Source organism: Dipodomys merriami, unplaced genomic scaffold (genome assembly GCF_024711535.1).
Source record: "Dipodomys merriami isolate MVZ:Mamm:240054 unplaced genomic scaffold, mDipMer1.0.p SCAF_19, whole genome shotgun sequence".
Classification (NCBI taxonomy): domain Eukaryota; kingdom Metazoa; phylum Chordata; class Mammalia; order Rodentia; family Heteromyidae; genus Dipodomys; species Dipodomys merriami.
In genome coordinates this window covers 10,281,282-10,352,531 of record NW_027203270.1, presented here as the reverse complement: position 1 = coordinate 10,352,531, position 71,250 = coordinate 10,281,282, and the positions used below count along the sequence as shown (strand labels likewise).

Here is a 71,250-nt window from a genome sequence, read left to right as displayed (position 1 = left end):
TTTGAATATGCCTCATCTATGAAATTACTATTTAATGTCTGTCTCATGAGCACTTGAGAAAACTTTTAAGCAACATGGCTAGAAAGTGTTTCCCATGCACAAATACTTGAAATTATACATATTAACTAAAATAACCCTCAAGACAACCCAAATTCTTTAGATAGTGACACTAAGAGATTTGAGTAGTTTGTCCATAGACCACAGCACGAAAATGCTAGGAAGAGAAATTGAATCTCAATAGTCTGACTCTTAACCATTGTTATAACTATTATTGGTTAAGCTGGCATAGTTATGCCATTTTGATTAATATGGTATTTGAAGTCATTTCTATAAAAGTTAGGTATCCAAACTGTAACATGCAAGCCAGGCATGATATCTCATGCCTATAATCCCTAGAAAGCTTAGGCAGGAGGATAGTTATAGAATAGGTCTGCACATAACAAGACCTTATATAAAAGGGGGGGGGATGGGCAGGGAGTGCAGCTCAAGTGGTAGAGCACCTGCCTAGCAAGTACAAGGCCTTGAGTTCAAACTCCAGTTGTAGCGTCCCGAAATGTAACATGCTATCATAATGGTGTGAACATATAAATCTGATTCCAGTTGCCCCTCTGCATCTCTGGCTCTGCATCCTTCAAACAACAGAATGTCAAAAATACGTGGAGAAGCCAGGCACCTGGAGTTCATGCCTGTAATCCTAGCTACTCAGGAGGCTGAAATCTGAGGATTGCAATTTGAAGCCAGCCTGGGCAGGTAAATCCCAGAGACTCTTATTTCCAATAAACTACTCAGAAAAAGCTGGAGCAGTGCTGTGGCTTAAGTAGTAGACAGCCTTGAGCAAAAGCAGTTCAGGGACAGTCCCCAAGCCACCAGAGTTCAAGCCCCAGGTTTGGGGGCAGGGGCTTGGAGAAAAAATTGTGTCTATGCTGAACATGTATGAACATTGACTTTTGTCGTTATTTTCCAAATAATATACAACTACTCCCACATTGTATTAAGTATTATAAGTAATCTAGCAATGCTTTTAGATATACAGAAGAGGCTGGGTATGTAGCTCCGTGGTAGAGCACTTGTCTAGCACGCACAAGGCCCTAGGTTCGATTCCAAGTACTGAAAAGTTATATGTATATAATGTATGTATACATACATAAAGATGTGCACAAGCTATATGGAAATACATTAGTCCTCTATTACCCAAAAATTCACTTCCTGCAATTTGTTATATGCAGTCAACAAAGGTGAGAATAACTATGAGGGAGAAGCTCATTCACATAACTTTATATTATAGCATACTGCTACAGTAGTTATATTTTATTATTAGTTACTATCTTACTGTGTCTAATTTATGAATTAAATGTTATAAATGTGTAAATACAGGAAAAACATGTAATTCTATTTGGGATTTGAGGCATCCACGGGAAAGTAGGAGTCTCTTGAAATGAACCCCTTCAATGTAGACATAAAAGGACTACTTTACTATATTATTTTAGAGTAAGGACTTCAGTATTCTCACATTTGGCCTCCAACTCAAACCTAACACTCCCTGCCCCCACACATATCCTTTTCAGCTGCTGGAGTAGCTGGGATTACAGGTGCCTAAGGCTTGACTAAGTCTCAGATTTTAGACTCTGCAGGGAGTGAGTCTTGGAACCCAAAATATTAATAAAAAACAATAAAAATAAAAAGCAACCATATATCAGGATGCAACACTTTATTCAGAAAAATACAGTGCAACTCTGAGACCATCTAACCTTGGAAAACTTAGAATCCTAGCACCTGAGCACTGAAAGAAATCCAGGAGATCATGTTTTACAAATTAGGAAACTAGCCCATGCATCAACTCAAGGTCAGATTATGGGAGACAGGTGTAACACTCAACCTGGGCTCCTGCTCTACTACCACTCTGCCTCTGGGACAAGACCAAGGATGCCTGATCAAGAACAGATGAAATCATATGGTTTGCAATTTCAAAGATTAAACCGGTTTGTGTGTTTGTTTGTGTGTGGGTGTGTGTGTCAGAGAGTGAGACAGACAGAGAAAGACACAGAGAGAAAGAGACACACAGAGAGAGAGACAGAGAAAGAGAGAGACACAGAGAAAGAGAGACACACAGAGAGAGAATTCTGAAATTAGGGTTGGCAGTGGTAAGTAAGTAAGTAAGTAAGTAAGTAAGTAAGTAAGTAAGTAAGTAAGTAAGTAAGTGTTAGTTAAGCATCCAGTACTTTTTAAGTTGAGGGAGTGATTGTCTCACTATAAACTTTACAAGAAATGAGGCAAAGCTTCCAGGAAAAATACACCCAAGTCCCTGCAAAAAAAAAAAAAAAAAAAAGAAAGAAAGAAAGAAAAGAAAACACAAAACACACACACACAAAGAACCAAAAACGTGAGCTATTCTGAAATTCCCTTAACTGTACTCTTAAAAGTCGAACTGCTTTCGAGTCCTGCTCAGACACAACCACATGCATTTGTTCTAAGACAAACTCATGGGGGAAGCCCACGCTGGGGCCTTTGGAGTTGTCACTACCTTCCCTAGGATGTCAGTCATACAAGGGCTCCATCTATAACTCCTGGACAAGAAAAAAAAAAAAAAAAAAAGCAACCAAACTGAAACCGTGAACGCCTTGTCAATTTCAGACCGTTTACTTTGGCACTGGCCAAGTCCTCGCAGTCTCTTCGATGTCTGGAAACGTGTCTAATTACGTTGAGTAAGTAACTTAAAAAAAAAAAAAGAAGAAGCCAGTGGCCCGGGAATGGACAACTCAGGGATCATCCCACAGCATCCTGAACGATGATGATGATGGCATGGAACCACGCCAGATAAAGCGAGCAGAAGAAAAGCAGCAAGTGTGAAACGGTGCGTGGGGGGGGGGGGGAGGGAATACACCGCCAGCGTCTCCCCCCCCTCGGGGGGGTGGGGTGGGGGCCGAGCCGACGCTCCCCCCCCAAAGTTTCTCTTTTCCTTCACTTGGGTTTCCATGAGGTCACCGGGCCCCGCCCACAGCCCTCACCTGGCGCGGGGCGGGCCGGTGCGGGGCCGGACTCTCACCTCCGAACTCAGCTGTTCCCCCCCGCCCACGACACGCACCCACGGCCTCTCCGGAAAGGCGCGGCACGCCCCCCGCCATCCCCACGCCGCGCGCGCCCCAGCGGCGTCCTGTCTCTCCCCGGAAGGCGCGACCCCTGTCACCGCGCCCTGGGGCGGCCGCGCGCCCCCCACTGGCGCCCCCGCGCCTCAGCAGCACCGGGAAAGCTAAGTCCCGCACCCCCACCCACCCACCCACCCCACGCCCGGTGCGCAGCCACCCCGCCCCTCACCTGAGCCGGAGGTTGGCCATGAACTCGGGCATGGTGACGGTGTCCATCAGCACGAAGTCCGCCTTGCCGAACTCCAGGCTCTCCTGCTCCGCCATGGTGCCGGCCCCGCGGGCTGAGGGGGGTCGGGGGTGGAGGGGGGGCGCAGGCGCGGCTCAGGTGGGCGCGCTCGGGCCGCGGGGGCCGCTGCGGAGGCCCGGGGACAGCTCGGGCGGGGCCGGGGCGGGGCCGCTCGCTGAGGAGCTGCGGGGGATCCCGGGCTGACCGAGTCTACCGCCGCCGCGCCTCGGCGCTCTCCAGGACCCGCGCGGCTCCCGGAGGGTGCAGCCGACGGTTTCCGCTTCTCTGGTGGTGGCTGCCCTGCCCGGCGTGTTGGGGGGCCAGGGAACCGAGACGGAGACGACGGCGGCGGCTGGTCCCGCCTCTGGCCTTGGTCTCGCCCGGCTCCGCCCCGCCCGGGCCTCTCTGGCTCCGCCCCCTTCGTAGGAGCCCGCCCCCCCCCCCCAGTCCCGTCTCAGCTCAGCCACCGCCTCCTCACCTGGATGGCGCGCACGCGCGGGACGGGGGCGCGCCTCGGGTTAGCCGCAGTGGTTGGATCGCAGCGCCCCCTTGGGACCAACATTGGAATGTCAGGCGGAGGAAGGTGCAGCCGCTTTAAGTCCACTAGTTGGAATCAGGTTTCTAGAATAAAACCCGCCTTCTGCCCTGGCCTGCTAAATGACAACAAGTGCTCACGCATTACCCATCTTTGAAGTGCTGGCTCCAGCGCAGATGATAATAATAGCTAGCGCTTTGAGGTCACCAAAAATTGCACAGTGCTATTCTAAGTGCTTTACTGAATTTATCACAGCTAAGAAGAGGAGATGCTGCAACTTCAGACAGGTCATTTGACTTACGAGCCCCAGCATTCAGTCACATAGGGAGAACTGCTTCCATTCCTGGTGATCCACTTTCTCTTCTCATCCGAATGAGTCAACAAATGTTATCTTGTCATTAAACATTTTAATACACATATCATCACCTCTTTAGGATTATTGTAGGCCTCTGGCACTTGAAATTATGTCCTTAATTTCTTTTTTTTAAATCTTTTTATTGTGAAAATACTGCACAGAGGGGTTACAATTACATGAGCAAGATAATGAGTACATTTCTTATCAAGCATTGTAGCCTCCTCCTTTGTTTCCCCTTCCCATCCCATCCTCCCCCTGCCCCCAATGTCCTTAATTTCTTGATATCCCTTTTGGTGCCCATCATTTGTGCCTTGCACAAGGTAAGTAAGAAATCTGTCCTGGCTGAATGCAATGGATTGCATTATAAGTGGTGTCCAGTTATAGCTACATTGGGTGGGTTTGGAGAATTTTTTTAAAAAACAATGAATGCATTTTTTCCAATGAAAAAGACATCCTAAGGCATCCATACCTTCTTGCTCTGTGCTTCCATTAGGACCATCTTCTCTTGCTAAATCTAGGAGGAAATCTAGAGCTCTGCAAGGACCTGGCTGGGCTTCAGCTCCCTGGCTGAATTTGAGATGAGTAAACTAGACTGAAGGACCTTGTTCAATGCCTTCTACAGTTGCCAGCAACCCACACCTGCCAAGAGAGAGAAAGGCAGTTTGATCACCTTCAAGGAGCACCTCTGCCATTAGAAAACCACCCCAGCCCCTGGCACAGGCTGAGGTAGCTGGGCTGCAGTCTGGCTACCACAAACAGTTTTGCTTCTTTAGAATACACTTGTATGGATCCCAATGTCCTCAGTTGTGGGAATAAGAACTCTGGGCTAGACACTCCCAAGGTAGGATTGTCTAATGTCATGTGTGTGTGTGTGTGTGTGTGTGTGTGTGTGTGTGTGTGTGTATGTGTGGATCAGTGGTTAAGCAGGCAGGTGCAAAGAGTATGCCTAGGGTCCTAAAATGTTTACATTGGTGTGCTTTACCATAGCAGAACTAAGCTTCACAAGAGGGAAAGAAATAGATATCAAATTCTGTGTAGTTTGTAGCAACCAAGGAACACACCCCAAAACCAATTGTTAAGTAGGTGTATGTGTTGTTTGTGAGATCTGGGTTGATAAAGACTCCTAAGTACCAGGAAGAGATATTAAGGACTGCAGATAATGAGAGCATTGCAGAAACTGTTTGGGGGTGGGAACCATAGAGAGATACTGTACCTTTTTTATACCCAAATAAAGAGAACTTTGTTATAATCAATATCTTTCAAAGAAGCTCCAAATAGGAAATAAAATGCATGCCATGTACAGAGGGTATTTTTTTAATTAATTTATGAATGTGACTGTCCCAAAAGCTCACTATTGATTCCAGTTTAATTGTGTGTGTGTGTGTGTGTGTGTGTGTGTGTGTGTGTGTGTTGGCTGTACAATATTGAGAAAATTCTGATATACATGGTTCCCTTGCAATTTGTTACTTGTATAAGTTTACATTCAGCCCTTTAAGGCCTGCAACTTTATTAATCAATGGCCACACTTATACCAAGTCCAAATACATGCCGACATAGCAGAGGAGACTAAGCAATGTGTTCTACATTCCAACAAAGTAAACTAGAGAAGTTTATCTCACTATTAATCTCCTTTGTGATAAAAGTTGAACAGAAACACATCTGGTTATGTATGTTTCTTACATGGTTTCAGATAGATTTTTTTAAAAACCACAAAAGTTCCCATTATCAATAAGACCCACTGACACTGTAAATTTCCTGGTGTGATCTCCTACAAAAGATACAATCCTGCTTACCTGCTTATTATAACACACACACACACACACACACACACACACACACACACACACACACACACACACACGAGCTGAATGGAATCATGAAGAAACAGCAAATAAGTCCACTTCAAAGAACAGCCTACAAAATGATGTTTAGTCTGTGCTCTTCCAAAGTATCATTGGTGGGAAGGACAAAAAGACTGAGACCTGGTATTATTAAAGACAAACAAGGAGACATCACTGCTAGTGGTAATGTATAATCCTCTACTGGACCTTGGACCAGGAAAATGTAAAGGGTATTATTGGGACAACTGGTGAAAGCAAATGCATATTAGACAGTACTATAGTGTCAATGTTAGTAATCCTGAATCTGATCCTTGGAACTGGGATTCTTTAAGAGAATATTCATGTTTTAACCTATACCTTCTGAAAGTATTTAGGAGTAAAAGATATGGGATCTGTTTGATAAAAATCACAGCAATCATCATGAGATGAAGAGAAGGAGAAGAGAACAATATGTGGAGAGATATAAATGCACAAAGCAAATGTTAACAATTGGTAAAGTAATTAAACAAGTAGTCATTTTTGTTTTTGTATTACACTCAAAACTTTTCTGAAACTATTTTTCAATACAGAAGTTGAAAAATCAAATAACTCAAGACTCTTAGGAAATTTTTTTTAAATTTTTTTATTGTAAAGATACCATACAGAGGGTTACAGTTACATGAGTGAGGCAATGAGTACACTTCCTCTTGAACATTGTTACCCCCTCCATTGTTTTCCCCCTACCATCCCCTCCCTCCCTCCCTTCCCCAAGGTTCTTTTTTTTTTTTTTTGATTGTGATTAAGTGATTACTTAATTTCCGGAAATTCACAGTATTGTGGAATAATGATGCTCATTTAAAGTCACAAGATCATTCTAACTTTCCTGGAGCAAATTGTCTATCACAGTCTGTAATATATAACGGTGTTCACATGTTATATACCATATATGTGATCAGCAGCATGGGGATATTTGGTAGTGGTTCAACCAGATGAGTGGGAGTTCTTTGTTCCTTAAGTCCTGTTAGTTTTGTCATATCACCTAACATTTTGGATTTATCATCCACTTATCAGGGAGACCATGTACTGTTTGTCTCTTCGTTCTTGGCTTACCTCGCTCAACATGATTCCTTCTAGCTCCATCCATTTCCCTGCAAATGCCATTATTTTGTCATTTCTAATGGCTGCATAATATTCCATTGTGTATAGATACCACAGTTTTTGGATCCATTCATCTGTGGTGGGGCATCTAGGTTGTTTCCATATCCTAGCTATTGCGAACAGTGCTGCAATAAACATGGAGGTGCATGTGTCCTTGTATATTGGTTCTTAGGAAATTTTTAAGTTTATTTGGGAAATATTAAATGACACTTAACAATGAAAGTCAAGTCCAAAGTCTGCAGATCTTCCAGAACTGAAGACTCAGCAGGCACTTTGAAAACTCTGATCCAGGTATCTGTTAGCTCAGATAGGCATAGATAGGCTAGGAGATCATAAACACTGAATGGCAATTCTACCAACAAAAATAAGTAAATGCTTGCTTTAGCTGACAAATATACCCTTATACACCATCCTGTTCTCTGCCTAAACTTGTTTACCTTACAGTTCCCACTCCTCAACCTTACAGTTTAGCTAACTTCAGCTTACCCATTCCCTCCCATCTTCAACCTCACTTCCTCCAGGATGCCTTCCATGGTCTCCTGAGTCTCCCTTCCCTTCTCCCCTCCCATCCACCCTCCCATCCACCCTCCCTCCCCCCACCAGCATTTTTTAAATGCCACTCCTATTAGAACGGAGAATGGTCTTGAGCCTGTTGACTAGTTTTTAAGGGCCTTGAGGTCTGGAAGCTCTCTTAATAAGTACTTGCTTGTTAAATAAGTGTGGAATGGTCTGTGTGAACCTGGAGATCATGTAATAAGTTGTAAAGCCACTCCCTTGTTAGATTTCTTTTCTCTTCATGAAAATTAGTCATTGTGTCAGGCACTGGTGGCTCATGCCTGTAATCCTAGCTACTCAGGAGGCTGAGATCTGAGGACCACAGTTCAAAGCCAGCCTGGTCAGGAAAGGCTATGAAACACTCCAATAAACCAGCAGAAAGCTGGAAGTGGCACTGTGGTTCAAGTGGTAGAGCACTAGCCTTTTGCTGAAGAGCTGAGGGACCATGCTCAGGCCCAGAGCTAAAGCCCCATGACTGACAAAAAGAAAAAGAAAAAAAGAAAATTAGTCATTGCATACTGAATTTGCCTCACTTGCATTTCCTGCCCCAGAAGCAAATATCAGGGCTACGCATACTTCTCCTCGGGCCAGGCCTATGTTCACACAGTCCAAAATCTGCTGTTCTGAAACCCTTCTAGAGTGACCTGCTGCTGTGTCTGCTCTGGGTTATCAGTGACAAATCAACTCTGAATGTTCTACTGTGAGTATTTGCTCCCTTCTATGTCCCAGCATGCTCTGGGCAGCCCCACCTTCCTTTTATCTCTCTTGACCCAGGGCTCTGCGTTCAAGGAAGATAATTCTTTCAGCATGAGTCTACTAAGATGGAAACAAGAAGACCAGGAAAAATAGTCACACAGAATATTCGAAGGGCATTTTAAAACTATTTGATAAGCACATATTATTATAGAGCAGAAATAGTAAGGCAAATTTGCATTGCAAAGTAATTTTACCATGTACATACAGAAACAAGTTTTACATAGTATTACAAACATATTGCCTCCTTATATATGGAGAATGCTAGATTTGAACTAAGAATGATACAACAAAGATAGTGTATATGTTCTTTGTGGTTTCTAAAGCTTATGTTTTAAAAGTGGAAACACACCCTTTCTGATGTCATTGATGACCTTTTACCTACCTCTAGACCACTTTTCATACCCACAGCATCCTGACACTACATGAACATCTTACAGGGCAAAGAAAACAGAATTACATGGTGGAGGAGGTACTGATGTAACCCACTCTCCAAGTCCAGAGAGTGACCTTAAGTTTTTATATATTTAGGGCTGGGAATGTGGCTTAGCATCCATGAAGCCCTGGGTTCAATTCCTCAGTACCACATAAATGGAAAAGGCTGGAAGTGGTGATGTGGTTCAATTGGCAAAGTGCTAGCCTTGAGAAAAGAAGCTCAGGGACAGTGCCGAGGCCCTGAGTTCAAGCCCCAGGACTGGCAAAAAAAAAAAAAAAGACCTTATACATCTCACCTCCAGAGCTATTAAAGACGGGTGGGCCAGTTAAGAAGTGACTCTGAGTTCTAAGGATTTCTCTTTTCAATTCTTATTGGTGGTCCAGCTGTGCTTACTTGCAACAACGTTCACTTAGGGCTGGGGTCTGTCTCTGGCTCTTTGGAATAACTGTGATAACCCAGAAAAGATTCCCTAAGTTGATCAGACTAAATCTAGAGGAAGTTGGGATGTGTGAGCTGAACATGGAGAGGAGATGGAGGAGGAGGAAGGAAAAGACAGAAGGAGCTGCCACTTAGGTATCTCCAGGCAGCAGGTGGACTGTGAGAAAACATTTTTGGATTTCAGGTTTCAGCATCCTTTGGTGAAACTATGTAGGATTTCTCTCTGGAGATAAATGTATGAAGCACATACAAAATAATGTGCTCATAGGTTGCCTCCTTCCAAGCTCCAGTGGTAGCCTCTATATGGAATCCTTAAACTAAGGGAAAGATCCTATCACAAGTCCTGCTCATTAGGGAATGGAGAAGGATTTAAGCAAATCATTAGTATCAGTATCGTATGAGTCACCACAGTGACGGTCCAATATTCCATTTCTGGTGTAGGCAGATGAACCACAAACTTAGGGCCACAAGCAAGGTAGTCAGATGATGAAGGCAGGCATAGTCTGGAACTGCCTCCAGAATTGCTTGTGATGAGTTTCTGATGATAAAAATTCCAATGGAATGCATCCTCTTCCCTCCCATCCCCACCCTGTACTGGGGTTCAAACCCAGAGCCTTGAATATGCCAAGTAAATGGCATACCAATTATCTATCCCTACTCCCACTCTCACCCTGTATTGGAAATCAAACCCAGGAGTTCACATATGCCAGTTAGCTATCCCATCCCTACCCCAGGGTTCATTCTCCTTTCTAAATATAGATAGGCTTTTTATACTGGGTGGATGTGGCTATGGCTGGTCAGGTATGTTCCTAAACTCCCTAAACTCTACAATGGCCAAGCTTCTTAAAGCTGTGCCAGGTGCTCCAGTAGGTGAATTAATTTTCAAGTTAATTGGTAAATTAATTTTTTAGATGTATTATTATTATAGTTTAAGACTCACATGACTTTTCTCTAAGCCCAAAGCCAGGCAATCACAAAATCTGAAGCTATTCTTGCCATTGAAAGAGCCTAGAGCTGGAAATTTTGGATGTGATAGAAATCAGCAAGAGGGGGAAAATTCAACCGTCCATTCACAGATTGATGGTCTCTTTTTCTTTTTCTTTTTTTTTTTTTTGCCAGTCCTGGGGCTTGAACTCAGGGCTTGGGAATTGTCCCTAAGCTTCTTTTGCTCAAGGCTAGCACTCTACCATTTGAGCCATAGCACCATTTCAGTTTTTTTTTTTTCTGTGTATGTGGTACTGAGGAATAGAACCCAGGACTTCATGCATGCTAGGCAAGCACTCTACCACTAAGCCATATTCCCAGACTGATGGTGTCTTAAGAATAGATCTCTCAAAAAAAGCTTTAAAGAGTGTAAGAATTACTTAGGGATCTTGTCACAGGTTTGGGGCCTGAGATTCTGTTTTTGGTTTTTTGTTTTTGGTTAGTCGTGGGGCTAGAACTCAGGGTCTGGGTGCTGTCCTTAAGCTCTTTTTCTCAAGGTGAGTGCTCTACCACTTTAAGCCCCAGCACCACTTCCAGTTTTCTGGTGGTTAGTTGGAGGTAAGAGTCTCATGGATTTTCCTGCCTGGGCTGGCTTTAAATAGTGATTCTCATATCTTAGTCCCTTGAGTAGCTAGGATTACAGTCATGATCAACCAGGGCTTATTAAGAATCTGCATCTTTTTTTCTCTCGGTCATGGGCATGGGGCTTGAACTTTGGGCCTGGGCACTGTCCCTGAGCTCTTCAGCTCAAGGCTAGTGCTCTACCATTTGAGCCACAGCACCACTTCTGGCTTTTTCTGTGGTACTGAGGAATGGGACCTAGGGCCTCATGCATGCTAAGTAAGCACTCTACCACTAAGCCACATTCTCAGCCCAAGGTTCTTCATTTAACAGCTCCCAGGTGATACTGCTGCTGCTGTTGGTAGTGCAGATCACACATTACATCCTAAGAATTTAGGAATCTTTGTGGTCATTATAATCTAACACCCCTCCTCACAGATGGAGAAACAGAATTCCAGGGAAAACAGCTGACTTTGACTAGCTCAAAGTGAAGCAATAACAGAAGTGAGATCAAACTTTTCAAAATGTCTGATTTGGGCAAAAAGTAGTTTCTACTACCTTCCCACTATGGAAATCGCATTGAAAGATTGTTTGATGAGACAAAATGATAAAGACAAATGGGAGGCAGGGAAGAAACAACATTTTAGCTCTTCCCTGGGTTACCCCAATGCCTTTGTATTTACCCCATTCCTAAGTTTGGATAAGGGAGTGATACCTTTGTTTCTTTTTTCCGTCCTTTTCTCCATCCCCCTTTTACTCCTAAAAACTCAGAGAACAAGGTAGAAGAGAGATAATATTGAGTTTGGAAGAAAAACATTAAAATTTCCTCTCTTCTGTTGACAAAATAGCTAGTTGTTAGTATATATATGTGTGTATTTTATATATGCATATATATATAATGTTACAACTGTTTTTTTTTTAACAGGATTTCTGGTATATACCTCTCTCCCCAAGGTAGGCCATAGAAACAAGAATTTCCATTCCCTAAGACAAGTCCTAGGAACTCTAATCTTCCCCTTGCCCTTCTGTCTTGGAGTTGACTAAAAATAAATTCTCTATCCTATATTATCTCACTTCAAAATGAGGTCTTCCCATACCAGGGAGGAAGGAGTGGCACACAGAGGGGCCCAAAAGAAGCTGGGCAGGATGGCTCACATCTGTAATCCTAGCTACTCAGGAGGCTGAGATCTGAGGATCATGGTTCAAAGCTAGCCCAGGCAAGAAAGTCAGTGAAACTCTTATCTCCAATTAACCACCAGAAAACCGAAGTTGCACTGTGGCTCAAGTGGTAGAGTGCTCACCTTGAGCTGAAGAACTGAGGGACAGCACCCAGACTGAGTTCAAGCCCCATGACCAACCTCATTCCCACTCCCCCAAAAAAGAGGGTCCCAAAAGACTGCAAACAGACAGCCCTCTCTGTTCTTTTTCACTCAGTCCATTAGCACTAGATCATATCTTTCTTGTCCAATCACATTCCCACAAGATTGTCTCTGGTTTGGTCATGTCTAAACCCAAACTTACAAAGGTCAAAGACCTTCTGAAGAACTGAACATATAGCGCCCCCTGGAGGTCAGCATGAGAGCACCGGAGCTCTGCACCCTTTCCACTTGTCTATCCCTCTATGTCTCTTTATTTTGGCTCCTTTGTAAAAATCTTTCATAATAAATCAGTAAATATGTTTTCTTGAGTTCTGTCAGTCACTTGAGTTCTATCAGTCAGCAAATTAATCAAACCTGAAGAGGTGAGTTCGTCCATTCTGATTCATAGCAGTCAGAAACACAGGTAAAGCAACCTGTGGCTTGCAATTGCTATTTAAAGTGTGCGGGAGCAGGTAAGTCTTGTGGACTGAGCCCTCAACTTGTGTGCTCTGGCACTGCTGCAGAATTTCTTGCTTGTGTATGGAGAGAAATCCTCCCCTCCCCAATATCTGGGGTCAGAAGTGATCTCTATTGTGAGTGTACAGAAACTGAGTCTGAATTTGCTTTTCTTCTGTGTTATCAGAGCACCTATAGAACTAACATTAAAGAGGAGTGTAACATTTATTCTGCTCTTCCCAAATCCTCAGTTTCTCAACTAAATCCAAATCCCCATAACTGAATCCCCAGAAGTTCTCAGTTTCTCAGTTAGTGTACTGCAGCAGTGGTCATCTCCAAGAGCCAATTTCATTTTAATGAGATGTCATTGAACTATACCATATGGCACTGTGACTTTTCCCAATCAGCTGGGTTAACTCTCCAGATTATCTAGAGGGAGAAATAAGACAAGTTGTGCTTGATTCCAAATTGTATACTAACCTGAATACTAAAGAAATGCTACAAAGGAAGTCTCAATTATTTACAAGGAGAATCAAGAAAACCTAGGAGACTTCAGAGGTCATGTAATCTAATATCCCATCTAGTGCCTGAGTCCTTTCTAGAATACACTATCATGTCCAGACTTACGTGGGCTATTTCATTCAAGCTTCCTCTATGCACAGCAGGTCTCTCCACATGAAAACAAGCCCCAACCTTCTTTCTCCCAAACCATTGATCAGACTCTGTGCCAGTGTGCCCACCAGCTCCCTTCCATCTTCTGTTCATGTTACTCATCGATCAGTTAATGAGCTTGGTTTGTCCTCTGTGTCTGATATTCCACCAAGATAAGACCAGGATACAGTGAACTATAATCAAACTGGGAAGGCAAGGTCAGGGTCACATATAGAAGAACCTCCTACTTTTCTCAAGTTTTCCATTTTAGAGTCTCTGTTGACAGAATCCTGTCGATGTTCACTGATCTTCCTTTGCCCTCTGTATGTCTCTGTCTGACTTTGCTTGTCTCCTAGTGGCATGAGCACTTTCTCTATCTCCTTAAAACAATTTCAGTACATTTCATTGATCTATTTTCCTACATGCAAACAAACTACTTGGACCATATTCATCCTCCTTCACTCCTCTCTCCCTGTTCCCTCATCAGAGCATGTCTAATAGCTCTTCTATACAGAATAGATTCTGTTAGGAGCAGCATTCTCCTCAACCTCAGGGGACAGTAGTGGCACAGGTTTGTTTGTCTGGTGCTTGAACTAAGGACCTGGGAACTGTCCCTCAGCTTTTTTTTTTTTTTTTTTTTTTTTTTTTTGCTTATGGCTAACACTTTACCACTTAAGCCACAGCTTCACTTCTGGCTATTCTGGTAGTTAATTGGAGATAAGAGTTTCATGGGCTTTCCTGCCCCAGCTGGCTTCAAATCATGACCTAATCTCAGCCTCCTGAGTGGCTAGGATTATAGGCATGAACTACTAGCACTCAGCTTCAGGATGGAACTTTAAATGTCTGAATTTTAATATGAAGTCCAGAAGATTCGGCTGCAGATTATCAAACTCCTGACTTGGAGAAATGATAGTGGAACTTTTGGTGTCAGATTCCTTGGAGTTCAAGTCTGAGATCTGCAACTGACTAGGTATATGACCTTGGACAAGTCAGTTCATCTGTATAAGCCACATTTTTCTTATTTTTTAGAAACAGATGGCAAAAAGAGCCTTAGAACCCTGTATGCTAGGTCTAGCATAAATGATTCTCCTGATCTTAGCTTCCCAAGTAACTCGGATTCCACATTTTTAAAAGTCTCTTTGGAGTGTACATTTGCCTACCATCTGTGAACTGAGCTAGTGGTGCATGGTTTGAGCCTTCAACATGTACTTTGTTTGAACACCCTGAAAAGAAGACCAAAGTTTATATCTTAGCAGAAAGGAAGTATGAGCTGGACCCTGGTGGTTCACTCCTGTACTCCTAGCTACTTGGGAGGCTGAGATCTGAGGATCATGATTCAAAGACAACCCAGGCAGGAAAGTCCATGAGACTCTTATCTCCAATTAATGACCAGAAAACCAGAAGTGGCACTGTGGCTTTAAGTGGTAGAGTGCTAGCCTTGAGCAAAAGAGCTTAAGCCCCATGACTGAAAAAAAATGAGTGGGTCAACTTAGCCACTGAAAAAGAAAACGAATAAAACCAAGAGGAGGAAGAAGGAGGCCTATTTTAGTTACATGAGGGTAATGCCAAAGCAAATGAGCTGGAGTTCTCACTGTGAGAGTGGGGCATGGCCAAGAGAAGTATCAGGTTAGTGGCCCTGGGATTTCTTTTGACTTCGACTTATTGACATGCAAGTCCACCTTCACACATTGTGTTCCTGAAAAGTGCAGATGGTTTCTGTGAACTGCATCCACTGACTGCTGCTATCTTCTCCCACCTGGCTATCTTTCTTTTGGCAGCAGCTCCAAACACCTGAGCTCCCAGTCTCTCTCTCCCTCTTCTCTTCCCTCTCCTTCTCTTTCCCCTCTCTCTCCATCTCCTTCCCCTTCTCTCCCTCTCTTTCTCCCCTTCTCCCTCTCCTTGTCCCATACCAACAGGCAATCAGTAAGCTGATTTGAAATCCCCTTCAAGGGATAACAATGTGCGACAAGAAATGTACTCATTTCCTTACTCATGTAACTATAACCCCTCTGTATAGCATCTTTACAATAAAATAAAATTAAAAAAAGAAATCCCCTTCAAATGATGTACTGTATTTAAATGGTCCATAGGTGGAAAGCGTTTCTCATTCCTTCTTGCCCATGCTGCTGCAGTGCATGGAATACACACTATAAAAACCAAATTCAAGAGTGTCTACTCCTTTGAATGATTGAAAGATACAAAGGTAGAGATAGGATGGTTCTGTAAGAGATGTGCTAGGTCTTGAGTGAGGTTGAATATTCCTGTGTGATATGGGGCCATATCTTGGAGAAGAAGGGAAAGAGAAGACAGGAAAAAGAAGAAAGGGAGCGGGCTGGGAAGGTGGCTCAGTGGTAGAGCGCTTGCCTTGCATGCTCGAGGCCCTGGGTTCGATTCCTCAGCACCACGTAAGCAAAAAGAAAAAAATCCGGAAGTGGCGCTGTGGCTTAAGTGGTAGAGCACTAGCCTTGAGCTGAAGAGCTGAGGGACAGCGCCCAGGCCCAGAGTTCAGGCCCCATGACCGGACCAAAAAAAAAAAAAAAAAAGAAGAAGAAGAAAGGGAGCCAGGCACTGGAAACTCATAGGTGTACCCTAGCTACTCAAGAAGCTTAGATCTGAGGGTCATAGTTCAAAGCTAGGCCAGGCAGGAAAGGCCATGAGAACCCTTATTTCCAATTACCACCAGAAAACCAGAAGTAGAGTCGTGGCTCAAAGTGGTAGAGTGCTAGCCTTTACCAAAAAAGCTTAGGGATAGCCCATAGTTCAAGCTCCATGACCAGCAATAAAAAAAAAATAGGAGGAGAAGAAAGGGTATAGCCAAATGCCAGGGGCTCAAGGCTGTAATCCTAACTACTCAGGAGACTGAGATTTGAGGATTGCAGTTTGAAGCCAGCCTGGACAGAAGAAGAAGAAAATGAAGAAGGAGAGAGGAGGAAGGAGAAGGAGAGGAAGAAGGAGGGGAAGAAAGACAAGGAAGGGAAGAAGGGGAAGAAGGGGAAGAAGGGGAAGAAGGGGAAGAAGGAGAAGAAGGAGAAGAAGGAGAAGAAGGAGAAGAAGAAGAAGAAGAAGAAGAAGAAGAAGAAGAAGAAGAAGAAGAAGAAGAAGAAGAAGAAGAAGAAGAAGAAGAAGAAGCAGCAGCAGCAGCAGCAGCAGCAGCAACAAGAAGGAGAAGGAGAAGGCAGCAGCAGCAGCAGCAGCAACAAGAAGGAGAAGGAGAAGGAGAAGGAGAAGGAGGAGGAGGGGAAAGATGATTATGATGATCCTGGTACCTAACAGAGTCTCTCCATCATGGCACTGTGGACATTTGGGGGGAAGGTAGCTGTTGTGAGGATGGTTCTGTGCATTATAGACATTAACTAGCATCTATGATTTCTCCCCCATTGATACCAGTAGCATCTTCCCTCCAATTTATGACAACCTAAATGCCCCCTAAAGAAAGAATTGCCATCAGTTGTGAACCACTGCTGTCATCCAGCCTGTCCTTGACCTGAAGGGCCCATCTATGAGAGAACTTGGATTAAGCAGTACTCTGGGATGTTCCCTTCTGAAAATGAATCCTTCCTTGGACTATCTTTAACCTCCTGGGCTTGTCAGGTTATTATTCTTCCTAGTACCTCCAAATACTTGGGTATGTGCCTGGGGTCAGCCACTCAGAGTACCATGAAAATTAAACAAGATGATGGGTAGGTAAATGTATTGGGTGTCAATTGCTGTGGGAACTCAGATAAAGACCATGAGTTCTTTTTTCTTTTTCTTGTCAGTTGTAGGGCTTGAACTAAGGACCTGGGCACTGTCCCTGAGCTCTTTTGCTCAGGGCTAGTGCTCTACCACTTTGAGCCACAGATCCACTTCCAGTTTTTTATGAGTGGTTAAGTGGAGTTAAGAGTCTCACTGGGACTTTTCTGCCTGGGCTGGCTTCAAACCATGATCCTCAGATCTCAGGCTCCTTAATAGTTAGGATTACAGGTGAGAGCCACCAGCACTCAATTACATCACCCAATATTCCCAGGCAGTTGCCCATCCAAGTACTAACCAGGCCTGACCCCGTTTAGCTTCCAAGATCAGATGAGATTAGGCACGATCAGGGTGAGATGGCTGTAGACTAAGTTCCATGTTGTAAGGGGCTCACAGCCTGACAATATGAAGGAGGATTGAAAACATATTTCTAAATGGTTAGAGCCAGGAGAAACACTTTGAATCCTGCTTCCAACCTTTCCTTTCACAAAAAAAAGTAACTGAGGCCACTGTGAGAGTATGAGTCATTTTATGGCATCTCATGCCCAGGCAGATGGGACTAGAGCCCTGGCAGGGGGTGAATCTCAGGGCAGGGTCTCTTTACTACTCTACCCATCATACTAACTTTGGACAAGAAAATGAATGACATAAGGCAGTATGCCATATCAGCCAGAAAGCAGAGTGTTACAGCTCTCAGTGGAGAAGGGACCCCAGAAGGTTGGGAGGGACACAGATAAGTGGGAAGTGGCCCTTGGGGAGCATCATAAAGGATGGACAGGACTTGAAAGGTGAGTTGAATATTGGTATGGTAGACAGAGGTGATAGATAAACAGCAGCCTGGAGGTTGGAAAACACAGAAACCCAATGGAGGAAGAGCAAATTATCCTGTGTGGCTACAGATCAATTTGTCACAGGGAACTAAATAGGAAGAAGGGAAATCATTATACTTAAAGCCCTCCTTAGATAGAACATAAAAGTATATTTTAAACAAAAATAGCATTCCCCATCTGCAAAGGGGTTGATGTGAATTCTGCTTCTATTAGCAAAATGGAGGCACAAAGGCTGGAGTCAATCTGTATTATCAAGGAAAAGGGTATCTTTCTCCGTAGCCACAAATTCCTTCTCCCTCTCCCTTTTTCCAAGAGACTGTTGATAGACACAATGGCCTCCTTTCTTTTCTCCCATCCCCATCCTTGTCACTGTGGATGGTTTGTCTTGTTCTCCATGTGCAAAAATTCATAGCTCTCAGAACTGGGTGTTGTGGTACATCATGAACTGTTTGTTCACTAGGGGAAGCCTTCACTGATTTGTCCATCCCGGTGCCATTTCTCTCCTACACCCAGCCTGGTTTCAGTGGGTATGGCTGAGTCTTAGGTATGTATGTGTCTTCAATACATTAGGCTCCCTGCATGATTGGCACTTGGAATGGGGTATCCTGGAAGCATTTAGACTACCTACAATCTATAGAAGAGCCATTACCCACAGAGATCCTTGGAGCAGTCAAACAGAGATCATTTCAAAAGAGCTTTTGAATAAATGAAGTTGCTCTGAATGACTGCACTTGAAAAAAAAACCTGAATATGTCAGCAGGCTGGGGTGGAAGACAGGTGTCTTTAGCATCAAGGTATTCAGTGTGGCACACCTGTTCTCTAGGGTCTTTGTGTAGCTTTCACCTTACATTATGAGAAAACAATAAATACCTTTGCTAGTGCTCTATGTAGGTGTGGGCTTGTGTGTGTGTGTGTGTGATGCTTATCTGGGGCTTTTAAACTTGCTATTCATGCCTTGCCCCTGCATTGAGCTGACTCACTGCCATTTTTTCTTTTTGAGAAACAATTCAGACTGTCACACCATGTCCCCACCAGTTCTCTCCATTCCAGGCTGTGGTGGAGTTATGAATGGCAGGAAGGAGGTATCTCAAAGGAGTCATCCATTGCCCACACTTGCAGTTTAGAAAGTAGTGCACTGGTTACTGTGAGCTTCTGGCTTTCTCCTAGTACCCCTGTATTGCTCCCCAACTTTTCTCTTTGGTTACAAAGATTGTGGCCCTTGAACCATACTGTGTAGACTATCAGGACTTTTTGTCCCCCCTTGTAGTACTGGAGATTGAACTTTGAGCTTGAAGCTACTACCACTTCAGTCTCCCAGTTCTTTCACATTCAGTTTCTTTTTCAGATAGGGTGCTGTGCTCTCCCCAGGCCAGCCTCAGAACTTGGTCCTCCTATCTCTTCCTTCCAAGTAGATGGAACTGAAGGTGTGTACCACCATGCCAAACTTCCTAGGAAACCTAACAGTGTCTAGGACACTATTTAGACTTCTACGTGGAAGGTTTTGTTTTGTTTTGTTTTGTTTTGTTTTTTTGCTGGTCCTGGGGCTTGAACTTAGGGCCTGATCACTGTCCTTGAGCTTCTTTTGCTCAAGTCTAATGTTCTACCACTTGAATAACAGCACCATTTCCAGCTTTTTTTTTTTTTTTTGACTAATTCATTGGAGATAAGAGTCTCACATACTTTCCTGCCCTAGCTGGCTTTGAACCATGAGCCTCAGATCTCAGCCTCCTGATTAGCATTACAGGTGTGAGCCAACAGTACCTGGTGAAAAAAAAGATGTTTATGTCCAATGCATATGGCATTATGGTGATCTTAACAAGACCACCTCAGACAGATTTGAGCAAGTTGAAGAAAAACATGAGGTTCTTAGTAGTGACACATGTTGATAGCATTTGGGCAGAAGATATTTAGTACTAAAAGAAAATGGAGACACAGGCTAGAGCCAGAGTCACTTAGCATAAAGAGAAATATTTTAAATGCTTGCTGCTGGAAATTCTCAGGAATCACGGGAGGTGTTAGTCTAGAAGAAAGAAGAAAAAGCCTAAGGATCCAGAATGGAGGTGAAAGGAAATAGATACACACATTGGTAGTTTTCAGGATTTGGTGATGAAAGATGGGGAAGTTAGCCCTTATTTCTCCTTTACTATTGTAAATGAACCTGATCAAAGTAGAGTGGAGGCATGGAGGGCTGAAGCTTGGATATGAAGTTGTTTAAAAAGTTAGACAGTGAGACTTGCCCAGACAGACAGATGGCCGACTAGGAATGGGGGTGCCTGCTTGCTGTTTTTGATCATGAATCAAAAGCAAGGCTATTTTGTGGGACTTTCTCTAATAGTATGGAGAAGGAAGTGTATGTGCTCTGCTGAGTGAGCTGAGATGGAGAGGAGGAGGGTAGCAACTCTGAGGGACCATGTGATCCAGGACAGCCAGCAAGGCTGAGGTGTGAAGGGAGTAGAAATTCATGGAGCTTCTGGGAGGCACAGAAGGGGTCAGATCTGCAGGGAGGGATTTTTTTTCTGTGTGGCATCCTTCTGCATCAGTTAACAGCAAAATGGCCACTTGACTAAGAAGCACTGGTGACACCCTGTGACCAGTCCTCAAAGTGCACCTTCTTGATTGGATGTTGTTTATAGATGTTTAGGTAAGCATCCTGCTCCATTGGGGAGGTATTTAACCTCTCCCTACATCTGGTCTCTGGAAAGATTCTGTGCACCTAGCCCTGGGTATCCTAAGAGGATGAAGAGATGGTTGTGTGATTGGGTAACCAGAGTAGACTGTGAAGCTATCTAGGGCTGTTAGTTTCAGAGCTTAAACCTGTTCTTCTCAGCTGGGTCTCTGCTGGTCCTGGCTAGCTTCAGGGTTCTAAATCTCTGCTCATGTTTAGACAACTGCCAGGTAGTGACACAAACCTCTTCTGGTCCACAGATGTTCTGGGGAATTGCTACCCTGCCTGGCTCAAGATCTAAATGAGAATTCCTCCTCTCACTGCCATCTCCTAAGAATGGATTGACTTTGGGTTCTGAGAGGGCCCTAATGTCCCCAGTTCTGCTTGCTTTAGATACTTGGATCTGGCCTCATCTAGAAGGAATCACAGTTTGCTCCCCAAGTTCTGTCACCCATCAAAATCACTTGGGGACTCATGGACAAAAGAGTTGGTGTCCTATTGAGAGGCTGTTCTACCCATGGAAATGATACAAAGAAACTGACATAGGGCAGCTTGCTTTGCAATCTCTTTAATGTCTCCAGCTTTTTACTGTCCTGACATCATTCTTAGGTATTAATATGACACAAAATTTGAGAAAAAAACAAACTTCACAACAGTGCCATCTGAAAGGCAAGGTGACAGGAGATGTCATCTCAAAGACTGGGAGAACACAGAGGGAGGGCTCAGGGAGAAGTACACACAGCTAGAGTCAAGCAGACCCAGTTTCATATCCAGTTCTGCTAATTACTAGCCAGGGCCCTTTGTGTTAGTTCCTGATACCACTCTCCGTACCCCCACCCTGGCCCAGATACCCAGTGGAAGGGGACAATTAAATGAAGTACCCTCTGAAGTATTAGGAATAAAGAACTAGGCACTTGGTGAATGCTATCTGCTCATCCAAAATTATGTATTTGGGGGTATACAGTACGGGCAAAACACTGGACTAGGTGCTGGGGTGACAGTACTAGTTTATACCCATACTAGCTATAGAAATGTGTATAACATATTTGAGTCCTAATTTCCTCATGTGTGAAGTCAGATAATGATGTCTATTTTAGGAGATTATTGTAATAACCATGCAATTTATGTGAAGTACAAAGCAGAGGACCTGCTACCTATATAAAGGGTCAAAAATGGCTATGTATAAATGACCATACTGACACACGGAAGAGGGGATACTGAAGTCAGATTTAAAGCCAGAGAAGTGAATGACTTTATTGATAGCACTTAGTCCATTATTAAAGCAACTTCATGTGCATTAAGTAAAACATGGGATCTTATTTCTCCTTATTCACACCTACTCACCACTCCCTAAATATTCAAAGCAAGAGAGACTTCCATTTGCTCTAAGGAAGCTGTTTTTAAAATACTGGAATGGGCTCCAGTACCAGTGGCTCACAGCTATAACCCTAGCTATTCATGAGGTTCAATGCCAGAACAGGCAGTAAAATCAGAGAAACTCTTATTTCCAATTAACCAGGAAAAAAGACAGAAGTGGAAGTGTACACAAGTGATAGAGCAACAGCCTTGAGTGGAAAAAGTCAAGCAAGGGCATGAGGCTCTGAGTTCAAGCCCAGTATCAGTACCAAACAAACAAAAAACCCAAAGTAGAATGGGCTAGAAGGCTGTAGAGTGCTCCAGGAAAAGTCCTTCGAGGATTTTAAGTGCCTTTGTTGAGAGAAAGTGTTCCCTCTCACCCCTGGCACCCTCAATTGCCTGTTACACATGTCCTAATGACCCTGGGGAAATCCCTGGAGGGGGTCTCTTTGTCCTTTGATACAACTGCCTTAAAAGAGAGGAAATGTAAACTTGACCTGGATTCAGTGGGGATCCAGGCTCTGGCCTGCCCTGCTAGCTCTCAATCCTCTTGCCTTTTCCTGCCACCCTCCTCCTAGCCCCACCCCTTCCTGGTCCTACTGCAGCCAGCCCACAGTTGTGTTTGCTGGCTTCCACTCTCACAGCTCAGAGAAGGCTTGATCTGTGTATACAAACACCTCCCTGGCTGGTGTGGCTCCTTGGAAAGCCATCCACCAGTCTATAAAAGAACAGAACACTGAAAACAAACATGAACTCAGAGGCAAATTGGGGATTTAGAATTGTGATAGTTTAGTGTAGGTGAAATTTCTGCTCTTTCCAACACTAGCTTTACCCTTTCTGAGAGTTTTCTGGGTGCTTAGCCCTCCTGCCTCCCATGGGCTGCCACAGCCCAACATGCCCCATTGGTCTAGAGTTTGAATTCCCTATTGTAGAATGATATTAATGTGGCTGGGTCAGCTTTATTTTCGTCCTTGCACAAGTGTTTACTTAGCACCTGCTTCAAGATACTAGAGGCCAGCAGACAAGAAGAAACTAAAGTCCTTGCTCTCATGGACTTTAGATTCTGAAAGGGGAGAAACAATGAACAGAAACAGTGCAGAGTTAGGTGTGCTAAATGCCATTCAAAATCAACATCCAGGCTCCAGGGGCACAAATGATGGGAGATGCTACAGGAGGACTTCTCTGAGGAAGTGCCTGAGCAGACAGATGAACAGAGGGAGGGAGCCACAAGAATAAAGGGGTAAGGATTTCAGACACAGAGAAGAGTGAGCTTTCCCATTTTTCCCCCCATGTCATACATGATGAACACTTAAAAAAAGATATTAAACATATAGCTGGGTGCTATATTTTTAGTGTCTCACACCTGAAACTGAGATCTGAGGATCATGGTTTGAAACTAGCCAGGACAGGAAAATCTGTGAGACTCTTATCTCCATGAACTATCGAAAAACTGGAATTGCAATTGTGGCTCAAGTGGTAGAGCATTAGCCTTAAAAAGAAAACCATAGGATGTGCACAAAACATATACATATATATATAATATAATACAAAATACATAATATATAATATATATGTGCACAGGGGATGCTTAGCTGTTGTGAATGCATTGGCAAGGGACATCTTCAATGCTTGCTACCCAGCCAACCAAATAACACTGTTACTGCTTACCCATTACAAGTATATAACACAGCTAGATAGTGTGGAAAGAAGCAGCCAGAAACTATGTATCACAGAGAGACAGGAGTGCAACTGCTACACAGGGCAAAACCGAAGCAAAATGATGTCAAAGTACAGTGCCCAGATAATATCTAAGACCAGGGTAAGTGCATTTTTGAAGATAAAGTGTGCAAGAAGTTGGCATAGAGTGGCAGCTGGGTCCATGACATATGACTCTCTTCCCACAGCCAGGTAACTGGAAAAACTATTAACTTCCTGGTTTGGTGATCTGGGATCTGATGCATTCCATTCCCTGCCCTACCCCATATAGCTGATAGAGCCAGGGCAAGTAATCTTATTCTTCTAAGGCTATTTCCTTCCTGACAAACATTCTCATACCAAATCCTCAGAGTTGTTCACATAATAAAAAGATGTGAGATGTGTCAGGTGCGTAACCAATCTCTTGTACACATATAGTAGGTGCCTAGTAAGTGTTTATGGCTTGTATAGGAGAAGCTTGAGCTTGTATCCATTAGCAAGGAACCAAGACCCTCTCCTCCCAGGAATAGTTACTGTCCTTTCTGACCTTCTGGCTGCTACTCTCTCTAATCATCAGGTTTAGCTTTGGGTTTGGGGGCCTTACCATATGGTTCGATATACAGACTTGGTGAGGAAATGTAATGTGTAGGGGTATTTGCATTTGGGGGAGTCTAGCCACTATCCATCTTATCTGTTGGGAGGCAATGCCCTTGCTTGCATCTATATGCAAGGCAAACTACACTTAGTGTCTCCTCTCCCATTAGGATTAGGTCCTACCCAGCACTTGGAATCGTGGATGGAGGATCAGAATACTCTTAGGGCCTTGACACTTGGCCCTTAGAGCCTTCCCACTTCTTACTCTTAGGGTCTTTGGTCTCCCGTTGATTCTGTGGGTGCCCTATGCCCTTTTCACATGGGACAATGAGTTTCTGTTGCTTTCAATTAGAACAGTGAGTTCCACACAAGATCTCCTCTGATCAGGGGCACTGGGATGGCAAGAGCTGATAGAACAATGGAGACAGCTGGCTAGGAGAAGGCCATGGCACAACCTTAGTACAACCCTGCCCTCCTGGCAGCTGGGTAGTGTGAGGTTCACTGCGGCATGAATCTTGTCAGTCCAGGAGGCAGCCAAGCTATTTAGTATCCACTTATTTATAAAGTTTGAGTTTTGGTGTTACATACCTTTCCCACTTGTGTTGTAAACATTGCAAAGCTTTTTTACATGTCTTGTATAATCATAGGATCCCAGACCCAGAAGACATTACAAAAGATCATGTGGTTTTGCTTGGTACCTTGAGGCCCTCAAATGTCTAACCACCAAGACAAATAGAAACAGTTCATCTCTGAGACTCTCCAAGCAATGGAGACACTGCCCCTCATCATCCTTTCCGATGTTTGTTCCTTTGCTGTAAGCTACACAGATGGTAATGATCAGTAGTTTCTTTGTGAAAGCACTTCAAAGGGTGACTAAATCACCCCTCAGCCTTTTCCTCTAGAGGAGAAATGTAGAATTTTAAGGAAAGGTCCTTTTTGTTCTTCCTGTGTTAGGTATGCAACCCAGGGCATCGTGCATGTTCTACAAGTATTCTATTATAGAACTATGGTCCATACCTTGAAACTCTTGATTTAAAAAGCTGATAGCAATTCAATTTTAAAAATCATGAGCCAAAGCAAATGAACAAAATAAACAAACAGAAACACCTGGGTAGGCTGGGTGATGCCTGGGGGCTCCTAGTTTGCATCACTTGATTGTTCGCTGGGGTGGTACTTGTTTTGGTACTCTAGGCCTGGGGTCTGGACCCCTGCCCATATTTCATCCACTCCCTCAGAAAAGCCCCCTCCCCGCTCCCCTGGAGTGAGCCGATGCCCTCTTCTAGGCCTTGCTTCTTGGACTCAGGCTGGGACCCCACATAGTCCTGCTTTAAAAGGCAGCCTGTACCACCTGGTATGAACATCTTTGGACAGGCAATGGTTGCAGCATGGGGGCTATGTCCTTACGAACGACCCGAGTCTCCCCCTGCACTGAAATGGAGTAGTGTGGGCCTGGAGGTGGATGGGTGGAGGACTGACACCCTAAGTGGATTTTCCTGGCTGGCAAATCCTCAGCCAAGACAAGAAACCTTGTCATTCAACTCAGAGGATGCTTCCAAGCAGTAGCCCCCATTTCACAGAAGAAAGAACCAAGGCTTAGAAGTGAAGCAAGTTGACCATGCTTTAGCAAGCATCTCTTGTCTGCAGCAGAGAGCAGACCAGGATCTGTGGGAATTGTGGGTGCCCCCCTCCCCCATAGCCTGCAGAGGCAGAAGGGGAGGGGAGGGGGTGTCAGGGACCCTCCCTCTACCTGCCCACCCCCTTGGCCTGGCCCTCACGTGGGACATGAGGATGGCTCTCGGGTGGCTGGTGACGGGGCCTCAGCTCCCCGGCCGGCCGCGGGGGAGGGAGGGTGGGCTGGCGGGGACGGCGGCGCCTGGCAGCGGGGGATTTGGATGCGGGGGGCGGGCCGCGCTGGGAGGGCTGGAGCTGGGTCCTCCGACCGCCCCGTTCTTCCCGACATGCCCCGGGCTGGACTTCGCCTTCGGCGGGGCCGCGGGGAGCCGCACCGGAGGTGGGTGAGGCCGGCGAGGCTGGCTGGGCCGGGGAAGGGGGGGTGCTTGGGGTCGCCCCGAGCCTGGTGCTGGGGGATGGTGGGGAGACGCGGATTGGGGTTCGGGGTGCGGCCGCGGGGATCGGCTCCCCAATGCTTTGTTTCGCCCCGTGGGTCTTGGCAAGCTACAAGTTGGGAACGAAAGTTGGGGCGCGCGCGCGCTCCTTCCCGGGCCGGCCCCTCTCTCTGTCTTCCCGGGGCCCGGGGTGAGGGTCTGGGTGGGGATCGGGGGAGGGGGGAAGGCTCCCCCCCTCTCCTTGCAGCTTTCCACCCTCGTGGGTTTACTTGGAGGGGAAGGGAGAGAACGGGAACAGGAAAACGCACCACGAAACACAAAGAGAAAGAGAAGCGCACAAAGAAACGTCCACGCAGACAGACCAACCAGGAGGGACGAGGGAAAGTTCGAGAAAGCTTACAGACACGTAGAACACAAGGGAAGAAAGGAAAGCAAGCCTGTGGGGGTGTTCTTGGAGACCTGGGGGTGGGGGGAGAGGGAAAGAAACACTGAGGAGGGAAGACTGGAGATGGAGATGGAGATGGAGAGGTGAAGGGAGGAGGAAAGAGCATTTGAGTAGAGTAGGAGGGATAGGAAGAAGAACCACACCCCTGGAGAAACTGAGGCAGACTTTCCCCTCCCCCTTTCTCACTCCCATCCCTCAAACCGTTAGAGCTACAGAAAGGAACCAGAGATCTCTGAGGGAGCAGCCCTGGAGACCTCCAAGGCGGCTTTCCTGGCAAGTTAAGCCCCATCAAGTCCATACCTTCTCTACCTGCCAATTTCTCAGTCATTCTTCAAAACCCAGCTGAAGCATCACCCCCCCCCCCGAAAGTATGCAGATGCAGTTTTTCAGTTCTATCTATCTATCTATCTATCTATCTATCTATCTATCTATCTATCTATCTATCTAATCTCCAATCTGCAGAATTGAGTCCAATATTATAGATGATCCATATATATTTATTGAATATCAAGAACATTTGGATCCTCTAAGACAGAAAATGTAGACTTAAGTGCAAAAAAAGGAGAGGCACCACCCTGGAGTCATAGAGATTTAAGTCAGAGCATCCATTTTTTTCCCATTGGAAAAAGACCAGAAAGGGTAGAAAAATGTTCTGAAAGGGTTGCAGGTAGGAAGTTTGCAAATATATAACCTCATGAATGGGTGCTCCTCCAAGATGTCCTTGTTCTTCTGGCCTCTTGAGTTTAAAACACGGTCATGTCCTGCATGAAAGCACTTCAGGAAATGACGGATGACCTATGCAAGGATGGTCCCCTAAGATTACATCTTCTGGTGACATCATAGCTGTCTTAGTTTGTGTAAGTTCACTCATGGTGTTTGACAGTGACAAAATGGCCTAATGACATAATTCTTAGAGTGTGTAATTGTGTCATCAGGCCTTACTTCACTACAGAGGGGAAAATGTCTTCAAAGTGAAAATGGTGATAGACAATGAATAACAGAATTGGTTAGCTTTCCAACTCTGAAAATAATGATCAGAACCTCTTATAGAGGAATAGGAAGATGAATGGCCAACTTAGTGTGAAGTAGTCCCCTCCTGCTTCTTGACCATGTAAACGTGAACAATTTCCTTAACCTTCCCGAACCTCAGTGTCCTCCTTGTGAAATAGGGAAACGAACACCTTTTTCAGAAGGTTGGTGCTGCAAGAGTTAACACACAGAGTGTCTGGCACACAGGAGATCCTGGTTAATACAATCTGCCTGCACCTTCAGTGAGTGTTCTTTTATGCACTTTTTTTTTTTTTGTAGATGTGAAAACAATGCTAGTAAAAAGTTTTCTTTTGTCCCAGGTTTAGAAACTAACCTGGTCCAACTGGGAAGCAAACTCTTTCAATAAAGGAAAAGGCAAACAAGGTTATGGCATAAAATGCACCTAGGTTCTCTTTAGGCCCTTGACAGGTCACTCTGTAGGTACCTTAGGAGGAACCTAGAACCCATTTCTCACCCCATTTCCTATTTCTGGCAGGTGAGACCTAACTTTCTCCATCCCTTGATATGGCATCTTTACTAGGTCTGCCCTGACCTGTGTTCTCTCAAGCTCTGGCCTGCGTGGAGGATGTGAGTGGGGCTGAGTCAGGAGCCACTGGAAGCATGGAGACTGTGGTGATTGTCGCCATAGGTGTGCTGGCCACCGTCTTCCTGGCCTCGTTTGCAGCCTTGGTGGTGGTTTGCAGGCAGCGCTATTGTCAACCCCGAGATCTGCTGCAGCGCTATGATTCCAAGTAAGTGGGCTGTAGATGATGAAGTGGAGAGATAGGCACTGACCAGAGGAAACGAGAGGAATAGAAACAAGACCTCAGAGCTTAAACATGTTCCTTAAGCTCCCCCAACAGTGGGTGCACCGATAGTCCCTGTTTTCTGGGCCATTGAAAAAGTTACCAAACATATTCATCTGTCATGAAGGTATGACTATCTATGCACAGCTGGCCACCTCACTTAGCAGGGGAACAAGCCAAATCCCTTTCTAACCGAAGTCCTGGGAAGTGAAGTCACATATACACACGCAATCACACATCTAAGCATCAGTCGCTGTGCATCAGGAGATGCCAGCCAGGATTGTCTCTTATAGAAGATTTCTTCATGATATGTCTTTACATGAAATAGATTTTGTAAGCAAAATCCTGTTTTTAGTTTAGGAGTTTTAGATGGACAGATCCTTAAGGGACTGTGACAACTACTTGGTAGTTTCTTTTACCTCTCTATCTCAATTCTGTCAACATTTCTCTAGTGGTTAATAATTAGTAAGTGCCCAGATACACGATCCAGCTTGCATTACTATTACATAGAGTGTGAGAGTGCTTCTCTCCCTAACCCCCTTGTCTCTCTGAGTTAGATATGTAATCCAGTTGGTCCAGAACTCCTCATGTAGTCCAGGCTGGCCTTGAACCTCAATGCTCTTGACCCAGTCTCCAAAGTACTGGGATTACAGATGTGTGCCACCAAGCCTAGCATATTTTGAGTTTTAAAGAACTCTGCTGTAAAGAAGGTCGTTTTTGCTCACCTTATTCTCTAGGATAGAGATCAGGGAGTGGGAGGTGAGTCTGTGACCAGGTAAGGGATGCTGATAGGTGGTGTGGGCAATAGGAACTTCAATCTCTTCATACAGTGGAGGCTTGAAGGGAAAATAAGTGATCAAAGGAGATTGTTTTGTCTTGCCTGAGTCTGTGTAACTGGAAAATTATAGCTCTACTCTTTGTCTAGTAGCACATCTCATTCTACTTTACTTGGGTTTTGGTGCCTTTGGTCTGCCTTCTTGACACACCATAAAGCTGTGTGCTCTGCCCTCAACTGCTGACCCACCTGGGTTAGATTTGAACCTGGCACAGGTGATCACTGCCCTAACTTATCCACTCCTTTCATCCTTTTGAGGCATGTAGGTATGGCCATCTGCCTTCCATCACTGTACACAGTACCTGAGAAAATTAACCTATAAGGAGAACAGGCTCGTTGTCTAGAGTTTCTAGTATTTAATGAGGTGGACCTCATTTTAGACAACCAGTAGAGATTCTACATGGCTGTTGTGGGCAGTGTATGGAGTAGCAAACTAGTTGCTTCATGAATGGGAAGCGGAAGAGAAAAATGAAGGACCAGCATCCCATAATTCCCTATGAAGGCTCTTCCCCAATGACATGAGGACCCTCCACTAGATAATCTTTTTTTTTTTCTTTTCTGTATTTTTGTCAGTCATGGGGCTTGAATTCAGGGTCTAGATGCTATCCCTGACCTCTTTTTGCTCAAGGCTAGTGTCCAACTACTTTGAGCCACAGTGCCACTTCTGGTTTTCAGGCGATTAATTGGAGATAAGAGTCTCATGGGCTTTTCTGCCTAGTTTGGCTTTGAACCACATTCCTCAGATCTCCCTGAGTAGCTAGGATTACAGGTGTGAGCCACCAGCACCTGGCATAGGTCCTCCTTATTAATGGTCCACCACTTCTCAATAGTATTATCTTGGGTACCAAACATTCAAATTGTAGCAGTAGGCTGCAACCAGGAGAGGGCCAGCTGCAGTCACCCATCATAAAACCATAACAGGATCCTTTCCTTCCAGGCCCATTGTGGACCTCATCGGTGCCATGGAGACCCAGTCTGAGCCCTCTGAGTTAGAACTGGATGATGTTGTTATCACCAATCCTCACATCGAGGCCATTTTGGAGAATGAAGACTGGATCGAGGATGCATCGTAAGGCCCAGGGGACTTTCTGCTTTATCTATAGCCTCCTGGGTATGGCAAAGGGGCTTCTGGCTTTTTTTTGCCAGAGCACTCCTCTAGATGCCCAGTGACACGCTGGTACTGGTTTATCTCCTCTGCCCTCAGTGTTTGTAGAAATCAGAATAGGACCTGATGGCATTTTTCCTTATTACCCCTCTTCCAGAGCTTATTCTTGGGGTGCCCACAAATTTGACAGTCAGGCTCCAGGAGTGAAGCTCCTGTTTTCAGTATCCCTCCGAGAGCTGTCTGTCCAACAGGAGCTGCTGTGATGTGAGATGTGTCTCCCAATTCTCTCCCTTGGGCACACATTTATGGAGCATTGCAGGCAGGGCACTCACTAGGCTAGACTGGGCAGATACTGAAATGATGGGAAGATAGAATTGTACCTTATACAATGTCATAGAAGCTATAGGTGATCTCTGCACAGGGCAGTGGCACATGAGGAGGCGGTTTGAAGTTTGCCTGGGGTAGGGAGGCTGAGATGGTCTTCCTGAAGGCTGTCACCAAGGATTAACTTTTGATCTGAGTTTGAAGGAATTCATCAGGATGAACCTAAGGGGAAGAAAACATTGGGCAGAGGGAACAGTCTATCAGAGAGATAAGTTATAAAGCACATGACTTGACAGCGTTAACTGAAGGGCTGGGCTGGGGCCAGGAGGAAGACAAGGCTCATGGGTTTGTGTGTTTGAACCCTTAGGCATCTCTGCCCTCAGGTGTTGTACTAGAGGAGGGGCAGGAGTGGGAGCTGAGGGGAAGTGGGTTCAACTAGAGTAGCACTGATGTCCTCTTCTTGCTTTCCCAGGGGTCTCATGTCGCACTGCATCGCTATCTTGAAGGTAATGGTGGGATTTCCCTGAGAGATCAAAGGCCATCAATGCATCCTAGATGTGGATGGAATTGAAAGGGACCTCAGAAAGTGCATGCACCCTCACCAAGAGGCCGTGCTTTAAGCCTGACATTTGGAATGTCTATCCATTGCATCTATTCTTGCTTGGTTGGTTTGCTTTACTTTAGGATTCTCAGTCCTAAACTCTTAACACAGTAACCTGCAGGAAGGATAGGGTAGGGACCACCAGCCACAGTTTTCACCCACTGAGGATAAAGCTGTGTGCCTGAAGCTAGGTAGCTAAAACCCTGTCAAGGGCAGACAGAGTTTCTTGCCTTAGTCATTTTTTGTTTTTGTTTTTATTTATTTATTTTTTTCAGTAACATAGAACTCAGCCCTGAGCAGTGAGTTGAGTTTAGTATTTGGAACTTCAATTATTAGAAAGTTTTCCCTAGTTGCCATTGGCTGTGACAGTAGTCAGCCAAATAGGACAACCAGATTTTTTAAGTTGGGAGGCTGACTTTTGTCTTTGTGTTTCCATTCATTTATTTTCCAGTTCTTGCCTGATGTTATCCTCCCCACTAGAATAATACTACTCAAATATTTGGCAAAATGCAAATAGAAGTGTTTCCACTTCTTTTTGTCTCTTTGTTTAGTAATTATTCAAGATTTCAAAAGAGACAACTTGTCTTTTCTCCAGGATCATTCACTAAAAGATACTAAAAAGTCCTTTATCCTGCCTTCTCTTCCGCTGTCTCTCATGGGGCAAAAGAAAGTCTAGGAGGAAATTGCCGAGTACAGGCTTATTATTTAATTCCAGGAAGCTCCTTAGATATATGAATACAGCTGTTAGATAGTGATATGGTGATAGATACAGTATGCTAGGCATACTAACTGCAGCAATTAAGCCGTATTATATTTCTCTTCTCCCAACTAGAATGTGTCCTAGGCCTCAGCTTGGTTCTCTGGCTTCACCTGTGAGAGAGGGAAGATAACTGGCACTTGTGGTGGGAGATGAATCAGCTGGAGGGGGTCTTATTGGATGAGAATCAGTGGTCCTTTCTGGCAACTTGAGATCAAAGTTTAGGTCCTTTCTCTTGGCATCTCAAGGCTCTTGCTCAGTCACCTGTCCCTTGAATCCCTGTGCTGGGCTTCCTACCTGGCAGGCTCTTTAGCTTTCTGCTATTTTCTAGTGTCAGGACAAGCAGGCAGTGGAACATCTTTGCGGGGATTGAGGAATATTCTGTTCTAAATGGGGGAGGCAAAAGAGGGGGAAAACAAGCTCTGGGGGTGGGGGCGGTAGACAGCATTGTGGGTGGGTGATGAAAAGAGTGGGTGATGTCATGGGCTTGTCCATCTCCATGTCCTTCCACCATCAACTTGATAAACATACTAATAATACATCACCCTCAAAAGTTGTGGAAATACAAGCCATTTTTGGAGAATGTGCTGAAAGGGAACAAGTGCCTTTTGTCCAGTCTGTGGGTACGCGCTCCACTTCCCAGCCTTTAGGAAGAATTGACCACGAGGTAGAGGACTAGAAAGGTTTTTCCCCCAAGTTAGTTGATAGAATTAGAGCACATGACTTTTCTTAGACGGATTATTCAGCTTAGGCTCCTGTGGACTAAACCTCTACCCTCCATCTGAGGTCCTGTGTCTTTTCTCCCCAGCCCTCCATGCTCTTGGTTTTTGCCTCTTCCCACCCTACTTCCTTTCATCTCTGTGTCGGGCAGGGGCCAGCTCTTGGGAGGCATCTGGAGTGGGACTCTATTTGTCTCTGTAGTCAGGTCAACCCTCATCACCTCTCTCCCTTGTGCTGTGGTAGATTTGTCACACTCTGACAGAAAAACTCGTTGCCATGACAATGGGCTCAGGGGCTAAGATGAAGACCTCAGCAAGTGTCAGCGACATCATTGTGGTGGCAAAGCGGATCAGCCCCAGGTGAGTGGTCAACCATCTTGAGGTGCTTACACTCTATGAGGGAGGAGGCTGAGGTGGCCAGCAGGGCCAGGCTCTACTGAGAAACTGGAAGTGGACAACCTCTATTATCTGTGTCTCCGATTTTCCCAGAGCAGCTACGAGAATGTAGATTCCAAAGTTCAGGGGGTTCTCCCACCATCCCCACCTCCAGCAAGTGCCAGTCTGATAGGTTTCCAGCAGTTCTGTTTTTGTGCAGCTCCTGGTTAGCTGCTCCCATTCTGCCATGTGCCAGCTGGGCTGCCTCTTTTCCCTGTCCATCCACCCAGATGCTGTAGCCAGCAGGCACATTTCCCATGGAGAGCCTCCCCCAACCTCTGCCCCCCAGCCATCTCCATTCACCTCCAGGACAGCCAATATCTGGACTTGGGACCACTTTGCCACTTGGGAGGATACCTGCCTTTCCTTGCCACAGTGGTCCTCACTGTCTTTTGTCCAGTGGGCAGCTGCCAGGCCTAGGTGGGAGGTGAAGCCATATAGCATTCAGATCTCACAACTTGCATCTGTCTGCAAAATCCTATGGGGGAGGCATGCGGCAGGATTGTAGTCAACAACTACACGCCCTCACAGGCTGGATTTTGCCAAGAAAGATAAAGCCCTTTTCTTAGAGCAAAGTACTGTATCAAGTTTGTGCTTCCATCTGGTGGCTGGTATGTAGATACACCCCAGCCCAGAAAGGAGCCAAGTCCAGAAGGTTTCTTTATCAGTCAGTCACCTGGCTCCTCTGGCTGGAATGGCTCATTGTGAGTTCCAGGGCCCTGTGGAGAATGACGTGGAACCTGCCCTTTCCTGGCCTCAAGATTAACCAAATGAAAACAAGGAGCTTCCTGTGGGTGGGCAACCTGTGAGGAGGTCTTCTGAGGGCAGTGACTTGGTATACTTGAACTCTGCCAAGTGAGTGGAGAAAGGGGGAGGAAAATACTCCAGGAAGGCCTCAGCCCAGAACAGCTCTTGGCTTTCTTTGGCTTTGCCCCAAGTGGGTGTGGCTACATGGTCTTTATCAGCCCTGGTTGGCCTCTTACCTTCAGAACCACTCTCCCCTCCCCCCCTAACCAGGCTCTGGGCAGACAAGCAACAGATAGTACTGCTTACAAGTCACCTATTCCACATTGCTCATATCTCCTGGACCCTTTTCCATACTTTGTGTCACTTCCAGGAGTCACTTGGGCTAGACAGCCCCTGGAGCAAAGGTGATGAGGCAGTATTTCAGGAGGGGCCAGGAGAAGAAGCTAACTGAGGTTTCTTAAGGAGGTAGGGTTTACAGTATGCCAAGGGGAGGGTATAGCACTGCCACGAGGGTGTCCTACCTTGGTGCTCACTGACCTGTCCTGCAGAGCATCTCTGAATCATGTCTCTAGTGTTTCTTGCTGTAATTTGGTGAGGGATCTTGCTTTGTCCTTTTCCCTCACACTTTCTCATGCCCAGTGCTTGTCCTGTTGTACCTCCTGCTTCGTTCACTCTATACATTGTGTTGATGGTGTTTAAAGAAGAGCAGTGCTCTGGGCACTGGAGAAAAGGGCTACCAGGTGCTGAGGGCCACTGTGCCTCTGTACTTTCTTTCTATCTCCACTGTCCCGAGTGAGAATGAAGGAATTTTCTTCAAATGCTTTTAGAAACAGAACTATCAACAAAGATTTTGAGCCCGTCCTGGACCCCCACGAATCCAAATGGGTTGTTGTTCTTTTCTGAAATTGCCTTTAAGTAATTAACCATGGTCTGTAGTATGTGGGGAAGGAATGCAGAATTGCTGTTTGAACTCAAATTGAGCTGGTAACTTTTTTTTTTTTTACTGTTCTATGTAACTGTATTTGCATGTCCCCTGAATACAAAAGTGGTAAAGGCTTGTAAAAGTTAAAATACTAGATTATCTAGAAAATGAAGTGCTCCTCAATTTTAGGAGGTGACCACTATTAAATATGAGTATTCCTGCAGTCCCACTCCTTCCCTAGACCTCCATATTTCATAGCTTTTGTTCACTTATTTCCAAGTTTTATGCATTGTCTGACATTTGTCTTTTCAGTTGACCAGTAATCTGAGGCATCATTCCCTTATGTGTGATCTTGGGCATTTAAACCATTGGAACCAAACCAAAACAAAAGCCATAAAAACCAACACAAAATATTCTGTAAAACAAAATATTTCTGCCCAGCTTCTGCCCAGAGGATGCAGAAGCAGTGTGAGAATGAGCCCTGAAAGATGGAGTCTGGACTAGCCACAGACAAAGAGGAAGGTAGAGAAGCAGATGAGGAAAAGTGCAGTATTGAAAATAGTCTCTTTTGCCTCCACTCAGAGTGGACGATGTCGTGAAGTCGATGTACCCCCCACTGGACCCCAAGCTTCTGGATGCAAGGTGAGAAAATGGAGTGCCCAACCTTCTTTACACTCTGCCAGCTTACTGTCCTTGTACAGCTGCGAGATTGGCTACTTGGGTTCTTTAGAGAGGACTGCTTTGCTGGCATCCCAAGGCTGCCCTGGCTTTGGGTACATTCACTTCCATGTGAAAGGTCAACCTACCAGTGAGCCATGCCTGAAACCTTGCAATGAGAGGACCAGTTTTAGATCTAGTAATTTTCATGCCCTCTCCCTTCTTTACTTTTTCTACCACCTCTGAGATCTTTGGATCCCACATCTAGTGTGTAGGGCTGTGGTGAGCAAAGAGAATGGAGGTGACATGTCAGCCACAGCAATGCTCATCTACCAAGTACCCCTAGACACCTCTGTTCCTGACCTTCTAATTCTGCCTATTAAAAATCATGTTCTGGGCTGGGAAGGTGGCTCAGTGGTAGAGCGCTTGCCTTGCATGCCTGAGGCCCTGGGTTTGATTCTCCCCAGCACCACATAAGCAAAAAAGGAAAAAAGCCGGAAGTGGCACTGTGGATCAAGTGGTACAGCGCTAGCCTTGAGCTGAAGAGCTAAGGGACAGCGCCCAGGCCCAGAGTTCAGGCCCCACGACCGGACCAAAAAAAAAAAAAAAAAAATCATGTTCTTTCTTCTTCTGATTCATGACTATCTTGTGCACATGCTGTGTAATGGTTGCTGGATAGACAGTAGTTTTGGTTTCTCTGCCCCATTCCTACTGTTACCCAGCTTTGGCTATGGGTTAATTATCTGTAATATCCCCAGTTGCATCAGGTGTACTCACTATATGAAAGGTATTTTATATATATATATATGAATCTTTAAGTGCAGAAAAATCTCCTCCTCAATTTGATTTTCAATTATATTTTTATTTAAAGAGTTAATAAGCCAGTACTGGACTTACTGATTTGTGATCAATAAAGAATACTCAAGTTGAGGACGTATATCCTGTCTTTAAGGGGCAATAAGTAGCTGGAGATACAGTTGCTTGTAGAGTTGGCCACATTGGAGCTGTTTCACAAAGTACCCTACTGAGAGCTGTTAATGGATGTGCTTCAGGAAGTGGCTTCTGCAGTCTTACGTTTGTGAAATGCTGCATCTTCTAGTTTTCCTCTTGGGAGCTCTGTCAGGAACCTCAAAGTCTTCAAGACAGTCTTCATCATTAACCTTGTTTAAGGTAGCCATCCCCAAAGCTATTTGAGTATAGATCCATTATACCTTGTGTCCACCAACCTCTCAGGAGATGGTCTCCAGTTTGGAGAATGCTAGGCTAGAGTGGGTCCACTCTAATTTTTGTGCAAAGCCCCTCATTTTCCAGGGAGCCAAATCTCATGTTTTTTTTTTTTTCATGTTTGTTTTTTTTTTCTCCCCTCTTTTAGGACCACTGCCCTGCTCTTGTCTGTCAGTCATCTGGTGCTGGTGACCAGGAATGCCTGCCATCTGACTGGGGGTCTTGATTGGATTGATCAGTCGCTGTCTGCTGCCGAGGAGCACCTAGAAGTCCTTCGAGAGGCAGCCCTGGCTTCGGAGCCAGATAAAAGCCTCCCTAGCCCTGAAGGTTTCCTGCAGGAGCAGTCAGCCATTTAGTCCTGTAGGCCAGCAGGGGGCCATGAGGGCCTCCCTGCTTCTCTGCTGGGTGGCTCAGCTGTGCCTTCTTCCTGTAGAGTTAGTTGTTTTCTGGGGCTCAGGAGTCCAGCCATGTGTGCAGAGGGAAGCAGGGAGCTCTGGCTACGTGTGCTTCTGTTGCAGTGGCAGATGACGGCTGGAGTGTGGCAGCCTAATACCATGGTTAAGGAGATGGTGCTCACTACCTGTATGGCAGCGTGAAAAACTGGCCGGCTGTCGGCTTGATTTAACTCACCTAATGTTTTCAAGAAAATTCAGCTGCCCTCTTAAGAATCAGAGGTTTCACATGAAAATCAAGATTTGTGGCTTCTTTTGAACAATCAGAGCTGTGACAGTTTGCACCAGCATTTTCAGAGACAATCAAAATTTAAGAAGGAGAGGTCGCTTCTGTTAGACTCTTCTCCCACTGGCCTGGTTTGTTTTATTTATGTTAGTTTACCCTCCTGGTCCATAAGGCATCTTGAGTCCTCCTTCCCTTTATAGGTCTGGATTTGAAGCTCAGCATTATAAAGTTGATTGTCACCCCCCCTCCCTTTTTTAATCATTATGCCTACAATGTTACCTTGCTACCACTAAGTGAATAGTAAATTTATACTTCTGTTTTCTTTAAGTGCGTGGTTACTGAGTCAGATTCTTAGGGTGTGGTGTGGGGTTAGATATGTTTGGAAGCTAAGGATGAGAGTCGCCTGAGAATCCTGAGGACGCCTCATGTGTAGGTCTCTGAATCAAGTATTTGAGGTATTTAAGAGTTAAGGCACCAATGAAGAAAGTGCCACAAAGCAGTTCCCCAAGAGCATTGGCCCCATGAGGGGTATATGCCCCTTTCTCCTGGTGTCTGTCTTGCAAATAGTGAAAGATGAGGGGCACTTTCCTCCTGCTGTTTTGAGATGGGCTCCATCCTGTACATTGGTTGGTCTTGAACCTGAGATCTTCCTGCTTTACCCTCCCAAGTGCTAGGATTACAGCATGTATTTTCATGCACAGCTGACGAATGACACTACTGATCTTTTGGTGGGATCTGGTTATCAGATTTGTATAACCCATCTTTGATAGAGATTGCATGGTTTCTGTTATAAGCATTAGGAAAGCCTGATGTGCTTTGTTTTTCTCCAGGTTCACAGTACCACCCTAGCTCTTGAAAGAGAGGCCTGGCTGGGGGGCTGCCTAGTTCATGCCCTATAAAATCAGGTGTGGATGGAGCTGTTCCATTTTTTATATTCACTCAAACCAGCTAATCCCTCAGCATAACTAGGGAATTAGGAACCTATGGTCCTAAATCCAAGATCAGGGCCTTGTTTGTATATTTGTTAGCCCAGGAATAAAAAAAACAAAACAAAAACAGAGTCAGAAAACAAGTAGAGTAGCAAGTACTTCCCTAGCACATTTCCTCCTGCTACTTTAAACCAGCACAGTTTGCCAACCCCCATCTGGGGAAAGGGAGTTAGGAAGAGGAAACTGGATCTTTATCCTGGTGGGATCTCCATCCTGGATGGATTCCCAGGGAAACCTTGTTGGATTGTCTATTCTGTTAACTACATATTACATAGTTAACTTCTGAGCTGTTTGGCAAGCTGTGGCTAGGAAATGTCATCAAAGCCTTTTTTTACTTTTCTGTTTGAGGCTGTCGAAGTTTTCTTTTTGTCTGATCATCATCATCATCATCATCATCATCATCATCATCATCATCATCATTATCATCTTGTCCTTTTAAAACTGCTTTCATCACTGATCTGTAAATTAATTCATGCTGAAGTTGCAGTGGCTACCCATTGTGTCCCCTGCACTTTATCCTTGACCTAAGCCCTATGCTAGCGAAGCAGCTCTGAACTGGCCTCTTAGTTACCATCTGCCCAGAGTGGGGGACAAAGATGCAGAGGCCTCCCTATCCCAGCATCCCTTGAAGCAGTATCAGGCATTGCTTACCTCCTGTGAGCTCTGGCAGGCTTACCTAGCCCCTGGGCTCCGTGGGGCCTTTGTGCTGGAATGAAGGGTTGCTAAAGATCCAGGAAGGGCCTGATAATCTATGGAGTTTCTCAATTCTGCTGCTGTTTAATTTTCCTTTTTGTCTCTGGGGCTAAAAGACATCTGGATATAGCGGGTGTTGGAGGGAGGCTGATGTTTGAGGTGGAAGTATTCATCTTTGGGGCAGGAGGCAATCCTCTAAGCCCTTGGGGATTTGATCAAAGTTACTACTTCTCTCGAGAGGGACAGGATGGTGAAGGCAGGGGATCCCAGAACCGGCTTGCTAGGGGACAGATAAATTCCAAGTCCCCCAGGTTATTAGACTCTACATGATGGTATATCTTTCCATGGCCCCACACCCTCTGTCTTGCTGAACAATTTTTAGGCTCAAATTCTAGCATAGAAGAAACTACTTAGGGATAGGAATTCTGTGCGAAGAAAGCAAGAGATATGAACCTCAGACCAAATTAGGGCTTGGTTGTTTACCCTGTGAACTTCAACAAGTTATTTAACCTCTCTTGTCCTTCGCGTTCTCATCTGTAAATTCCAGACTACTTTGTCAGTGGGTTAGTATGCCAATCAAATGAAAATGTGTGTGTGTGTGTGTGTGTGAAATGTCTAGTTGTGAACCTGATTCTGAGTCACCTCAATCCTCCATGCCTGGATGGAGCTAGTTTCAGTGATTGGTTCAAATGGTTTTACCTCTGTCACTATAGTTTTGTTCCGTCAGGGGCTTCTGTGCATGGGATCCTGTAACTCAATGGCCAAAAATCTGAAGTCACTGCTGGAAGACAAGCAGCCCAGCCTTGTCCTGGCCCCCCAAGTATGTTCACCTAAAAAGACATTCAAACATTGGCCTCGTAGTATTCCAAGATTTGTTTGTATAAATTCACACTCGTGTGGAAAATGATCATTTCAGGACACTTCCTCTTGTTGGTGAAATTTCCAGTGGAAGGGGTGGTCCTGGCATCCAGATTACTCGCGTTCACCCTGCCTTCCTCATTTCAAGGCTTCCTTCTAAGACTGTGCCCACAGGAGGCTGATCTTTAAAAATTGACCTGCAGTTCAAAGGCTTTCAATTGTTTAATGGCCTTAGAAATTTAGGGAAGGTGTCAGATAAAGAATTTCTGTCCATTGCTTCCTTGCTTCCTCTCTCACTAATTTGCACTAAGAGCTTCCTCTAGGGGAGGTGCTGGGCCAGAGGCTAAGGATATGGAACAAAAGGTACAACATCTGCCCTTAAGGTGCAAGAAAGAGAATTGACTCACAAGTTATGCCCAGGCTGCAGCCAGCACTACAATGAAGTAGCCTCTCTGAGAGTAGCTGGGGGATGGGGAGAACTGAGCAAGGAGAGGTTAAGGTGCTGCCCAGAACCTTGGGTGGAGACCTGATGATGAGAGCTAGGCTGTAGAAATGTCCTGGGCAGGTAAGGTGATGTGGGGAGGGCCCAGGATCAAGAGGCTTGACTGGCTTGGGAAAGAAGCTGGGACATAAAAGCAAGGCTGGTCAGGCTGGTCGGATGTCAGGAAGGATCTTATTGGCCATATGAGGAAGCCAGATCTTTATCTTGAGTATAATGGGGATTGAACAAAGATTTTAGGCAAGGGAAGGACTTGGTCATATTTGCAATTTAGAAATATAGTTATTTCCTTCAGAACCGATGACCTTGTGCTCCAGGACTCATACTTCACTGAGTACATGTTTCCCCAAAGGCTGAGAAAGGCAGAACTGAATTGCAGTACAAAGGCAAGGTGGGAAGCTTATTAGAAACAGAGGAAGAGGGAAGGGGTGCCTAGTGAGGTATATGGGAGTAATGGAGGGCGCTGCCTGCTTCTGCTGGGTGCTTACAGCATCTCCACACCATAGATGCAATGGAGAGTGCTGGGAATCTGGAGCAAAACTAGGCCTTCAAGTTTAGCCTATTTGTAATATTATTGCTGCTATTATTATATGTGATATGTGTATGTGTGTGTGCGCGCATGCATATGCTCACCATTATGGAGTCTTGAATTCAGGGACCTTGTGCTCACTTGGCTTACTAGTTGACAGCTAGTGCTTTACCACCTGAACCACACCTCCATTTTGCAAGTTAATTAGAGATGGAGTCTCTTTGGCCTGGGTCCACTTTGAACTTCAGTATTCCAGGTCTCAGCCACTAGGTATGAGCCACTAATGCCTGATCTATTGTTATTATTTTTTGGGATGCTGAGGATTGACCCTAGTGACCTATACTTGCTAGGCAAATGCTGTACCATTGAAATATTCCATGACCTACCTCATCTATATTTTTATAACACCCAATTTCAAGAAACTAGTTAAGGAGACCAGAGCCTAGAGGATCTGGTAGGTTTCTTGGACTCTCACAATGAATGAAAATCAGAGCAGAAACTCTATCTCCTCAGTATGCATATATATGTGTGCTTGAAGTCAGGGGCCTGGGCTCTGTCCTTGAGCTTTTTTGCTCAATGCTAGTGATCTACCACTTTGGGCCATAGCTCTACTATTGGTTTTCTGGTAGTTAACTGGAGATAAGAGTCTCATGGACTCTCTTGCCTAGGCTGGCTTCAAACCATGATCCACAGATCTCAGCCTCCTGAGTAGCTAGAATTATAGTTGTGAGCTACTAGTGCCCTTCCCTTCAGCTCAGCTCAGCTCATATTTTTAAGTAATCTTCCTTCCTGCCTTGGTGCAATGGGTAGAGAAATCAAAAATATTGGAACTAGCAAAGAAAGAACAGATACAAGTGTCATTCCATCCTTGTGACCTATGGATTAATTTCATGGCCTATAATGGGTTACAACCCACAGGATGATAGAACATGGGCATAAAATGAGGGCTGGGGCATGGGTGAGGTATTTTTTTCTCCATCTCAGATGAGTTAATTTTATCCGTTTTATGTAAAACTCACATTTACCAGAATAGTGGCAGAAAATTTATGGCGCAAAACGGAATCATTAATTTATTATATGATTGATTAGTTCAGGAGTCATCTGTTGAGCATCTATGCTGGATTTGGACCAGGGATACAGGAATGAATAAAAATATAATGCCTCTCTTGAGGCATATATAATCTAAGGTGGATAGAAAGCCATAAAGAGTCATTTTCAATATTGCCTTGTAAGTGCTAAGTAAGGGAAGGCTGTGTAATGAGAGTACAGGGCAGGGATGCCAAACCCAGCTCATGAAGGTTTCCTGAAAATGGCAATGTCTTCCCTCTATTGTGGAGAAGGAAGTGTTACAAGGCTAGGGAGTAAGAAGCAGAGAAGGAAGAGGGTGACAGGCCCCAGGAAGGACAATCTGTGCAGATGAGACATTCCCTACTAGGTACAGGATCACATAGATGAGCCTGCATAGAAGTGGGGTACTCTAGAAGAGCTAGGACAGGAAGGCTGGAGTCTTGTGGGCTTTGTGAGGTCTTTGAACTTTTCCTCTAGGTTGTAGGAAGATACTAAAGTCAAAAAGTAAGCCAGGTGCAGGTAGCTTATGTCTATAATCCTAGCTACTTAGGAAGCTGAGAGCTGAGGATTTTGCAATTCAAAGTCAGCCTGTTAGGAAAGTCTATGAGACTCTTCTCTCTATTTAACCAATAAAATGCTAGAAGTGGAGGTGTGACTCAAGCAGTAGAGCACCAGTCTTGAGTGAAAAGCTAAGGGACAGTGTCCAGGCCCTGATTTCAAGCCCCAGTAGTGGCACCAAAAAAAGAAAGAAAGAAAAGTAAAGAAGTATTTTTTTTTTTTGCCAGGTAATATAGTCCATGCATATAATCCAAACCCTTGGGAGGGATTGCAGGTTTGAGGCTAGTCTGAGCTGCATAGTAAGTCCCAATCTCAAAAAAAAAAAAAAAAAAAAGAAAGAAAGAAAAAAAAGATAGCTTCCCTCACCAATTTTTCCTTAGAAATTAGCAAATGATCACTCTGTCCTTATCAGCTTTAAGTGTTAGTCAAGTGTGACAGGTGAATGATAGCTTAGTGTTGTGCTTATTTGCATTCCCTGACTACTGGTGCAGATAAATATTTTTCATGTGTTTCTTAGACTATTTGTACATAGTCATGCTGTTTGCCTATTTTTCTACTGGGATATTAATATTTTTCTTATCGATTTATATGAGCTCTTTATATATTAAAGATAACAACTCTTTGTCATATTTATTGCACATATTTTTCCCCGGCCTTGTCACTTGCCTTTTGGTTTTGTGTAGAATGGTTTCTGACATCCGGGAGGTTTTTAATTTGGTGTAGTCCAATGTATTGATTTTCTTTCCCTTAGTGATTTCTTCCATTGCCTTTTATGCTTAGAGAATCCTTTCTCATCCATAGATCAAATAAATATCGCTGAAACATTTGAAGCAGTTGGGCGCCATGGTTGTGGATGATTCAGAATAATATTTACAGGTTAGGTGTAGTAGCAGGAAAAAGTAAAACCAACCAACAAAACAACACAGAATAGGTTTCTGTGTTGCTAAAGTGTGAATGTTGGGGTGTTATCTTGAGATGGAACCCCTATCACAACAGTGTTAAGGGGTGGTCCTTTGAGAGGTCATGAACACTCCACGTTCAGGAATAAGCCTAGTATCCTTATGAAAGAGGCTTGGGGGAGTTGCTTGCTCTTTTGCCCTGCAAAGAGACTACTAGAAGGAGACAGCAATGAAGGCGTGTCCTTCCATCTTAAGATGGCCCGAGAGAGGCCTACTGTGTATACCAGTCAGGATTCCATTTCCTCCAGGCCCCAGCCCTGGGGAGCCTGCCTCTGGAGAGCTGCCTTTGTGTAGCTGACTGCAGATCAGTGCTCAGTGAGCTGATTTTCTTAGCACACACAGCAACGTCTACCGGGTGATGGCCCCTTAGAATGATAATGATTCCACTTTTCATGCCTAGAGCACTGTCTATTTTTTTTTTCCCCGAGAATTTTCACTATGATCATCCCAGTTGTTCATCATAGGATTTTTCATTATGAAATGTATTTGCAAGTTTTATTTACCTATAATCCTTTTCACAGTGAAAACAATAGCACTCTGAGCAAACATGCATATGGCTGGCTAGCATACAGGTTTGCTCTGCTCTTAATTACAAGCTTCTTTTTCTTATTTTCTCATTTTATTTTTAAATCATTAATTTTATCATCTTAGCGGTATTCTTTTTTTTTCATATTTCAATTATTCTGAAAAGTCACCACTCTGTTCTTTCTCTTTCCTTTTTTTCTTGGCACCTGTCCTTCTCATTCTCTTCTCACTAATAACAAGGGTTCTGTCCCCAAGCTCGTTATTCCTTTCAAAGCTCCCCTTCCCCCTTTTTGGTGCTGGTTGTGGGGCTTGAACTCAGGGCCTGGACATTGTTCCCTAGCTTTATTCCCTAAGACTGCCATTCTACCACTTGAAACACACCTCCATTTCAGCTTTTTGGGAGTTAATTGGAGATAAGAGTCTCACAGTCTTTCCTACCTCTAAGACTAGCTAGAATTACAGGCATGAGCCACCAGCGGGAAGCAGATTCCCATTTTTTGACCCCACCCTATTCCTCTTTGCTGTTGGTGCTGTTTATTCTGTCTCAAAACTTCCTATTACTTTTAACTGGAGATTTGCTATGCAAGAGCCTCAGCTAGATTCTTCCTCTGCCCCTGGCATCTTAAACATTCACTTCTGCCTCAAATCTCAAATCTCTCATTTTTCTTCCCCCTGCTGAATAATACTTCCTTGATTACCTTTTCTACATTTTTGATCTTTAGCTTCTGCTATTTATCCTCCTTGTAAAGATGTATAAAGCCCCTACTCTGAAACCGTCTCCATTCTGGGCTGCAGGGATTCAAAGACTCATGCTCTGGTCTTTGACCTTGAAGCGTTGGACTGTCTGCATAGTACCTCTCAACCCAGGTGGCGCATTTGAATCACCCAAAAAGCTTTAGGAAAAAAATACGAATACAGAGTCCCTAACCCTAGGCACTCTGATATTAAGTGCTTTTAAGTGGGGGCCAACCATTGTTATCTTTTTAAAAGAGATCCTTCTGTGCAGCCAGGGATGAGAACAACTTGTGAGTCTAATGGATGGGACAGATGTGGAAACAAATGTCTTTTTAATCCAAAGCAAAGGCAGAAGTAAGCAGAAGGGGCTGGAGAACAGAAGAGCTCTGGCCTCATGCAGCTGGGAAGTAAAAGAAAAGACATCCATGGTTACCCAAAGCAGGTGAATCAGTGCCTCATCTCATCCCAAAAGGCTTTTCTTCACAGCCTTCTCTGCCCACCAGGTTTCCAGTTGGATAGGAGAAATAAAAGTCTCTTCTAAGGTAGATTTACTTCTGTTTCCTTCCCCTGGGTAGAAAAATGATTATGAGACTTGGGAATCAAAGACATGCTCAAATTCTAGCTCTGCCACTTAGTAGTTTTGTGACCTTAGGCAAATTGTTTAACAAAACCACTCTTGAGCCTTGAGGCTCTTGTCAGTAATGTGCTTTGTATATGCACGTGTTCATACACGCGTGTGGATGAATTGAGGAAGCTAATGTGTGCAGTGTGCTTAGCCTACAGCCTTACACATGAGTGCTCAAAAAGTTGTGTCTGTGTGAGTTTGAAGGTGCCATGCATGCACAGTGAGGTCCAACATTCTCTTTCTTCCAGCAAGTGCTCAACTAGCCTTCTGTGTTGGCTCTACTTAAGGTAAGGCCTGCCTGGGGTGACATTTCAATGGGTCCCCTGAGGGCTAGTATTGGATCCTTTAACCCTCTGTACAGGCTCCTGCTGGGTGTGTGTGTGTGTGTGTGTGTGTGTGTGTGTGTGTGTGTGTGTGTGTGTGTGTGTATGTGTGTGCGCGCGCGTGCGTGTGTGTGAGTGCGTGCGTGTGTGCACCAGTACTAGGGCTTGAATTCAGGGAAACTGTCCCTTAGCTTTTTCACTCAGGGCTGGTACCCTGCCATTTGAGCCAAGTCTCCAGTTCCAGCCTCTTGTTGATTGACTGGAGATAAGAGCATCTTGGAAACTGGGTGCTGGTGGCTCACACCTGTAATCCTAGCTACTCAGGAGGCTGAGATCTGAGCATCATGGTTCGAAGTCAGCCTGGGCAGAAAAGTCCCCATGGAACTTATCTCCAATTAACCATTTCAAAACTGGAAAGGAGCTGTGGCTCCAAGTTGTAGAGCCTTAGGCAAAAGAGCTCAGGGACAGCGCCCAGGCCTGCTGTAGTTCAGGCCTTACAACCACCACCACCACCACCAACAACAAAGAGTATCTTGGATTTGTCTACTCAGAATGGCTTCAAACTGTGATCCTCAGCTCCCAGCTTCCTAAAAAGTTAGGATTATAGGCATGAACCACTAGTACCAGGCCTGGATTATTTCTTTCTCTCCTTCTCTTGTTTTTCATCTTTACTTCCAGGGTCCCTGCTAGCACTACTCTCTGGTCCAAAACTTAGCATTGATCCAAAAGATGGCTCTCCTCCTCTGTCTGACCTGCTGTGACTTTTCTTACCACAGTGAAAGTAGAGTGGGATGCCACCACCCAGCACAGCATTCACAGTTGATTGGATGTTGCTGGTACTTGAAGTGGGGACTTCATTGTGGCTTCCCATTCTGTTTTCCAAATGCACTATTGTTTCCTTGGCTAGCCCTCTCTTTCTAGGACAGCGATCCAAGCATTACCTGATCCAAAGATAACTCAGAGAACATGGAAGCTTCCTCAGACAGGATGACAGCCTGTGTCCCACCCTTCCTTCCTTCCTTCCTTCCTCCCTCCCTCCCTCCCTCCCTCCTTCCCTCCTTCCTTCCTTCCTTCCTTCCTTCCTTCCTTCCTTCCTTCCTTCCTTCCTTCCTTTCTTCCTTCCTTTCTTTTGTTGGTCATGGGCCTGGAGCTGAGAACCTAGGTGCTGCTCCTGATTGCTTTTGCCCAAGGCTAGCACTCTACCACTTTGAGTCACAGCACCACTTCCAGTTCTCTGGCAGCTAATTGGAGATAAGCGACTCATGGACTTTCCTGCCCAGATTGGCTTGGAATTGTGGCCTTCAGATCTCAGCCTCCTGAATACCTAGGATTATAGGCCTGAGGCACCAGCTCCCTGCTTCCCATCTTATGTCTTACTTCAGAAACAGAACTATGAACACTGATTTGCTGGACCCACGTTTTCATTGGGCACCCTCTATATATGTCTCTTCTTCTCTTGTAGCTCCATAGCAGCTCTCCCAACTCCTCCAACTCTCATGGAATATTTGTGGGTGCCATTATTTTCTCCACCAAAAAAAAAAAAAAGTCTCTTGGCTGGACAGAGGCTGACATCACCAGTAAATTCCTAGTAGGGTGGGGGTGGGGCTGCTGCACTTTAGAACTAGGAAGCAGGCCAGCCACTTCTCTGACTTCCTGTTACCATTTAAGTGTAGAACGTACCTGGGCTCATTCTAGAAGACTGAGATGGTGTTTATACAGCCAAGCTTTTTTGTAGGTCTTGACACATTTCTGCCAACAAGCTTCAGAGTGTGTGTGTGTGTGTGTGTGTGTGAGAGAGAGAGAGAGAGAGAGAGAGAGAGAGAGAGAGAGAGAGAGAGAGAGAGAGAGAGAGAGAGAGAGAGGAGAGGGGGGGCATGTGTAACATCTGGATTTGGAGAGTTAGGAGGTCCCACTCCTATCTCTAGCCTGACCTGAATTCTCCAACACAAATAACAGGAAAGCCTGTAGTTGGAGAGCCAGAACAGGCCAGAGGAGCTACATAGATTTGCTCTTTACTTTGCAATTTGGCTCAGGATACTTGTATATCTTATGCCATCAATGTGGTCTCCTTGGAGCCTGGGGGAGAGGAAGGGAGCCTGCTACCCTAACATCTGTCATCATGTGACAGGTATACAGTTACAAAAACATGAACTGCGTGAAAAAGTTCAGTGGTAACTTCATCAAATTCAGAAGTCAAGGATGCTTAGAATGAGAGGGAAGAAGGAAAGTCACGGCATCTCCATGGGACTCATTATCAGTGTTGGAGAGCACTAAAGCCAAGAGAAATAAGAACAGAGATGGGCAGGCCCTGCTTCCTACTCAGAACTGCCTTAGAAACCTTACATCAGAAAGTGGCACTGTGGCTCAAGTGGTAGAGAGCTCACCTTGAGCTGAAGACCTCTGAGACAGTGCCCAGGCCCAGAGTTTAAGCCCCACAACTGACTGAAAAAAAATAATAAAGAAAGCATACAGTTTCTTGCCAGGTGCTAGTGGCTCACACTTGTAATCCTAGCTACTCAGAAGGCTGAGATCTGAGGATTAAAGTCAGCCTGGGCAGGAAAGTCCATGAGACTCTTCTCTCCAATAAACCACTAGAAAACCAGAAATGGCACTGTGGCTCAAGAGGTAGAGCTCCAGCCTTGAGCTGAAGAGCTAAGGGACAGTGCTCAGGCCCAGAGTTCTAGCCCCATACTGCCAAAACCAAAACAATCCCCCAACCTTCCCCTCCAAGCCCCCAAAACAAAACAAAACAACCCTTACATCCATCATGACATTTAACTTTTTTTTTTTAAGTCCTGGGGACTGAACTCAGGGCTTGGGCACTGTCCTTGAGCCTCTTTTGCTCAAGGCTAGCACTCTACCACTTGAGCTACAATGCCACTTCCTGCTTTTTCTGTGTATGTGGTACTGAGGAATTGAACCCAGGGCTTCAAGCATGGTAGGCAAGCACTCTACCACTTTAGCTACATTCTCAGCCACAACATTTAATCTTTATATCAGATGAGCCTTCTTACCAGACTGCTAGGAGGTCAAAGAACTTGCCCAAGATCACATAATGACTTAGTAGCTGAGTTGGGAAGAAAACCCAAGTCTGCCAAATCCCATTTTCCGAGTCTCATCTCTATTTTGTGGTTTGCCCAGTTTTATGAAGGACAGATCTACACATGGTCTTTGAGGGAGCTGCCCCCTTGTCCTTGGGAAGGGTTCAAGGTCAGGGGAGGACAGCCCTATCCCTCAGGTTCTTATTGCCTGCAGCAGTCTGGCTGGCTGGATTTCTGGGTATGACTTTGGGTGACGTCTAGCTGTCCCTTTCTGTACACAAAAAGCAAGTTTTCCTGTGTGAGGACGAAGTTCAGAGGATAATATCCTCTAGAAGGTGGGGCTGGGTGCAGTAGGGCTATCTACCAGCTGTGAATAACTAACCATTTGGACTATGGCATGATAAAGGCCAGAACACCAAGGACTCAAGTTCATGTCCTCTCCTGTAGATGCCAGGGAAGGGTGTCCTTCCCCCTTTTGCATGCTTCTAGTGCTGTGGAGAGAGCTTGGAGATGGGCATTTGGAATTTTCATGTTTCATAGTCTTTCATTCTTAGAGCTTTCCTATTCAAATCACACATGTGCTCAGTGAGGACTCATTCTGAACCAAGGCTCCATTTCTGGAGCTGGAAAGAGACTCACCAACTCATTTCATCCCTCAGGACCCTTCACTGTCATCTTCTCTAGCTTTGGATTAGGCTGCTTCCTCTGCCACAAACACCCCACCGCTCTCTATTCCTTGGTTTTTCTTCTAAGTACCTAGTAGATGTTGCTTAATGTAATGTGAAGCTAACACTTTCACATGAATACTACATTCCCAGTATGATTGTCATTCACGTAATCCTCTCAACAACCATATGTGTGTGTCCTCTTTTCTCTCCATATATATATACATATATATGTATATATGAAGATTTCTTATATTCCTTATATTCCCAATTTATAGATTAGAGTCATGAGGCATAATAACTTGTCCAAGGTGAAACTGTTAGTAAATGGCAGACCTGAGATTGTACCTAGGTCTTTTCCTATATACAACCATCTGTCTCTTACCCACAGAATGCATTTGATAAATGTGTCATTACACTTTTTAAAAAAATCATGTTTGATGATCTCAGTGTTCTTAGACTAAGACAGTTACTAGGTCACCAGCCCACGTGGTTTGTCGTTGATGGAAATCTCTGTATGTGGCATCTGACTGTTGGGGTTATCAGTGTGCTATAGTGAAAGGTTGGATGTCAGTTCCAGTCCCCCCACTTAAAGATTCATTGAGCTTGGGAGTGAGTGGTTTAGCTTTTTCCTACCTCAATTTTCCCATCTCAAAAAGGGGATAATATATCCAATACCATATAATTAAGTTTAAGAGAGATAAAGAGTGAAAAAGTAGATCCATTATGAATAAGTAATAAGCATGAATTCCCTTCATTTTGCCTCTTCCAACTTGGAATCAAGCACTTCTATAATATGAAACTGCAGTGTAAAATAGGATGTTGGATCTGGAGAGGACTTTAATAATATTCCATTGCCTTGATTGAAGGATGAAGAAGCAACAGCTGCTCCAGGCCAGTCACACGGTCACTTGGCCCCTGTCCCAGAGACTATTTCTAAGATCCCCTACTTTCTTAGCAACAGATCACCTAGTTTTGTCAGGGCTGGTGGTGTCTCAAAGAACGACATATCCTAGCTTCATTTGGAGCTAAGAGTGGCCAAATGGCCGTGAATAACCAATGAGACATTTGTGGAAATGAGACATTTTCTGGAAATTACCTTTGCAAAAGAAGAAGACAGTCCTCTTTCTTCCATCTTGCTGGTTGAAGGCAGAAAGGCAGATCTGCTCATCGGAGCTCTGGCTGTCATCTCGAAGCAGGTAAATGCCACACCCCAGGAATGATAGTACCTTCATAGTTCCCTGAGTTATTTACCTGTGGATTTCTTCCACAGGACACAGACATACACTTCTATATTACTTAAGCCAGCTTTACTTGGGGTTCCTGTTACTTTTCAGTCTAACTTGATCCTAACAGTATTAAATACTGAGTAGGACTAAGGGTGGGGAATACATGTTTATTGAGTTGAGGATGGAAGCCCAGAGGGAAGTCTAGTTTAGGATTTTCCTCCCATATGTCTGCAGATACTAGTGAGAGGACATGGAGTTCCACAATAAAACTTCTCAAAGCCCTAAAATGACTTCTACAGCTTTGTGAATGTGGCTGGGCTTACCTGTGGAAACTTGGCTTGGGACGGTGGGGGGGGGGATAAGAGGGAGGGAGGAGGGAGGGCGGGGGGGGGGGGGGTGGAGTGGGAGGGGAGTGCTGCTCAGATATAGTTGGTCTGGTTTCTCTGTCTTCCCTTCACAGCCTTAGAAAGACCAACCTGTGGGCAGAACCATCCTTTGGTTAGAAATGTGGGTCTCTGCCTACTTCTTATTTCCTAAGTTCTGAGCCTGAGGCCTGAAAGGCGCCAGAAAAAGCCAGGAAGGATCAATAACTCAGACTGCTTATTCTCCTTCTATTCCTACTGCTGCTAATGGCATGTTTTGAAGTTGATAATTTCCCCCCTTTTTTTTCTCCTTAAAAGTATGTTCCTTCCTCTGCCTTTTTCCCTTTACTTTTTGTTAAATAATTTTTTTTCCATCGTGAAATGTTTCAAAGAACAGACAAGAATAGAACATAATGAACACCTATTTACCCACCATTAAGCGGTGTCAAATCTTAACATTGTGTCATATTTGCATCAGCTCTCATTTAAAGAAATAAAACATTACTGATATAATTGGAGCTCCCTGTATAGTTTACTCTCAACTCCATTTTTCTCCCCTTTCCCAGAGGTAGCTATTACCATGAATTCAATGTTTATCATCTCCATGCATGCTTTTATACTTTTACTACATATTTATGTATCCATTAACACAACATAGCATTATTCAATGGTTTTTAAATTTTATGTGTAAATTTCACCACATTGTCCTATCATTGGGTATTCCACAATGTATTTCTCTGTTTTTCTGTTGATGAATATTTAGGCTACTTGTTTTATTTATTTATTTTTTTTTGTCGGTTGTGGGCCTGAACTCTGGGCCTGGGCACTGTCCCTCAGCTCTTCAGCTCAAGGCTAGCGCTCTACCACTTGAGCCACAGCGCCACTTCTGGCTTTTTTCTTTTTGCTTATGTGGTGCTGAGGAATCAAACCCAGGGCCTCGAGCATGCAAGGCAAGTGCTCTACCACTGAGCCACCTTGCCCGCCCCTACTTGTTCTATTTTTATTTTTATATGTTAGACACTTCTGTGGTGAATTTCTGGGGCACATGAGTGAGAATTATTTTTAGGATAATTTTCTAAGGTCAAATCCTGCCAAAGGTGAAATCCTACTACCAATAGTTTTTTGTAAGGAGCTATGAGTTAGGAATTTTTTTTTAAATTTTTACTTGAACTTGAATTTTTATTTTTATTTTTTACTGGTACTGGACTTGTACTCAGAGCCTTGTTTAAGCTGACACTCTACCACTTGGACCACAGCTCCACTTCTGGATGTTTTGCTGGTTAAATTGAAGAGTCCCATGGGCTTTACTGTCCAGGCTGGCTTCAAACTGTGATCCTCAGATCTTAGATTTCTGAGTAGCTAGGACTACAGGCATCAGTGCCCAACTCTCAATCTTTTAAAATAGTGGTAAAATATGCATAACAAGACTCATCATTTTCACTGCCTTTTCAGTGTAGTTTAGTGGAATGAAATCCATTCTCATTGTTCTATAACCATCACCACCATTCATCTCCAGTAACTTTTCTTTCTTTCTTTTTCTTAATATATATATATTTTTTTATCATAAAGATGCTTTACAGAGGGGTTACAGTTACATGAGCAAGGTAATGAGTCCATTTCCTATCGAGCATTGTTACCCCCTCCTTTATTTTTCCCCTCCCATCCCTTTCCTCCCCACCTCCTCAACTCCTCTCCCCACCCCCCACAAAGTTGTAGAGTTTGTTTTCATCATTCTGTCTTGTATATCTCATTGCTACAATGGGTCATCCTGTATCCTGTGTACTTATTTCAGCATTTTGTTATTTTCCTTCCCCTCCCCAAATTAGAAAAATATATATACAAGATGCAGGACACTGGAATCAAATACAGGTACAACAGGGGTTGTACCATGGGGGAAGAACATATAAAGAAACAAAAAGAAATCACATAGTATATTATAAGTACGTTAAAAAGAACAACAAGAAAGATAAAAGCTCTTGTGTCCCTACCTTGTGGTTCATTTCATTTAGCATCAGGTTATATGGTCATATGTACATAGCTTTTGACCTCTTCTGCTTGTCCTAGACATATACTACTTATTGTAGATAAGGGAAACCATAGGACCTATGTTTCTTTGAGTCTGGCTTACTTCACTTAATATAATTTTTTTCAAGTCTTTTCACTTCCTAACAAATTGGGTAGTGTTATTCTTTCTGATGGAGGCATAGAATTCCATTATGTATATATATTTATACATATACATATATACCACATTTTCTTGATCCATTCATCTACTGAGGGGCATTTGGGTTAGTTCTCTATCTTAGCTATGATGAATAATGCTGTGATAAACATAACTATGCTGGTAGCTTTAGTGTGACCTCGTTTGAGATAGTTTGGGTAAATGCCCAAAAGTGGGAATGCTGGGTTACAGGGGAGCTCTATGTGTAGTCTTTTGAGGAACTTCCATACTGCTTTCCAAAGTGGTTGAACAAGTTTACATTGCTACCAACAATGCATTAGGGTTCCCTTTTGGCCACATCCCCTCCAGTATCTGTTATTATTAGATTTCTTGATTATAGCCATTCTAACTAGGGTGAGGTGGAATCTCAATGGTGTTTTGATTTGCATTTCTTTTATGACTAGAGAAGTTGAGCATTTCTTCATGTATCTATTGGTCATTCTTATTTCCTCTTCAGAGAAGTCTCTCTTTAAGTCTTTAACCCACTTACTAATTGGGTGATTGTTTCTTTGAGGATTTGTTGTTGGGGGATTTAATTTTCTGAGTTCTAAGCATATTTTAGATATGAGACCCTTGTCCGTTGTATGGCTAATGAAGATCTTCTCCACATCCGTGGGGTTTCTATTAATCTTGCTTGCTATGTCCTTTGCCATGCAGAAGCTCTGTAGTTTTATGCAATCCAATTTGTCCAACCTTTCTTTGATTTGTTGTGTTTCTGGGACTTTATTAAGAAAATTTCGGCCTGTGCCAAGGAGCCCTAGAGTTTCCCCTATTCCTTCTTGTAATATTTTCAGGGTATCTTTTGACTTCGAGGTCTTTGATCCATTTGGAGTTGATTCTAGTGGGGGGTGATATATGGGGATCTAGCTTTAGTTTTCTACAGGTCTTTAACCAATTTTCCCAGCACCTTTACTGAAGATGCTATCTTTCTGCCATTCTATTTGTTTAGCTCCCTTATCGAAGATTAGGTGGATGTAGGTCTGTGGGTTCATTTCTGGGTTTTCATTTCTTTTTTTTTTTTTTTTTTTGGGTCCAGTTGTGGGGCCTGCACTCTGGGCCTGGGCACTGTCCCTCAGCTCTTCAGCTCAAGGCTAGCACTCTACCACTTGAGTCATAGCGCCACTTCCGGCATTTTTCTTTTTGCTTATGTGGTGCTGGGGAATTGAACCCAGGGCCTCAGGCATGCAAGGCAAGCACTCTACCACCATTGGTCCTCAGGTCTGTTCTTGTGTGAGTACCAAGCTGTTTTGATTACTATGGCTTTGTAGTAGAGTTTGAAGTTTGGTATTGATATTCCTCCAGCACTGTTCTTTCAACTAAGGATTGTTTGCTATTCCAGGTCTTTTATTGTTCCATATGAATTTTTGGATTGCTTCTTCTATTTCCTTGAAGAATGAGGCTGGGATATTGATAGGTATTACATTGAACTTGTAGAGAGCCTTTGGCAGTATTGTCATTTTCACAATGTTAATCCTCCCAATCCAGGAGCATGGGTGTTTTTTTTTTTTTTTTTTTTTTTTTCCAATTCCTTAGTTCTGCTTCAATTTCCTTTTTCAGGTTTTTAAAGTTTTCATCATAGAGTTTCAGGACCTTTTCTTTACCCCAGACTAAATCTTCCTTTCTCCTATCTCAGCTCCTATAAGCCACCATTTACTTTCTATCTCCATAAATTAGATTTGGCATTTCATATAGGGAATCATATGGTACAATCATAAACACATATTTGTGTATCTGGGCTATTTCACTTTGCATAATGTTTTCAAGGTTGAAGTATGTGTCAGAATTTCATTTACTTTTAAAGGCTGAATAATATTCCATTGCATGTAGATTCCCTATTTATTTTTTCACTGATGGATGATTAGCATGTGGAAATTATATGAAACAAATTTCAGTGTCCATTAAAAAGTGTTGTTGGGACACAGCCACGAGCATTCACTTAAATGTTGCTCATTGCTGCTTTCACGCTAAAACAGTAGAATTAATTAAGTGGTAGCAACAGAGACTGTGTAGCTCACAAAGCTTAAAATATTTACGATCTGGACCTTTACAGAAAACTTTGCCAACTGCTTCACATTATATAATTACCTAGAGGTGGAAAAGTTGAATTTTAAGGTTATTTGCATCTTCAGCTTAATTAGATACTGTGAAATTCTTCTCCCGAGTGATAGAAGCTAGCAGTGCTTGAGTTCTAGTTAAAAAATTCCCTCCTTTTTAAACAGCCAGATTTATACTTTAAATGGAAATGCCAGAAAGGGTCTATAAAGGGCACTGTGTGGTCAGCTATGATGTGGGGAACAACAACTTTGAAATTCCAATAGCTTATATCCAGCATTTGTTTTGGGCTCCTAGGTCTACAGATTGGATAGAATTTGGCTGATGTGAATAAGGCTCAGCTCAGCTTGATCCCAAGCTGTGGGCTGGACCTGGGTCTGTTCCATATGCCTCTCATCTTTCTTGGACCTGTGGCTAACTGCAACAACTTTTTTTTTCCCTCATGGAAAAAGGCAAGAGCTGATGATGGAATGAACACATTCTAAGTCTTTGCTAATGTTATGAAAACATATCTTTGACCAGTGGATAGGCATCCCCAAAGCCAATGGCTTGGAAAATAAGCTCCATCCACCAGTAAGTCTTTTAAGACAGGGGATGTATTCTATCATAATGTAGTGAATTAACCAAGCCTAGCACCAGTGACTTATGCCTGTAACCCCAGCTACTCAGGAGGCTGAGATCTGAAGATCACAATCCCAAGCCAGCCTGCGCAGGAAAGTCCAATTAACCACCAGAAAAGTAGAAGTGGTGTTGTAGCTCAGAGCACTAGCCTTGAGTGAAAAAGCTCAGGGACAGTGCCCAGGCCCTGAGTTCAAGCCCCATGTCCAAAAAAAAGGCACCAACCCTTTTAAAGTTTTGGAGCTTCTCCCCACTGGCCCCAGTGTAGGGATCAAACCTAGGGCCTGTGTATGCCAGATAGGTATTCTACACTGAGCGATATCCCTAGCCTTAAGCAATTTTATTGAAATAAAACTTATGTGGGATTTTAACTAGATTACATGAAGGAGAGTGCAGCTTTTCGATGGAAGCCTGGGTTGTATGGACAGGGCCCTGACTGTTCAGCTTTTTTTGTTTGGTCTGAGGAGGCCCAGAGACAAGTCACCCAAGCTTCATGGGATATAGGTTAATCATCTGTTCTCTAAGTTGTAGGCTCTTCTGAGAGATTACAGGACACTCTTTCCCTTCTAGGATGTGAGGATGGGAATCACTCTTTCATCATTAACAGACCTCTACTGCTTGGGTCTCAACATATGGCCCATAGAGGTACCTCCTAGAGAACAGGTGAAAAGAGAATGGCTGAGGCTACAGTGAGATAAGATATAATGAACAAAGCTTAGTCCATGGCGTAGGCCCTATGGACTGGGTTGTTGTGTACCAGCTCCCTGTCTGCATCTGACCCAGATGTGGATGTGGGAAATCCTTTTCCTTGGGAACATCTGGCCCTAACCCTAACCCTAACCCTAACCCTAACCCTAACCCTCTCTCTCTCTCTCTCTCTTTTTTAAGTCATTGGCATCTTTTGGGAGGCAGGCAGGCAGCCTAGTTGTATGCAGAACCAAGCCACGAGTGAGCCCTGTGCCACATGGAAGCTCTTCTTCTGTGCCTTCTTCTGGACGGACTGAGAAGCCCATGCATAGAAGGCAAAAAAAAAAAAAAAAAAAAAAAAAATCACCAGGTAAAAGGCTGGGCCATCTGCTGTTGGCGGTAGGCTTGACACATTTCCAAACAGCTCTCAATTCCCTTTGTCTAGCTAGGGTCCAGGAAGTGGGGTCCAGTCTCTCATAAGGCCAAGCCCAACGAGGCACACACTGCCAGCCCTACTTTCTCCGGCAGCCATCAATTTTATCCTTTCCCAGGTCCTAGCACCTACATCTCCTAGAGGTCCATCAGCAGGGCCCGCTCTGTGTTTTAGGTTTCCAATCTGATTTCTCCTGTGACCTTTCTGTTGTTTACAACTTGGTAGTGACTGGATTTTAGTTCTTGCCATCTGATTAACATCAGTGGTATATGACTAAAATGAAAGCCTAAGAAGTTGTAAGAAAGGTGGTGCCATCTTTTTCTTTCCTAGGGGAAACGATGGTAGAGATGGTACTTATTTTGTGTTAGACCCTGAGAAGATAGTGGCAAGTAGGAAAATAGATTTGGGGCAGATTTTGCGGGATAGACTTCCGCACACTTGGCTGCCCAGAGTTGGAGGGTTGCTTCTACATCCAATCTTGTGCCAGCCCTCATCAGCCACAGCACTTTCCATTTGCTGCTTGCTTCACCTTGTGAACTAAGCACTTTGCATCTTTAGGGATGTCTCCTCCAGAGGCCCAGCCCTGTACCTGAAATCTCCCTGTTCTTAACCCTGCCCTGAGCTCTGGCCTCCACTCCCCGGGTCTCTAGACTCTAAAGAAAATGGGTGCTTTTTAAGACCAAGCACTGAATTATTCTGATAGTATAAATTACATTTTTTTTTTAGTTAGTCCATTGCCTCTGCCTAAATCAGCTTCTATAATGAGAAAACTGAGTAATATTTAACTAAAACCACCTTCCCTGGAGCAAGGAAGACTAACCAGGAGATGAGCAAGTACTTCTTATTTGGAATATTTTAGGAACCAGACCTTGGAGGGCAGAAGGGTAGATGGCTGCTTGTCTCTCATGTGAGAGCCTCTGTTCCCTTCTGTTTCTTCCATCTTCTTGTCTCTGTCCCTTGTCAAGCCTGGCATTCTCCATGCTCCATAGCAGCTCCAATATACACTTTTGAGTTCATGTACTCTGGGCATGTTTGTAGGACATTGCTTTTAATGGGTTAAAAGTACAAGCCAGCCCCACATGTGGGAATGCTTTAGCAGGGCACCACCAATCAGATTCCAGATCCTCTAGTGGCTTAGCTCTCATTACTCCTCCAGGGTTCCATCCCCTGGTATTTTGAATGATAAGAGTTTAGACTTCTAGCCTTAGGACTTGGCATTTTGGAACATTAGGTCTGAATAGCTTAACTTATCCACATTCTTATTGACATTTAATCAGTAAAAGATGGCCTTGGCTTAACTATGGAACAGATCCTGTTTTACAAGATTGCTTTCTTCACATAGGCTCCCCGAGGAGTGTAATGCCATTCCCACTTTAAATGCTCGGGAGTCATCATCTTAACATCTCTTGGCAGGCAAAGTTCTTGGGGGTACAGTGGAGGGAGCAAAGAGGCACTGGAGAAACATGTTTATATGCTCATCCCTTAGCTTGTAATAGGTTCTTATTTTGGGCCAATAGCCAATGTTAACTTCTCTGCATGTAAATATGTGTGCATGGGTATATAGGAGAGAGGTAGCAGAGGCTGCCAAATATCTTCATGTAGGGATTGACAATATTCCATGATTTTGCATGGATACCTTACAGTATATGTGTTTGAATGCAGAGCCTCAAGCTTGCTACCATCTGATCCCTGCGGAAGCACTCTTGTGGAAATCTTAAATAAGAATGTGGTTGAAAAACTTGGTGCTGGTGATTCACACCTGTAATCCTAACTACTCAGGAGGCTGAGATCTGAGGATCTTGGTTCAAAGCCAGCCTGGGCATGAAAGTCTGAGAGATTCTTATCTCCAATTAACCAGCAACGAGAAAAAAAAAGTTAGAAGTGGAGGTGTGGCTTAAGTGGTAGAGTGCCAGCCTTGAGTGCAAAAGCTAAACAATAGCACATGGTCCTGAGTTTAAGCCCCAATACTGGGGGGTGGGGGGGGTGGCGGATGTAGTTGAACCTGAGGACGCAACACATTGACTAAGATCCATCTGTGGCTATTAGAACACAACAATGCTTCCTAACTTTTACTAAGCACTTCTGAAATGCTTTATCTCTCTAGGTATTCACAGGATCCTAATTGGTTTGTACTATTACCATACCTAATTCATTAGAGAAGGGCGGAGTCTTTACTGGATTTGACCTTTGGTTAAACTTGACCTCAAAGCTCTGACACTTCAATTCTGTAGAGCTGAGAGAGAGAGAGAGAGAGAGAGAGAGAGAGAGAGAGAGAGAGAGAGAGAGAGAGAGAGAGAGAGAGAGAGAGAGAGAGAGAGAGAGAGAGAGAACCACTGAAATGATTCATCTAGCTGAATCTTCCTTCACTCCTTTTTCCTAAGGATGAACAAAAACAGCAGCAGACTTCCTGTGTATCTCCATGTCAAAGTTCTTTACACTAGGACTTCTGCGAAGCCCAAGACCCATTGCTGCCTCTGGAATGTTCTGGAGAAATGTGATTCTTGTGGTTCACAGGCCCCCTCTGCCCTGAAAGCTGTTATATGGGACACATATAACAGTAGATGACAGTTTCCTCCAACACTTTTCCATACTGATCCACTATGATGGCTTTCCTTAAAGAGAGAACTTTTATTTTATTTATTTATTTATTTTTGGGTCCGGTCATGGGGCCTGAACTCTGGGCCTGGGCGCTGTCCCTCAGCTCTTCAGCTCAAGGCTAGCGCTCTACCACTTGAGTCACAGCGCCACTTCCGGCTTTTTTCTTTTTGCTTATGTGGTGCTGAGGAATCGAACCCAGGGCCTCATGCATGCAAGGCAAGTGCTCTATCACCGAGCCACCTTCCCAGCCCAAGAGAGAACTTTTAATAAGTACTTACTATGTCTAAGGCAATATCACACACGGCTCCATTTTTCTTAACAACCTGAGAATACTTATTCCCATTTATAATTGAGGAACTGGAGGCAAAATGTTCTCTCTGTTTTTGCTTATGGACACTCAAAATACTGCACACAGAATCAACAGGTGGCTGAGTAGGAAACTTAGGTAGAGAATGACACCTAAATCATCAGGTTAAATCATCTTAATTTCCAGGTCAGGACACTAGAGAAATGAAACATGGGATAGAGAGGGAGCTAGGCACAGCTGCTCTATTCTGGATATCAGGCTATCTCCACCTTGACAGTCTTAACATTTGAGGCGTGTATGTGCATATGTATGGATGCTCAAGCATGCAACATGCTTGGATGTGTATGTGTGTGTGGTAAGACTGTCCCCTGCACCACAGGATGCAGGACACATTCCTGACTCCTACTTGAGAATGCCAGCGGCCTTCCCCATCCTCAGGTGTGATATCCAAAAAAGTTCTCAGACCTTGCTCACTTCATGTAGGGAGGCCAAGCCATGCCCACAGAGAATGGTTGTTGCTGTCAATGCCTCTTCAGGGCCACTAAGTGTTACCAACCCCAAACATAGATCTCCTCCTTGAAGTTTGGGAGGAAAACTGTAAGGTACACCCTGGGAAGGTGGAGAAGACTCCTCCCTCCACTTGGCTAATTCACCACCCCTTACCTGTGTCACCTGGAGGCGGTCACTTCCTCCTCCTCTGAAGTCACTTTCGGGGCTGCCTCTGGTCACGCCTCCCATCAGACTGTGGGAGGGTCCCAGGCTCTGAGATCACATCCGAATCCTGTGATACCATACCTTCCCTTACCTGGTCACACCTTTGCCCTCCCCTTCAGTTACCTAGGTGACACAAGTACTTGGTAGAGACTTAGCTAAGAGTGAGGAATCTGCTCCACCTTCCCATGGCGAACCTTACAAAAACCATTTTGGTTTGCAGATCAAAGAACATCTTTTCTTCCACACACAAAAAGGAGCCTTATGGAGTGTCCAGGCTCACTGTCCTGTAATTACATCATGAGTCTAAGAGCAGTACTGTTAAGGTGCTTTTTATCAATTACAAGAGGGGTGTTTTCGTACACACTTAGGTTCTGAAAAGGCTGATCTGGTCCCTATGGGTCTTAGTGGAATTCATTTTCCCTTGGAGATCTTTGCCTTCATGCTCACAAAGTAAGAACACTGGGCTGAGCCAGAACAATCTTCCCGTGGTTCCACTCACTCCAACCTTGAAAGCCAAGCAAAGTAAATAAAGATATTTATATGTCATATTTACCTTAAGTAAAAACACAAAACACAACAGCAGTAGTTCTATTGCATCCTGTGGAGGGAAAAATGCATATATTTAGAAAGTAGAGCAATTCGTTTTCTTGATAGAAAAGATATGAGGACAAATGTTTTTAGCTACTAACATGTTAATAGCTGAATTTTTTGGATGAGCAGCAACATAGAGACAGATTTTAAGCCATGTATCATAAAGTACATCTTGAGTTCTAAGGCATAATGAGATGGCTTCAGGTTAAACATCACTAGAAACAATCTGAACAGTCTTAGGGACTCATATAGAAATAAGTGTTTTGGGGGCTGGGAAGGTGGCTCAGCAGTAGAATGCTTGCCTTGAATGCGTGAGTCCTTGGGTTTGATTCCTCAGCACCACATAAACAGATAAGGCTGGAAGTGGCGCTGTGGCTCAAGTGGTAGAGTGCTAGCCTTGAGCTGAAGAGCTAAGGGACAGGGCCCAGGCCTAGAGTTCAGGCCCCATGACAGACAAAAAAAAAAAAAAAAGGTGTTTTTGGGGTGTGCTAGGAGAGCACGCCTGGGTGGTAAAACCTCAAGCTCCACCAAAGCAAAATGTCCTGTGGCTCCCAAAAGAAAGATAGGGAGAAAAGAAAAAGACCAAAGTTAGAGCAGCTAGAGAATTGTTTTTTTGAAAGGAAGGGGAGAGGGAGTGGAGGGCTGGAAACTCAGGGCCTTAGGCTCTCACTTGTTTTGTTGACTCAAGTTGGATGTTCTACCACTTGAGCTACAGCCCCACTTCTGTCTTTTTTGCTAGTTAAGTGGAGATAAGAATTTCAAAGACTTTTATGCCCAGATTGATTTTAAACCGAGATCCTCTGATCTTAGTTTCCTGAGTAGTTAGGATTAGAGGCCAACACCAGTGCCTGCAAGAATTATGCATCTGAAACCTTGCAAATGGCAGTGATGGGTCTGTGTGGCTTTTAGTCTAGAGTCAGGTGTAGTTTGAATTCACACCTATGTGGTGTGTGTGTGTGTGTGTGTGTGTGTGTGTGTGTGTGTGTGCCTGTGCACACGTGCCTCCTTCAGCCTCTATTTCCTGATCTTTGTACCTGAAATAGTGGTACTCACAGATTTGCTTCAGGGGTAAAGGAAGGAAGCAGGCTTTGGAGAAGTGATTGAAGATGAAGCAGGAAAGATGGAGCCTGACCACAAAGAGTTTCTATACCATTCTAAAGAGTTAGAAATTGACTTCTGGGATAGTGGGGAGCCAGTGGAAGACTTTAGGACCTTGTGATGGGGAGATAACTGACAGCAGTGTGAACAATGAAGTGAAGGGACGGAAGACTTTGGTGGTGGCCAGGGAGCTAGACTAGATGGGACAGGTATTTTGGAAGTAGAATTGATGGGTTGTGTGTGGTACTGGGGAAAATAAGATGCAGTGCATAATGGCGACATGCATGCATATGTCCGGTAAAATGCTTTCCCACAATACTTACTGGGTGTTCACAGCTAGATACCATAATTATGATTGTAGTTTTATATGAAAACTGATGATTAGGAAGGTTAAGCCACAGGAGATTCAGCCAGTAAATGGTAAAATCTGACCAGTAACCATGGGTGTGATTTCAAATTCTGGCCCTATCTCTTGGAACATACTGCCTCTCAACACTGTGTATAGACACTACACAGAGAGGTAGTCTGGGTCCAGGGTTGGGTGTGTAGTAGGCCTCCAGGTTGTGTAATCTCTAGTTGCTAGGTGTCTCTGATAATTAGAGTCCCTGGGTTGCTAGGCAACCTGAGTTGCTAAGAGCTTTAGTTTATTATAGGTCTTGGGTTGTTAAAAGCCCCAGGTTATTCAGATTTTCAATTTGTGAAAAGCTTCCTATTTCTCAGAGGCCACATATTGTTAGAGACATCAGTTTTTGGGGGTGCCAAACTCCTAGGAACTCTAGGCACCTGAAATCATTCAGTTACTAGCTTATCTGGGTTTCTAGGAGTCTCAGGGTTTTAGAGGCCCTGAGTTTGTAGAAATTTTCAGTTTTTGAAGGCATCAGTTTTAGTCTTTAGTGCCCCCAGATTTTCAGGGCCCCAAAATTTGTAGGGACACACAGATTTTTAGTTTTCTTGCCTTCCCCAAAATGTGGGGGATTTAGGCCCCACAGCCTCTTTCTGTCTGATCATATAGTGGAGCTGTATTATTATTGCTGTTATTATTATTAATTTTATACCATAGCTGCCCTTGTTCAGCTTCTATAACTGCATTGATCCTAATTTATTCTACTCAGGCCTCTAACCGCTTGGCCACTGGATGAAGCCTTTAGAGCAGAAACATTTTCCCAAACCAACCAGATGTCAGAGCACACTTGGGTTGTGTTTCTGTTGCCATTATTCACTTTCTAGCCAGTCAATTCAAAGTAATCTTATATTAGACTTTGTGAACGTTTCCAGTGGTGGCAGGCCCTCACTGCCAATAATTTTTTAGATTTGTCAGAACAGGAAAACTAGCCTGTGTGTACATTTCCATTATTTATAGGAAGTTGCAAAAAATGACAGAGAGAGACAGAGAGACACACAGAGAGATCCCATATACTCCTCCCTCAGTGGTCACATCTTACATAGCTAAATGTAATAGCAAAGTCAGGGCTTGGACTTTATTACTACGTGGGCGTGCACACACACAGACACACACATCCTTTTATTGATTTGTATTCCAAACATCCCAATCAAGTCACAGAACTTTTTCATAGCCACCATTATGCTATCCCTTTATAGTACAGTCTTTCCCAACTCGTAGGCTCTCAATGTATTCCCTTAACTTCTCTTTTAGTGCCTTCTCAATGTTTTAAGGCAATACAGGAAAAAAAAAAAAAACATACTCCTGGGCCTGGAACAACTTACAGACAGAACCACAGTCACATCTAACATAAATTACTGTGTAGTCACAGTAATTCTGTGAGAGGGATAAACTCAAGTTGTAAGGACAAGAAAACAAGTTGGAGGGTTGAGAAAAAAGAATGTTGCATTAACTCTTCCTATAAAAAAAAAGTTGGATTGACCTTTCCTGTAAAATCACTGGGCTGATTTGGAAAGCACTGGATTGAATCTGGTAATCCAGCAAGTAAAGGCTTTTGGGCAGATAATTTTGGGAGGAGTTGAGAACTGCCAGGGCCCTGGGATTAGGGATGGAGATAAGGGATGAAGAAGCCAGAAAGGAGATTAGCCAAGACTATTTGGGCTGCCCAGTGAAGAGTGATGGAGGCTCATTGAAAGATTTAAAAATAGGGAAATGGTGTGTTCAGCAGTGTGATTTAGCAAGAGTCCCTTGGTACAGAGATAGATAGATCAGATATAATAATGCATACCAGAGAATTAGGAGCAGATGTGAGGGACCTCTCTTGGCCTTGGAAAGTGTCAAGATGGAAACAGGATGTAGGAAAGGGATATATAAGCCCTTTCCTCCAAATAGATAATTTCTCTTCCTCCCTCCCTCCCTCCTTCCCTCCCTCTTCTTCTTCCTCTACCCCTCCCCCCCATTTTTCTTCCTTTTGGCTAGGTCAGTTTCTCTGAGAGAAAATCCCTAGGATCTAAGTCCAAGAAGACAGATGTGAGTGGATAATTCCCTGCTTATCCAGAGATCTTATGACTTCAGAAACCCTCTGTTTTCATGACTTCAGCCAGGGCCAACCTGTCACAAAGCCAGATGAGAAAAAAGCCTCTGTATAATGGAAGTGAGCTTGTGCTGTGTCTTTAGCACAACCCTTCATGTACTTTTCCAGACTTTTTTCTGACAAGTGTAGCTCTTAAAAATAACGTTGCTTGGTTTCTTCACTGCCTTCCCCCAAGATAACAGTAATTATATGTTTCCTTTTATTGAGTGCTTGCTTGGTCCCAGGTACTATGTGAGATGCTTTGCATGGAGTCTCACAATCCCTCAGTGGACCCCCTGCAGTGGCAGTTCTTTGCATTTTATAGGCCAGGGTACTGAGGCTCATAAGGACAACTAGCCTGCCAAGACCACAGAGGTAGTAAGTGTTGTGAAATCAGGACTGCAGCCCAGCTCTGTCTGCTTTCAGCCTTTTTCTCTATCCTGTAAGTGCCACAAATCATAAGAGGGATTGGCTGTGATGGCTGTGGTTCTGGGAGAGAATTAACATGGATGCTATAACTTGAAAATGATTAAATGGCTTTCCACCAATGATTTTTTTTTTTTTTTTTTGGTCCAGTTGTGGGGCCTGAACTCTGGTCCTGGGCGCTGTCCCTCAGCTCTTCAGCTCAAGGCTAGTGCTCTACCACTTGAGCCACAGCGCCACTTCTGGCTTTTTTTCTTTTTGCTTATGTGGTGCTGAGGAATTGAACCCAGGGCCTCAGGCATGCAAGGCAAGCGCTCTACCACTGAGCCACCTTCCCAGCCCCTCCACCAACCATTTAATAGTTGGACATATCTGTTAGGGTTCTTGAGGGAAGCAGTACCAGGTGGGAAGTCCTGTTATCTCTCTCTGTGTCTCTCTTTCTACTGATCTATCTATCTATCTATCTATCTATCTATCTATCTATCTATCTATCTATCTATCTATCTATCTATCTATCTAATCTACTGACCTACCTATCATCTATCTATACGTCTGTCTGTCTCTTTACCTACTGACTTACCTACCTATCATCTATCTACCTACCTATCATCTATCTGTCTGTCTGTTTACCTGCTGACCTACCTACCTATACTTATGACCTCCAGAGAGCAAGACAATCCATCAAGGCACAGTGAAAGGTGGACAAAAAAAGTGTATTTACACTATTTACACCAGAAAGGGGTCCTGAGACTACCTTGTCCTGGGCTAGGTACCCAGAACCAAGAGCAGCCTCAACCACCAAACCTCCAAGCCTCCAATAGGCAGCCCTGACCCCCTGACCTTTATTAGGTGGTCTGCAAACCACCAAATTAGTCGGTATGCAAACCTCCAAACTTCAGACCTCCAAAGCTCCAAAGCTCCAAAGCTCCAAAGGGGAAGGCTTTTCCCTTTCTTCCCTTCCTCCTTCTCTGCAGGCCTCTCCACTCTGCACAGATCTGCCCTGCTCTGCTCTGGGAGGCGCCTCTCCACAGGCCTCTCTAGAGGAAGGTCCCAAATGGCCCCTAGAGGCCTGCCCTGTATTTCACAGACCTGTCCTGCTCTGCTCCCGCAGGCTTTCCCCTACTCCCTCCTCTACTCTACTTCCCTCAGGATTCCTGGTCTCCTCCCAACTCCCCTCTCCTCCCTCCAGACTGTTTTCCCCCTAACCTCCTTCCCCGGGCCTTGGAGCACGCAGCCTATATAAACCCCATAGGCTGTGCCCTTCTCCCACTAATGGTTTCAAACCACCATTCATGCTCCTCCCTCAGGTTGCCCCCCTGTCCCATCCCAAAAGGCAGGTTGCCATGTGGGGCTTGAAGCCCCCCATCTCCTCCAGAAGCACGCCCCGCCTCCTTTAGGTGGCATGCCCCGCCCATTTCGGCGGCACGACACGTCCCATAGGGCGGTCTTCAGCCTTTCAATGTCCTGCTCGTCCCGGGGCCTGGTTTGGGAAGTGGTGAGGTCCCCCCCCTCTTAATGCCCCGTCCCCTCCAGCAGGCCGGACCACAGGGCCACACTGACTATTGGGGCCCCTCTGATTATCGAGGCCCCTGGGTTATTACACTATCATCTATGTGCCTATCATCTATCTACCTACCTAGCTATGATCTATGTACCTACACTTGCTCAAATACCGTTAATACATTCAGTGTCTGTTAAGAAATTTTTCAGGCACAACACACTTGGCTGGCTCTCCTAATGACTCTCGCCTGTAGGATTTGTGTAGTGTGTCAGGGTCATATGAAGGGCAAAACGGTGGTTTACAAACAAGATGTAATCCTGTCAAGCTGGATCCTTGCAGTGGGATAATTGACTTTTCATACTTTAGTCCTCCCCAAAACAGTGGCATACGATTATGGCTACCTATGGTGACCACTGATGACAGAAACAGGGAATAAGATGTCCACTCTGTTCTTAGAGCACTGAGTTTGGAACGAGTGGGCCAAGGTCTTTATCTTGGACCCATAGGTTCTCTCCTACAGATAACCAGAGGAGGACTCATTTTTCCCTGGGTAGTCTTTGGGGCTAGTCTTATCAGTTTCTTGATCAAGTTCCCTGTGCTAAGCTTCTCCTGAATTAACTAGGTGATTTTCTTGATTTTTTTTTTACTCTCTATATACATATATAATATTTATATATAAATATGTAATGTATAATATATAATTGTAATATATTATGTATAAATATATATTTATTTATATACATGTATATCATTATTATCATTATTATTTTATGTTTTCCTCCTGACCCTGAATAAATAGTCACATTCAACAACAACTAATCTGATGGGAATAATGGAGAAAGAAGTTATTGATAGAATGTGATATATGCCAAGCTTATAAACTAGCACTGGATCCTATGCAAGACTAGAAGGGACCCTTAGGCCTGCCTAAGGTAGGGATAGGTAGGAAGTCAAGTATTGAAAGGTCTAGAAGTTAGCCAGGGGGTTAGGACAGAAAGAGTGGGTTTGACATACATAATACCATGTAAAATAGGGATGGAAAATACTGTCACATACTTTGGGAATGAGAAGAAGTTTGGTTGAAGCCTAGTTTTAGGCAGCATTTTGGAGTGACTTGGACAAAACATAAGCAAAAGTACTGATGACTGATCCTTATCTCCAGAGATTTGGATGCCACTGGCCTGAGGTGAAGTCTACTATTCACTTGGAGGGAACCACTGGTCAATCTGGTGGGAGGTAGTCAAGAATCTGAGCTTGCCTGGGGGGACTAGGAAAGACTTGTGGAGAGCCTAGTTGAGAACTAAAGACCTGCCGAGCTCCCACTGGATCCCTGTCTACCCTCATAACGGTTCCCTTTGAGCTGTTGTTGCTTTTTCCCCATTTAAAAGTGAGAGCCAACTGGGAAATAACAAAACACACAATAAAGTAAAATAAGCTGAAGTATTACTCAATAAAAAGAAGTGATAACATGGTGAAAGCAGCCTGATGTCGTAAAAACTCCTCAAAAACCTCATGCAGACAGAATCACCACCAAGGGCCAGGCAATAAAAACAATAGCTAAGATGTACTAGTGCAAGTGTGTGTGTGTGTGTGTGTGTGTGTGTGTGTGTGTGTGTGTGTGATCTTCATGCATTGACAAAATGAAAGCTTCTCCTTCATCCTAACTGAGAGGGAAGATTATTTCCAGGTCACAAAGGAGAAAGGTGAAATTATGAGATGAAGTGTAAGGCTCAAGTTGACACTGCTCTGGGCAGGTTAATGACTCCATTTTAAGGATGAGGATAGAGGTTAACAGAGGAAGACACCAAACTTAGGTTTTCGAACCAAGTTCTGAACTCATTCCACGAATAGAAGCTCGAGCCTAGATGCAAACAGGAATTATCTGGAGAGCTTTTAATGATGCCAAGTAGACATTCTGCAAAGAGGATATATAAATAGCCAGCATGTATCTGGAAAAAAAATACTCAGTGTTATTAGCCATCAGGGAAATGCAAAGTAAAATCACAATGAGCTATCACTTCACACATCTGAATAGTCATTATCAGGAAAACAAAGACCACAGATACTGGTAAGGATATGGAAAAATTAAGAATCCTGCTGGTATGAAAGCAAAAAATGGTGTGGAGATTCCTTAAAAAATTGAATTACTCCATGATTTAGCTATCCTATTTGAGAGTATTTATCCAAAAGAATTGAAATCAGACTCCTGAATATACATTAGCAGTTCAAAATTCATTGTAGCATGACTCACCTTGGCCAAGATACAGAGACAACCTAGATGCCCACCTGTAGCAGAGTAGATAAAGATGGGGCGCAGGAGCCCTGTGGGTCTGTGGTCCCCAGGAGGACACCATGGAGGAAAAAAACCATGACAAACAAACAGACTTTATCACTCTTCAATTAAGTACACTAGGAGCCCATTTTGACTTAGGAGGATGACTTTTACCTTGGCTTGTGTGTGTGTGTGTGTGTGTGTGTGTGTGTGTGTGTGTGTGTGTGTGTGTGTGAACATTTTGCTTTTTTATTTTATTTTTATTTTTTGTTGGTTGTGGAGCTTGAACTCTGGGCTTGGGCATTGTCCCTGTGTTCTTCAGCTCAAGGCGAGCATTCTACCACTCGAGCCACAGCACCAATTCTGGTTTTCTAGTGGTTCCTTGGAGATAAGAGTCTCATGGACTTTCCTGCCTGGGCTGGCTTTGAACCACAATCCTCAGATCTCAGCCTCCTGAGTAGGTAGGATTACAGGTGTGAGCCACTGGCACCCATCTTACATTTTGCTTTTTGGGGAGGCAAATTTTCCCAAAATTAAGGGTAGGGAAACACACACAATTTAAAAACACAACCAATTGATGACCCAGGTCTAACTGAGCTTCTGTGACTCCACTGAGCTTCATCCTGTCTGTGCAGGAACTCAGCACGTTTGTTTTTGACATTTCTTTGGACGAATTTATTATTTTTCTTGACTGTGCTTGGTCAACATGGCACATAATAAATAAATGTATGAATAAGGCAGGCTTACTGGGTACATTGGAGCAGAATGCCTGGAGGATAGTATGCTCAGGGAAATAAGCCAGTTGGAGGAGGACAAGTGACTGCAAAGATCAAAGTTTCCTAGACACATTCACAGAGTCTGAGTAGAGCAATGAGTATGAGAGGCTGGGAGTGGGAGGTGGAGAGGGGGGACGTAGGAAGAGGCATGAAGATGCATTAGAGCAAGGTGAAGGAACTCTACAGATCTGCTCTCCACTGGCCCCACAGTCAATACTAATGTATCCTACACTTAAAACTTTAGAGGGCGGACCCCCTGCTAAGTGTTCTCATCCAATTTTAAGACAAACCACTGCATTTATTTTGAGCTTTAAATAGGAGTGGTGTGTGTGTGTGTGTGTGTGTGTGTGTGTGTGTGTGTGTGTGTGTGTGTGTGTGTGAGAGAGAGAGAGAGAGAGAGAGAGAGAGAGAGAGAGAGAGATCATATATATCATAATTTTTTAAAAGAGAAAGTAAAAGGAAAAAAAAACCCATGGATGCTCATGCAGGGCTAAGCTCAGTTCTTTATTATGGCTGGGCTGGGCTGACCAGACAGTGTGAACATGGTACAACTAAACATAGTTATGTCTCTGCTCTTAATAGGAAGTGTCATTTATGTTTTCTTCTTTGTAATAGTCTTGGGGCTTGAACCCAGGGCCTGGGGATTGTCCCTGAGCTTTTCTTGCTCAGAGCTAACACTTGAGCCACAGCTCCACTTCTTTTTGTTGGCAAGTTGGAAATAAGAATCTCACAGGCTTTCCTGCTCAAGTTAGCTTCAAACTGTAATCCTTAGATCTCAGCCTCCTGAATAGTTAGGATTAGAGGCATGAGCCACCAGCTCTTGGCCTGAAAGGGCTATTTTAAAATTTTTTTATTGAGCCCTCAACACTGAGTACCATGCACTTATAGATCTTTATTGAGCTCTTCTAATACACTGTCTTTCCCACTTAAGAACTGAAGAAAAAGATTGGTTAAGTCACTCTTTGGGCCACTCAGCTGGTAGTGAGTGGAGTCTACATACCTGCCAAGGCCAACCTGACCTCAAAGCCCATGTTTCGGGCTGCCTGGAGGCAGTGGGCACCTTTCATCATGACTAGGAAACAACCATCTCTTGGGAGAATAGATTCAGCCCTCCAAGTACTCTGTGTGTTTGTGTGTGTGTGTGTGTGTGTGTGTGTGTGTGTGTGTGTGTGTGTG

At 44.2% G+C, this 71,250-nt stretch overlaps 3 protein-coding genes across 3 annotated transcripts in view; 2 read left to right on the top strand and 1 right to left on the bottom strand.

The window, feature by feature from the left end:
• Positions 1-3,716, bottom strand: part of Myo1d (myosin ID) — a 303,418-nt gene extending 299,702 nt beyond the window's left edge. Inside the window, exon 1 of the mRNA XM_070027221.1 lies at positions 3,313-3,716. Within this exon, the coding sequence (XP_069883322.1) occupies positions 3,313-3,407 (95 nt within the window). The 5' untranslated portion in view covers positions 3,408-3,716. The remainder of the gene's footprint in view (positions 1-3,312) is intronic.
• An 11,187-nt stretch (positions 3,717-14,903) lies between these two features.
• Positions 14,904-18,693, top strand: H2bn1 (H2B.N variant histone 1; the record flags this gene model as incomplete). Its single annotated transcript, XM_070026888.1, is given in 4 exon segments — positions 14,904-14,927; positions 14,929-15,055; positions 18,562-18,640; positions 18,642-18,693. Coding segments are annotated over 4 exon segments (282 nt in total), but the record flags the coding sequence as incomplete, so codon positions are not given.
• A 7,551-nt stretch (positions 18,694-26,244) lies between these two features.
• Tmem98 (transmembrane protein 98) lies at positions 26,245-37,978 on the top strand. Its single transcript, XM_070026754.1, has 7 exons — positions 26,245-26,312; positions 28,383-28,593; positions 30,420-30,551; positions 31,384-31,417; positions 33,233-33,348; positions 35,675-35,734; positions 37,122-37,978. Exons 2-7 carry the CDS (start codon positions 28,463-28,465, stop codon positions 37,327-37,329), a joined length of 681 nt encoding a protein of 226 aa, XP_069882855.1. The 5' UTR covers positions 26,245-26,312; positions 28,383-28,462; the 3' UTR covers positions 37,330-37,978.
• Positions 37,979-71,250: the final 33,272 nt, after the last annotated feature.

Bases quoted from the DNA above. Each gene is read 5' to 3' on its own strand.
- Tmem98 (XM_070026754.1), top strand. From the start codon at position 28,463: ATGGAGACTGTGGTGATTGTCGCCATAGGTGTGCTGGCCACCGTCTTC. The intron at 33,349-35,674 runs GTGAGTGGTCAA...GCCTCCACTCAG, and splicing joins GCAAAGCGGATCAGCCCCAG to AGTGGACGATGTCGTGAAGT. The intron at 35,735-37,121 runs GTGAGAAAATGG...CCCCTCTTTTAG, and splicing joins CCCAAGCTTCTGGATGCAAG to GACCACTGCCCTGCTCTTGT.